General features: G+C 38.0%; 3 protein-coding genes across 7 annotated transcripts in view; 1 reads left to right on the top strand and 2 right to left on the bottom strand.

Annotated features, from left to right (window-relative positions):
- Positions 1 to 5,124: 5,124 nt before the first annotated feature.
- On the bottom strand, positions 5,125 to 16,034 carry LOC114289795 (AP-5 complex subunit mu). 4 transcript variants are annotated; one of them, XR_003638737.2, is made up of 9 exons: positions 15,880 to 16,034; positions 15,275 to 15,418; positions 9,672 to 9,983; positions 8,423 to 8,715; positions 7,412 to 8,307; positions 6,717 to 6,773; positions 6,214 to 6,261; positions 5,542 to 5,733; positions 5,125 to 5,462 (listed from the first exon to the last, which is right to left on the bottom strand). XR_003638737.2 is itself a non-coding variant. In XM_028233611.2 (8 exons), exons 1-8 carry the CDS (start codon positions 15,945 to 15,947, stop codon positions 5,662 to 5,664), a joined length of 1,890 nt encoding a protein of 629 aa, XP_028089412.2. In that variant the 5' UTR covers positions 15,948 to 16,034; the 3' UTR covers positions 5,125 to 5,661. The 4 variants fall into 4 exon arrangements, 2 of the variants coding, with proteins under 2 accessions (XP_028089412.2, XP_028089413.2); XR_014332658.1 differs by lacking the exon at positions 6,717 to 6,773; XM_028233611.2 differs by having other exon boundaries at positions 5,125 to 5,733.
- A 1,880-nt stretch (positions 16,035 to 17,914) lies between these two features.
- Positions 17,915 to 26,345, bottom strand: LOC114289796 (F-box/LRR-repeat protein 4-like). 2 transcript variants are annotated; one of them, XM_082874215.1, is made up of 8 exons: positions 25,754 to 26,339; positions 24,074 to 24,319; positions 21,489 to 21,895; positions 20,737 to 20,922; positions 20,004 to 20,235; positions 19,122 to 19,197; positions 18,718 to 18,869; positions 17,915 to 18,516 (listed from the first exon to the last, which is right to left on the bottom strand). In XM_082874215.1, the coding sequence occupies exons 1-8, from the start codon at positions 26,024 to 26,026 to the stop codon at positions 18,448 to 18,450; spliced, it is 1,641 nt and encodes a 546-aa protein (XP_082730341.1). In that variant the 5' UTR covers positions 26,027 to 26,339; the 3' UTR covers positions 17,915 to 18,447. The 2 variants fall into 2 exon arrangements, with proteins under 2 accessions (XP_082730341.1, XP_082730342.1); XM_082874216.1 differs by lacking the exon at positions 18,718 to 18,869 and having other exon boundaries at positions 19,121 to 19,197; positions 25,754 to 26,345.
- Positions 26,346 to 54,304: 27,959 nt separating this feature from the next.
- LOC114289190 (uncharacterized) overlaps positions 54,305 to 60,948 on the top strand; it is a 12,923-nt gene continuing 6,279 nt past the window's right edge. Inside the window, exons 1-4 of the mRNA XM_082874219.1 lie at positions 54,305 to 54,655; positions 55,866 to 56,030; positions 56,108 to 56,226; positions 57,069 to 57,143. Coding sequence (XP_082730345.1) covers positions 54,533 to 54,655; positions 55,866 to 56,030; positions 56,108 to 56,226; positions 57,069 to 57,143 — 482 coding nt within the window. The 5' untranslated portion in view covers positions 54,305 to 54,532. The remainder of the gene's footprint in view (positions 54,656 to 55,865; positions 56,031 to 56,107; positions 56,227 to 57,068; positions 57,144 to 60,948) is intronic.

Here is a 60,948-nt window from a genome sequence, read left to right as displayed (position 1 = left end):
CATGGGGTTCAGCCTATAGAAATGAAGAACTTCGCGAAACAAGGGATCAAGTGGAAGCCGAAGTCCACATTCAGTAAAGGCTACTATGGGAAAAGGCATCGTGTGGTCTGTGGGCATGATGGTATCATCATCCCCAGCTAGCTTGAGGTGAACATCGGCTGGGATAGAGAATTCCTGCCTAAAGTACTCGAGTTTTGTTGGGGTATTTACCCTATGTCTCCACATACCCATTACGTCGGCCTAAGGTTTAAGGTATGGAATACAGAAAGAAGGTACAATTAAAAGAGTTGTTGGAACCTTGGCTAAAACCCAAGAAAATGTTGTTTCGGTTTGTTTCAGTTTTCCCTAAAGATTAAAGGTTCTACAGACAAATCCCAAACCTATGAACTATGAAGATAAAGATCGAAGGCACAGATCTGGAGCAGATACGAAAAACAGAAAACAGAGACGAAGTTTCAGATTCCAGAGCAGAGGTATAGTTCTCAGAAACAAAAGAAATACAGAAATATAAAAGAATCAAGAACAGTGGCAAGAAAAGTGATGAAATAGTACAAGTGTTCAAGACGTAGCCACGATTCAAGATACAAACAAATCCAAGACTTTGGACACAAACGATAATAGCAACAGGCAAACGAAAGTACATAAAGAGAGTTAAGAGAAAATGGAGCAGAATCTTACCAGAACAGATGAAGCCGGGGCAATAGTCGCCGAGCTCAGAAATCGGTTATGACGGCAGAGAAAGCTTCGCAAGAATGGAAGATTGAAGACAGTTTCAGAGGACTAAAGCAATGGCAGATTCAAAGAAAAAAAGAGCTTTCGGAGAGAGAGAGAGCAAGAAATCAGAATAGAAAAAGTGAAGAAAGAAAGAGGCAAGAAAGAGTTTTGTCAAAAACGTGAAACGGCGGCAAAAAAAGGGGCATTTATTACGCCTAGAGCAACGCACGCGTCAGACGGCGCAGACGAATGACAGACAGCTTTCAGGCGCGTCACAGACACGCTCCAATAAAGACAAAACACGTGAAAGGAACGGTTAGATATGCATGACAGCTCATGCGCGTGGGAAAGTACGTTCTCCGAAGAGAACACGTCGGCTGGAAGTGGATTATCTCGGCTAAACAGTTTTTGAGCCATTACTCAGAAAAGAGACGACGAAATATCGATATAGGTTCCATCACCTCAGAATGCCGAGGTAATAGAACCTAGGGGGCAGTTGTGGGGATATATTTTCTGAGTACCAACACGTGGCAAGGTGACGCCGACGTGTCAGCCGAGGTGCCACGTGTTCTGGTCGTGACGCCGAGGTGATCTCGACAAGGCCGAGATTAACTCCGAAGATATTGGAATCCGAGATAAACGAATAATGGACAAGAGTCCTAAGACAAAGAGGGGACTTAACCAAGATAAGGATAAAGCTCTTAGGGAGTTTATCTTTATCTCTTAAAGAGTCCAAAGTAAGCACTAAATTGGAGCTCGTAGAAGTTATACTTCTAGTAGGACTTGGATTGAGTATATTATAAAAGAGAGGCACCCCCGTGGGTCTAAGGTATACAATTTATGTTTTGAGTATTGAGTTTTGCACTTGATTATCTTTGAGAGATATACTGACTTGATCGTCGGAGTGCCCCCGGGTGGAAGAACCACCGCCGGAGCCATTTTCTTTCTGTTTCAGGTTACTGAAGCCATCTATTCTGTCTGTGCTCTCCAACTGATTACTAAGCAGGCAGTGTGGTCGAAAAATCACCCACACACAAATATAAAATTCCTTACCAAGGGACGAAAGATGTAAGATTGCTTGAGGTAGGCCTGCCACTATTTCAAAGAGAAAAGATATTTTAAGTTTATTTATTTTATTTTATTTTACTTTTTGGACTTGGAGGAGTTTTAAGTAGAGAATGGATTCTCTCTGGTCAAAATCTGAACCAAAGTCTAAGCCCCATGAAGCCCACTATGAGCTCTACTCTCTCCCTTTTCTCCTCTCTCTCTCTTTCCCTCCGTTGCTCTAAGCAAGCATCATTCCTTGTTTTTTTGTGTGGTAGTAATTTCTTACTCTTTGACTTTTACACTGCTATACTCTCTTGTATGTTGTGTCTTATTCACTTCTTTTCCCCTTTGGATGGCCACACAGTCTTTCTCCAACTCATTTGCCTTTTGAATTCAGTCAGAGCATGACATATCTCAATCTAATTTTCTTTTTCTTTTTCATTTGCTTTTATAGGGGCTGAAAAAGAAAATTCCATGTCACTATACAGAGTTTTTTTTTTTTTTTTTTTTTTATCAGCAAAATAAAACTTCATTGATGAAAAAAATAATACATGTAAAAACTTACATCAACAAGGAAAAAGTGCAAAAAGTATCAACGCTTGTTATTACTATATACAATTGTTATACCATTATTATTTTATCATAAATAAGAACTCCAGCCCTCCCCCTCCAAAAAAAAAAAAAAAACTTATATGAAAATGTAATGTTTTCTAAAATTTTAAGTGATATAGGTTATTATTACTATTATTTTTTAACACATTTCAAAGTATGCAACTTCTTCCAAGAACACAGTAGAATGAATATTTTTTTTATTTTATGGTTTCTACTGTTGTATTGCTGACATAAACATGCTACCATTCCTTTCTGGTGTTTGGGTTCCAAACTCACCAGATTAGACCCAACTCAAAAATATGGTAAAAAGCCTCTAGTTGGTGTGCGCGCGCACAGAGAGAGAGAGAGAGAGAGAGATTTGATGCCATTGAGGGCATTGAAACTCATTTTGAAATCTTTATAATGTGACTACAGGTCTCAGGTCACGCAGGCATCGATTGTGGAGGATATGTAAACATGGAGGCCATCATGTTCCCTCTGCTCCAAACCCTCTGTCCTCTCTCCCCAAAAGTTGCACATTTGTGTTTAGTTGTAGATTCATGTATTCAGATTTTCATGTTTAGTATTGTTAAATGAATCATATTACATAAGTTTATTAAGAAGTTCTTAAATTTTTAAATAAATTTGAACAAGTTATTACTTGATTTATTAAACTTATATGAATTATAAAAATCAAATTATTCAAGCATGATTTATTGTTAGCTCAATTAAAACTCTTTTAAGAAAGTATAAGAATCTACAATGAGGAATTGTCAATTTATAACGTTTCAGGCTTTAATTATGAACACACACTACTAGAAATGTAATAAAAGCAATAACTTAAATTATCCCAAACATAGAAATGTCTAGTTGTCAAACCTAATCTTATCGAAGGATAACCAATGAAATACAATCGTGATAACAACTTGATTAAGGTTTGCGTGAACTATGAATGGGCTTAATCATAACAATTTTTACTCTAATAAAATAAACAATGGGAGAAATTACACCAACGGTCCTTATAGTTTTGAATTTGTGTTACTTTGATCTATGACTTTTCAATTGTGATACATTTTATCCTGAATTTTGAATTTCATTCTAAATAATGATAATTGAAAACATTGTTATTCTAGTTTAAGAATAAAATCATCCATTTGATAAAATATCAATTAGTTTGACAAAAATAAATATTAAAAAATTATTTCTATTTACCAAAGATAAAATTATATAAAATGATAAATCTTTTATATTTTTATTTATTTTTATTTTTTTACCAAATTTATTTTTAGCATGTGTTTGGATCATGATCATGTAATGAGTGATTGTTTTTATTAATATTTTTGGATGGTTATCATGTAATAGATGATTGTATTTATTTTTAACAGATATTTTTTTATGATTATCATGTAATATATGGTTATTAGGTTTTTAATATAAAATTGATGTGTTTAATATATGAAATGTTTTTAGCTTTAGATTTTTTAATTGAATGAATTGGCTTAATAATGACATTAAAATTATCGTCACATTTGACTTTTCAAAAAATAAAAACTAATTTAATGAAAATAAATATATATATATATATATTTAAAAAAAATTATTTCTACACTCCCAAAAGATAAAATTATATTAAAATGATGTGTTTTTAATTTTTTTCACCAATTTAATTTTTAGTTTCTTAGAAAAAAATTCTGAAAAAAGATTCTGAAACGAAATAAAATAGAACTTTATAACAAAAAAAGTTTCAACATTATTCATTAAAAAAAAAGTCATTCAATGTGTTTGATTTCAGTTTTCCGAAAATTGAGTTTTTTATTTTTCGTGTTTTTTGTTTTTAGTGAATATTTTTAAAATTTTAAGAAATTTTTTTTACTTTTTTCTATGTACCTTATTTAGATGTATCTAAATAATAAATTATTTGTAAAAAAATATTTTAAAAAATTAATAAACACACAAAAATACAAAAAATGTACTGAATTTCAATATATATATATATATATATATTTATATTTTTAGTATTTAATGAATAGTTTAAAGATTTTTTCACGAATATTATACCTTCTAAGTGTATTCATGTTAGGTGTGCTTAAAAATCTTACAAAAATTGCTTAAACTATTAAAAGAATTCGGTGAAAACCAAAATATACGAAAAATGAAAAATTAAAATTTTCTGAAAAGTGAATTCTTAAAATTGAAAACAAACAGAGTGATTATATTTCAAACAACATAAAAATTAACCAACACAAAATAAGTTATATAACGACTTTGCCTTTCAAATGGAATAACGTCTTCAATTGTCTTTATTTGAAACACAATTTAAAATTTAAGATTAAATGTATAACAATTAAAATGTTAAGATTAAGTAATACAAGCCCTAAATTATAAGAACTGTTAGTGTAATTCACCTCCAAACAATTCAATAATAAATTCGATGATGCACTTTTTCATGCAGTAAGTATGATTAGTGGAGTATAAACATGCCTTTTATTTTACTAATCCCTTTAATCTGTATAGTCACAGAGTGGTTACACAATGGTCAAATTTGTTGGTAGAGAATGAAAAAGGGGAAAAAGAAAAAGAAGTGTTTGGCAGACGTCATCGTAAGATCAGCAATGATAGTGAATTTGGTATAATGAAATTGAGATAGATAAATTTGAAATAATTTTGGTGAATATAATTATTCGAAATCCTTCATAATGATTTTTGTTTTTGAGTTCTCAATTCAATCATCTACTTAATTAATTATAAAACTACCTCCAATAAGTAACCTTCTATAAATAACATCAAATTGCTTCATTTCAAATATCCAAATAGAGCCTGAAGTCAAGCAACCGAAAAGGTCCAACTCATACAAAAGAAATTCTTGTGTTCTCTCTTTCTTCTTAAGTTCACACTATCCAAAATGAATCCAAACTTACTATATAAAAAAAATGAAACCTACCCACAGAAGCCTTGTTGTCTCGCACAAATGATAACTACATTAAATAACAACAAAAACATTAAACTAAAAGAGAGAGAGAATGGCTTGCCTGTGTGGCTCAACCTCATGCTGCTGTAATTGCTTTCTCACAATAACTCGATGGTAATCAACACCCATGCCTTGCAGCAATCTTGTTCAAAAAACACGAGACATCAGACTTCATCTGCAACACAAATAAATACTTGAGGCTAATCATGCATGGAGTGAACCTGAACTGATGGCCCGAGCACGGTTCTCTCTTGCCCTGCTAAGGAATATTTTAAGGACAAAACATCTTTGCCAAACAAATTACAACATTTCACATTAAGATTTCCCAATCCATCATCCCTTTATACTTTTGCTGTGGCAGTAGACAGGCATTGCCCCAATGTGTTCCACAATATATAATCCCCAGAAGTAACCTGTTGCAAGAAACAAAAGTAAAGATTGCATTCAAATATATATGCTTTTACACTGTACGCAACACTGCAATTTAATTTTCTACAACCAATAGGAGGCTCAGAAACATTAATATTACTTCATGGAAACCAGCTATTTTGTGCACGTGGCACATAATCGCTGAACTAAATTTATGACAGTATGCAAAATTACGCCAAGTTTCCTAATTTGTCCTACATTTATTTAACTTTTACATTCAATTTTCAGAAAGTCTGTTTCCATGTCAATTCATACATTCATTATGCATACCATTTTAAAGATCATTTTCAAGCTTATGCATACGTAACTATATATTAGAACCCAAGAACATTCACAACCCTCTATAAGCTGTCATGTCAAATCTTTTCAACATTCAAACAAACCGCTAAATCATTGTCTGAAAAAAACTACAGTTTTGTAGGTCATCTTCAAAAGTGAGTTTTTATACATCAATAAAAGGTTACCTGAGTTGAGGACTCCACAGGTGCTTTAACAGCTGGAAAAATGCTCACCTGCATACAGCACAAACTTAAAAAAGTTTGTAAGCGTAATATAAATTAAGCAGTTCCAATATGAAATGAAAACAAACAGCCAACTGAAGCTGCTGAGATTTGATACAGGGAACCAACCAACCCACAAATACGAGCAGATGTTGAGTCCTAACTTTTTTATAGGAAAAGTAAATGATTCTGTATTAGATGTGATCACAAAATTAAGATTAAGAGCTGTCCAGTTCAATTAGAGCTACGGAAATGTTAATGGGAATTCATCTCGAGAATGCAAAAGGCCACATTTGCAGCTTATGTTACGGAAAACTGTCTCTGCTAAAGAACCAACATGTGCCATCAAAGAGATTCATATAATAGCAGCAAAAGAGCTTGACAACAGAGACAGTAACTATTAGTTTGAAATCTAGAAAAAATATTTATTGCGCAGATAAATGACTGCCATACAAGTATGGACTTACAGATTTAGGATCGATGGACATTCCAGATAAGGATGCCCCCACAATCTTGAAAGATACCTGCATTAATGAATCAAAATATGAGCACTTTGTCAAAAAGCTAATTCTTCAATATAACAGGCTCAACTGCAGTACCATGACTAGTTTTAACAACCATGTACTTGTTCAATATCATCTACTCTCATTGGTTAGTAAAATCCAAATCAAGTCAGTTTAAATTTTAATCATTCGATGGCAATTAAAGCCAAATTCATTGGTTTCTATTTGTAAGTTAAATCTTCTCTGAAAAATCTTTTCTTCCTTTCTGTTCCTTTCTATAAAGTTGCTTTATTAAAAGTTGGGATTCGTGGTCATTAGAGGGGGAGAAAAGGTACCAACACATTATCTCTTCCATGGCAATAAAGTTATAGATGTCTGTTAGTATCTTGCTGACTAATGGAGGAGGAACGAAAAAGTGTCAACAAGATGGACCATATATTAGCCCTTCCCTTTTTGTTGCAGCCATCATGTGGAATCTAAAGCCTACTTCAAGCATCCATAGTTCACATTAACACTAAAGAAACAATAGCAAAGCACATCCAGTCCAGATAACAAATAACACCAGGATATAAGCAAGAAGCAAAATCAGTAAATGCCGAAGATTTCCAGAATTTATAGCAACTCTAACTAAAAGTTGAACTGATAGAGAGTAGACATACTTTAGCATAATTGTAAGCCTGCCAGCAAAATGGCTCCTCAAGGTCAACTGGTGGGAGGTCCTTGTTCATTTTTTCCATTAAAAAGTCCTCCACATTTACCACATTATTAGTGGCCTCTGTTTCTGTATCACTATCCTCATCAACTACGCTTCCCAAGACTGACCCAGAGGAAATCAATCTTTGAGTTTGCCATGGTGCAAACCTAACTGTTCCAGGAAAAGTTGCCTCAATGCTCTTCCCAGTAATACCTCTTCCACTTGTTAAAATCTTCCACTCAACTGAATGCTCAGTGGTTGAAACGGTTCCAATAGAAGGTGTCCCATCAAACGAAACCAACCTTCTCCTAGGAAATGGCATAGTCACAGTGCAGAACTCCATTGTAAGAGGAGATTTATAACGTTCCATCAGGTGCAACTTAAATAGAAATGCACCTTCATTTTCTGAGACCATTGACAGCTGGTAGAATCCTTTTATTGGAGGCCCAATGCCACAAAGTGCTTGATAACGCATTAAAACAAAATTACCCAATGGTGGTGAAAACATCAGGGCCTGCTTATCTACTCCATGTTCCGGTACTTGGGCACAAGGATGAAATGATAAAACCTCAATACGAGCATTGTCCAACCCAATCATGGGGAAAGAAACATCAGGCAATCCTTCTAATTCTGCTCGACAATTCACTTGCCCAGAAATAGATATAGTATCTGGGATCTCGTCCCGGTCATACATTGCAGCATGAACAGCCTCGTGAATTGTAAAAATAATCCTCTGCTTTCCCTTATAGAGATATGGTTTCCACGCAGGCTGTTTTCTGTCTGCTGGGGGCAAATCTGATGAAGCAAAGCCATAAAGCTTAATAGCAGAAATATTGGAATAGTTGAGATCCAAGGGTGTACCTATATGTAAAATAGACAAGAATAAGAGGTGGTTATTAGATAAATATAAGCTGATCAACATAAGAAAATATATAGGAAATTTGAGATGAGAAATACCATAATAAAAAGTACTGACCAAATGGCATTGAGCTACTAATAAAAGTTCGAAGTGCATCTTTGTCCAGGGGCCTTGAACCAATCTTTGGAGCATCTGATGCAATGGCTCCAGTCACAGCAGTGTTTGAGGTGGTAGAAGGTGCAACTGGTGCAGCTACAGGTTTTGCTCTTGCAGAAATACCTGAAATCCCAATACTGCCAGTTAGGGAATCCAACAACCCCCCTACGGATGGAGAAGCACTAACAACCACCTCAGGTTCTGGAACATCCCCTGTAACTACATCCCCTATGGCATGTGCCACCATTAAGGCCCTACACATGGGAAAAGATATATGTCAGGAAAGATCAAACAAGACATATTGATTGTGTAAGCAATATTAGAGCAACAGTGCCACAGACCATGCAAAAGAGAAATAGAAGAAAAACCAGAAAAAATAAATAAAAAGTAACAACAAAATAAAAAATGACCAGACTGTTCTTCAATCAATCAGAATGTATATCTGAAAACTAGAGAAAAATAAATAATGACATAAACCATAGACAATTAATCATAGTTAATGAAAGAAACAGTGAACCACCCATACAGAATGAAACAATTTTTTTTAACTGGAGTTTCAGAATTAGTTAAAGGAGGGCAACTCAAACAAGTGGCACCATACACTAACCAGTTCCATTTTGTCAGGTGTGCAAAACCAAAGTCATTGACAACCAATTTTTGACGACCAACAAACACAACGAAATAAGAGCCCTGGGATGCTATAGTTGTCACAGTTTCATTTGCAAAATTTTGAACCCAAGTGAAAACAACACTTTTAAACCAGCTAGGTTCAGTAGTAAATCAAGATAGACAGAATACTTCACATATCTTTATTCAAATATTTGTTGATCCAAATGAAGATTTGGAAGACTTAGGTGGCATAACTCAAGAAAAAAGTAGCCAACCAGAGAGAGAGAAAGAGAGTCTGAAGATGCCAGAGACTGATTGCCACATCTGACCAAATATAAGAAACAAAACCAGACAACCACTATGTCAGGTATGCAGAAACACGTGAAAAGATTCCATGGAAGAGGGTATGGGAGAAGATTTTATGTGCTTATGTTGCTTTAGTATTGTTTTGTTCAAAAGCAGTAGGAGCATCCTAGATCCCTATTCCATGGAATCTCAAATTCCAGTCAGAACCAAGTAGAGGACAGACAAAACCGTAGGAGCATTGTTTTGTTCTTGTTAGTTCTGCTTCATGAATAATATTGCATGTAACTTACCATACCCTGTGATGGATGGAAGATCAAGAAGAAGGGAAGACACACTTCCATCCACTCCAACAGCATTTCCACAATCAGATCTTTTACATATTCTCGCATATGCTTTTAGATGACAGGGTTCAACTAAAGGCAATACAAGGATGCAATACTGACTTTTTATGTGCAAAATTAATGGCCATAAGAGATGAATCTCTCCTTCTTCTTCTTTGTTAATATATAGGCTTATAATATGGCGTGTAATTGGATCATCAACCCACGAATCAGACCCTTCAGCTGACTGAGCTACACGTATGCCAAACCCACGAGCAGACCCTTCCCTACACAAACACTGCAAAATTAGTAAGTATAATCATCAGAAGAATTCTATCAAGATGAATTATCATGAACTAAGAAAATAAAGGACACCAAATGAAAATAATGAAAACATACAGTGACTTGTAACCAACCAATACAAAAGGCATTGACTATAACATCATGATTAGATCATATAGTCTTGTGAACAATAAGCAAACATAATACATGTTATCATCAATAGCAGTTATGTTAAATGTAATGCAGCTTTTGAAAGGATGAACCCAACTTAATCCTACGACACACACACACACACACAGAGATGTATCAGTTATTTGAATAGTCAAGTTTGAGCACAAAGAGGTTACAAATTGAATAGTAGGGACTCAACCTGTCATCTTATAGTAAAATAGGTTACAAATTGTGGCCTGGAGGTTAACAAAAAACAAGATTGTAATTACTAACAGAAGTATGTAATTGATTGCTAATTTGTGTCATGACTCATGCATAACGAACGACAAAAACAACTCTAGCATTATGGTACACAAAACAACTAACAAGAATAGGAACACGGTATACCACTTGCTCTAGTATAAGGTACACCTCCCTATTACACGACCTAAAAAAAAGGCTTTCAATTGAGGCAGGCTTATATAGATTATAACATTGGAATTCTTAAGTACTTCTAAATGTAAGAATTACATTTTATAGACAGTTAGACATTTAATAAAACAAAATTTATTAAAATCTACTTACTTTTAGGTTTTCTTATTCTTCAAATTAATCAACTAACATCACTATCCTAAAAGCATTATGGTCCCCATTTAGATCTTCTCTTGCCAACACTCCAATCTTTCTAGATTTTACATCATCATTTTTGAATTTTTTCCTCATAAAAAACAAGTAAGAAATTTTTGGATCACTTTGCTAAATAAATCATGTTTCTGAATGTGATCCAAAATGTATATTGGTAGAGAAAGCCTCGTTTGGGAACAAGTTTTTTTAGTAACTTTTTGGCTTTTTAGCTAAAATATAATGTAAAAAAAATTAGTATGTTTGGAATGACTTTTTGATTTTTTACGAAAAGATGTGCAAAAAATAGAGAGAAAATGGAATCTTTCACTTTTTGGTATAGGTTGTTGTGCCTATTTGGCACAGCTTATAAGCAGCTTATTTGAGCTTTTAACTTATATTAAGCTATTTTAGAGTGTTTGGCACAACTTATCAGTACAACTTATAACTTAAGTGAAGCTATTTTCAGCTTATTTTCCAAAGCAGCTCGGGGGGTGCTTAACCAAATTCGACTTATGCGGGCAGCTAGTAAGGGGAGCTGAAATGACTTAAATGCCCCTCCAAGATTGAGGAAATTACGAAACTGGCATGATATATACCCTCTTTCCCGTTGCCCTAATCTCCTCTCCTCTCACACTACTCTCCTCTCTGCTTCTCCTCTCCTCTGGCAACCGGCGACGAACTCCTCCACATCTCCAAGATCGAAGCCGATCGTGCAATTTGGCCCCTTGTTTTCCATTGATCTACACAAAAAAGGTAAGATTTCATGCCCTTTGTATGTTATATATAGATATATATATATACACATCGATTTAGGGTTTTTTTTTTTTTGTTACTCTGTGAAATGGTGTGCGAGTTGTTACCTCGCTCTCTCTCCCTCTCTCTCTCTCGCTCTCTCTCTCTTCTTTCCCTTCTCTCTCTCATTACTGTGAAATGGTTTGATACCCTCTTCTTAGTCATTTTTTTTTTCTTTTTTTTCTTTTCAATTTGGCCGCTTTTTTTTTTTTTTTTTTTTTTTGTTTTAGTTAAAGATTTCATTTAGCAAAAAAAAACATCAATTGAAATTGATTTCCTATTTTTCCCCATTTATGCGTATTGATCACAGACATGTCTGCTGGGAATAAATAGATGAAACTTGTGTTTGGTAAACAAAAACACTAGTTTAGTCGGTTTTATTTACTTTTCTCTGAGGTAGATTCGTCCTTTTCCCTTCTGCAGGTTGTATCCCTATTCCTTTTCCCTTTCCGGTTTGTCTTCTTGAAACCTGTCTTTGGAATGTGCTATGTTAATGAGAAAGAGTAAACCCATGCTATTAGTAGAGCTTTGCTAAAGATGTTTGCTTCATTAATATCTTTCATGAGCTGGTTGTCCAGGAAAGGAAAGCACTTGAATTGTTGTCATTGGCTATTCTTTCAGTTACTGCTATGCTTTCTTCTAGTTTTATGAACAACCTTAGGGGCTGTATTATTGTGTTCTCAAGTGATATGCTCAGAATCTTAAAAAAATGATTTATTTCTTCTAAATTGAGAAAGATATTTAATTTCTTCTTCAAATCTAAAAATTTAATTTTTTTGCTTATGTTAAATTGCATTACTGCTTATGATCCAAAGATACAAGTTTATTAGATGTGGTTGACAGAGAAAGTTATGAGCCATAATGGATTAAGTACCAAGACAACATGTGATAATTTGTAGCTTTATTTGTATTGACTTACAATTCTTTGTGTATATTGGCTGATAATCCAAATGAGGAAATTCTAAGTTTTTGTTATTTGAAGAATTGTAAGTTTTTGTTATTTGATGAGGAAATTCTAAGTCAGTAGATATCCCAAATGGTTAAGCAGGGTTGAATAACAATTTTATGTTACCACCAACACTGGCTAATGTCCTTTGTGTGATTACTCAATAATCATTCTATTATAATCATGTGCTTGTGCCTTGTCTTTTCTATACATTGTTGTCAAACAATGGTCTGAGTTTGAAGTCCATCTTGGATGTTCCATAGCCATACTAAAAGAGCTGTCTAATTAGTCTAATTAATCTAATTAATCTATTTTGTTTAATTTATGTTTGGTTGGCGAGAATTTGAAGGAAATCTTGACAATTTTGCACTGCAATTGTCTTAATTTTTTTAGTAACTAAATGGGTAGTTCAATGTTTTGTTGTTGATTGTTCTGATTCTAAGTTAATTACCAGAAATTTTGCTTCTTTAATTTTATTTCTCTGAGTGAAGTTGGGGTTCTTTGTTTTTGTTTGACTGTCTTTGCAATTAAACTGGTTGTTATCAGGCCAACATCACAATCATATACTACATGCCGCATTTACATCAATGTCCAAAATTTTGTTATCTGGTTTTGATTTTGACAATCATATGAGTTGAATGTTGCTTCAAACAACTTTGTAATTACCATCTTTTCTTCATATGCAGGAGGAAGATGTTGAAATTATCGTTCATCACATACTTGGTGTAATTGACTCATTCAAAACAAGAACATTTCAAGGCCTTGGTTTCTCAAGCTGCAACACCTTTCTTAATTGGAAGAACCAATCGGTTTGTAAATGAGGTTGAACTGTTCCTAGCTTCGGGTTTGAATATTGAAGCCTATGACAAAGTTTACATGCAGCATTTGGGTTGGAAAGTTTCTGGGATTATCACTGAGGAAGGAGAAGTTAGTGGAAATGCACCTTTATTTCCATACCTATTTTTATTTGACGAGGACTCTGATGGAATTGAATGATCATTTATGCAAATGTAGATTAATACTTGCTTTTGTTTCATTTGTTTTGTAATCTTCATTTGGTACTCTTTTGGGAAGATGACTCTGGCCCTATTTCGAGCAGATTATTGGACAGAATTAAGGATAAACTGTGTAATGTTTGTTGGGTTGTGTTTGTCTTTTGTTTTTTATTTTTATTTTTATTTTTTAGAGCACTACTTTGTTTGGCAAGTTGTTCTTCAAAATAGTTTTTACTTTTTTTGAAAAATAACTCAGTGCTTATGGAATACTTAAGAAGTTATCTTTTAAAAATTATTTTCTTCTTTTAGTATTTTTATTTAGAAAATATGAAAAATAAAGAAATAAAGAAAATAGAACCACAACAGATAAACGTTTCAAGCACATGTATTTAAGTTGTATTTTAATTACGAATTTGAATAAAAATTTAAAAAAGAGAAGAAAAAAAATGTGAACGAAATATATATATTTATTTATTATTTTTTAATTTTTTTATCCAATGTATGCAAACATGTTGGACTCTTCAACCCCAAAATGCTGGCTTAGTGGTGAAAACTCGAGGTGTGTTTCCTCTATTATTTTAGGTTTAAAATTTTATCAATATAAATAATTTTTTAAAATTGATCCATACACGGGCCCTATTAATAATAGGTGAGATTAACACATACTCATTCATCATATGATAGATTCACGGATTATGTGCCTAATGAAGAGGAAGGTTCTTCGTCTCAACAAGCACGCCATGAAAATTATGTTGTAGATGATGACAACGAGATAGAAGTGAGGAGACATAATATTTGTATGTCAATTTTCAAACGAAATTAGGAGTTCTTTAAATATCTAAGAAGTTTTATTTTTATTGCCTTAATAGTAATTTATTATATTTTTATTGCAATAACATTTTCTTGTTCCCTTGTAAACTTAATATTAAAAATGAAATTTTTTTTTTGAAGTAATAGAAAAATGTACCAAATTAGGTACTAATTATATTAACTTCCATTAATAAAATAATTTTTTCAAAATTTAAAGTGCAAAAAATGACAAAATTACAATTTTTATGTTCATAAGGACAAAAATGGCAATTACACAACAAAAAACTAATTTACAGCTTATTTACCAAACACTATTCTGTTGCTTAAATCCATAATCCCACAGTTACATCAAACAGATCACCAGCTTATGTTCACAGCTGTAAGCTATAATCTGTCATCAAACAGGTTACCAGCGTATGTTTACAACTGTAAGCTATAATCTGTTGAGCTATAATCTGTAATCACTTTCTCACTCTATTGTTGGCTTTTTGACTTTTTGGTTGACCTCTTGATTTTTAAACTAAAAAGTGAAGTTGCCAAACAAGCCTAAGAGTTTATTAACCATAAAAGGCTCTTGAGTTCTTCAGAACAAAAAAATTGAAGTTCCCACATTAACTCCCAAAGGAATAAATTATTTTTAAGAATACAAGATTCAATATTTTACACTCAGATGCAAGAACACTCATAGATGCAAGAACAATCAGCTCCAAAACTAATCAGAATAAAGAAATTACTTCGTAATAATCTGAGTAAACAACATATTTTTATTTATTTATTTATTTATTTTTCTTCTTTTTTTCCAGCTGAATTCCCAGCATCAGCACCTCATAATGCTCACAATTCCAGCACAATCAAGTGATAACGAGACAGATCCATATATATCCAAAATATCTAATTGTAGTACAAACATAATTCCGTACTAAAAAAAATCAAAATAAAAAAGGGGGCAAATCAGCATAATCTTATTCTCAGAAATGACCTCTTTTTGCGGTCCACGAAAGCAACAGCAAGCTCCGAATCAGTAGGAAGCAATGGCAGCACAGCGTACTTCAAACTATCAGCACTTTTCTCGTTCTCGGTCTTGCAAGCAGCGCGCCACCGCTTCTCCGCCACCGGAAACCTCCTGTTACAGAAACACATCAAAAATCAAATTCAATCTAAACAAAGATCCAGATTAATGAAAACCCTACGATTTCATCAGAATATATATATATATCTATCCTATTATAAAGTCAACACCTCTTATATGTCCTGTTATGTGTCCTGAAGCTTTACTCCTCATGTTATGTGATAGTGTTTTAAAATAAAATAAAAAAAGTTAAACAAAGAGATGGGTAAGGTTTGAATCCATGACTAGGGGTTTTAAGTATGAAACTCATACCACTTAAGCTAAGTATAAATTATTATATTAATTTCATTATTATTTTTTTTTATTCTTATTTATTTAAGTACACATTATAATATTAATTTTATTTCTATTTATTTAAATTACACACGCAACGCGTGTGCGCGGCCGCTAGTATATATATATGTATATATATATGTATACATGTGTGTGTGTGTGTGTGTGTGAAGGAGTGGAACCTGGAGAAGACAACAGAGTCGAGATTGTTCAGGACCCAGAGAGCTCTGATGCTACAACCACCCGCCATGTCCTTCCTGCAACTCTCTCTCTCTCTCTCTCTAATTAGTAATTAGGAGTTATTTTTGTGTGTTTTATATATGGAAACTAGGATTGCTTAGGTTTATCATGAAATATAAAGACCGCAACTGAAGGGGGGTCGAGATCTTTGGCCTTTGGTTCGTGCTTCTCAAAAATTTTTGAGAAAATTTTTTTATAAATAAGTTTTTAAAAGTAATTAAATTAAATAAATTTTTTTAAAAAAAATTTTTAAAACTTATTTGATTTACAAATTTTTCAAATAAATCTCTCTCTCATCCACATCAAATCAATCACTTTTTTCAAAATTCTCTCTCAAAATATTTTTTCAAAACATCTTTTGAAAAAAAATCAAACCAAACAAATTTTCGTATTTTTTATCTCAAAACATATTTCTCAAATACAAATCAAACAAGGCCTTTATTTTTCTAATCGTTAAATGATTTTGTCATTAACAAAAATAAATTTATAATTGGTTGAGTCTCATTATTTTTGTTAAAAAGTTTAAAGTATACAAAATATTATTAGCATATTTTACAGTTTTCTTGGATTATTCATCAAATACAAAATTTATAAACATAATTATTTATGTGAATTTGAAATTCATCCAATAATATGTAGTTATATATTGTTAAATTTTACCAATTTTAATCTCGTTAATTTACAATATCAATATTATATACAAGTAAAACACATTACATTCCAAAAATTATTTGGATATGAGTTTTTTTAAAATAGGAGAATTGGATATGATGAGTTACCATTTATCATAAATATATATATATATTTTTTTAACATATTTACATTTGGTGTATTTTATGAGATACTTATAATTTTATCAACCTCGTTAGGTAGCTTGAAAAATTAGAGGTTTGAGTGGTTCAAATTCCCAAAACAATGTGGTTTTGGCTTCTTTTTTTTTTTTTTGTCTTTCTTCTTTTTTTTTTTTTTCATAACTCGCAAAAAAAGAAGAAAGAATAAGAAAAAGGAAGAGAAGAGGAGAGGAGAGAAAAGATATGGAACAGAGAGAGCAACAACATCCGGTAAAGCAGAAAAACAATACAAATAAAAAATCTTTTATTTGAGCAACAACATTAGAGAGAGCAACATCTCATGTGTTTTCTAGAACAGAGATATTCAAATCCAAAAATCAAAAATCAAAACCAAAAATCAAACCAACAAATCAAAACCAATCAAAGAGTGAGATACACAGAAGAGAGAGAGAGATACACAGAGCTATGGACGATGGCGCCGCTAGGGATGGCAACTCCGGTGGATCTCTCTATTCCCCCTCCCTCTTCTCTTTTTCTTCTATCTTCTTATTCCCTCCCTCTATTTTATAGATAAAAGAGAAAAAAAAAAAAAATCCAAACGTCATCTTGAATTCAAACCACTCGAGCCTCAAAAATTTCAAACTTTGAAGCATTTTTCTAATTTTATTTTATAAAAAAATAAAACTAGTTATTGAGCAGTTGAAAAAAAAAAAGAAAAAAAAGAGAGAGTACCGCTTTTTCTTTTTTTAATGAAAAGAGTTTAGTTTGTGTATATTTTGACCCCATTTGATAGAACTGTAGAAAAGTGATTATAACTTATAGCCTAACATCTAATAACTTATAGCTGTGAACATAAGCTGATTTTTAAACTGTATTGTTAAGTTAAACCAAACACATCAAAATAGCTTAAATTAAGTTAAAAGTTAAAATAAGTTGAAAATAAATAATACCAAACAGGGCCATTATCTGCTTCTAACATACTACACCAAACGAGCAAACTTCAAGCACAGTAAATCCTGAATAAACTCAATCTGATGCAACATAAAGAGTCGGACCAAAAAAACCTCAAGTCATCAAAAACCCTCTTCTTTTCTTTTTTTTTTGTGGTAAACTCATCAAAACCCTTTACTAGTGCCAACTTCGAATCACGAAACAGCAAATTATTACAAGAACCAAACCACAGCACTTTCAAGAACAAAATGTGTATGGCATAACATATCATAAAATCATCCAAACAAAAAAAGCTGCAAGATTATTTATTGTTACCAGTAAAGCCTCGGCTTCATTCATGCAAACCGACAAAACTACTTCCTACATCAACACCCTTATTACAAAATTGTACACAAAGAGAGCTGATACACTCAGAGAATGGGATTCAACAAAAACCAACATGCTTGCTTATCCCCCACAAAAGTGCTAGATTGAGCTCCGAATTGGATCCCGCTAAGTCGAGGACTCGTGAGGGAAACCTTTTTTGAAGTGATGTGCGGTCTAAAGGTCAACACAAAGGTAGGAGATGACGGAGCCAGCTCTCCGTTTAGTCCTCTGGCTTACCTTCCACTTCTCAACAAGGACCTTCTTTATGCCCACGCAGCTAGAAATCACGGTGGCAACACCAGCAGCAGAAATACCAGGGCAATAAACCATGTGGCAGGTCTCTAGTAAGGTGCACTTCTTCACAAGATGGGATAGACCCACATCTGTTATCTGACGGCAGTGTTATAGGACTATGTCCTTGAGTAAGGGACAGCTTTCACCTAACTCAGCCATTGCCATATCCCCTAGATTCTGTAACAATAAAAATAAAAATAAAGAAAAAAATGGAAAATGAAGTTCTTTTAGTATAATCAAGGATTTAGAAATCATAAGAGCAATGGAAAAAACCAACCAATCATCTAGGACAAAGAGCAATTTTAAAAACCAATCATCTAGAACAAGTGAAACTATGGACATTGCTCCTCGTATGTGGAAGACGGATAGTAGACATACCTGAAGAACGCTTACATCCAGGTAAATGAGTTCAGGACAGCCTCTAGCAATTGCTATTATTCCCGCATCCCCTATTTGGTGGCAGCCACTAACATTTAAATGTTCTATGGGACAACCTTGACCAATAGCTATTAGTGCCTCATCCCCTACCCAGTGATTAAATAGCATGTGAAGTCACACGGGGAGTCCAATAATGCAACAACCAAGAAAGCACTATAGTGACAGCTTACAAGACAGCACCTTAAGATAACCTATTACATATCCTCAGTCTCAAACATTAACCCCCCAAAAATGAAATCACTGAACAAACAAGTGTATATTATTTCTAGGAACCCTGGACTCCACAAAAAGAACACAAATAAGAATTTTAAAATTCTCACCAACAAGGAAGATAAGTTCTTACCGATCACAAAACCGAAGGCTAAGATCTGTAAGGAATTTACAATTCTCACCAACAGCTATGATTCCCTTATTCCCAACCTATTAATGACACAACAAAGTAAACTCTTAGGCCTCGTTTGGGAACAGGCTAATTTAGTAACTTTTTGGCTATTTGGCTAAAAAGGTAGGTAAAAAAAACTTGTATATTTGGGATGACTTTTTGGCTAATTACGAAAAGATGTGCAAAAAGTAGAGAGAAAAGAGAATCTTTGACTTTTTGGTATGAGTTGTTGGCTTTTTGGCTAATTTAGTAACTTTTTGGCTAATTGGCTAAAATAGCCTCTTGCCAAACGAAGCCTAAATTAATAACTGAAGCATGATGTCTTTACAGGAAGAAGCGCAAGTCATTCAAATTGCAGATTTTAACTAACAGAAAAATTAAGTTCTAGGTCATGTAACAGCAGTTTCCAAAGATATGCTACTTCCCTCTAGAAAGCCAAAGACTTGCTAAAATATTCTTAGTTCACAAGTGAAACATGGTAGCTATTGTATCACAAAAAATAAACGACTGGCAGATGGGGAAGGAATAGTTCTGAACATCTAAGAACAATATTCGCAGGAGTTATATACAACCACAGATGTGCTGAATATGAACATGAGTACATAGTACAATGTTATTTCCACGATCATCCCAAAACACAACCATATTGTAACATTTTGTGTGCATATAAATTTTGGGTGCAGAACAACCAAAACATACATCAGGTATTCCCAGAAGAAGACAATTTGAAGCATGCAAACGAATGCCAAATATAACCCAAACAACTATGAGATCGTGTTCGTCACCAAAGATTTAATTTTAAAGCAAGTGATGCAAGCAGAAAACAATTAGGTGAAACAAATACCTCATAACATCGTCGAATGTGAAGTTTTTTCAAGTTCTTGCAGCCTGCAGCTATACTGCATATGGCATCATCCCCAATACTTGAGCAATCTACCAAGTGGAGAGCTTGATCCCCAATACTTGAGCAATCAACCAAGTGGAGAGCTTGCAAGTGTTTGCAGCCCCTGCCAACCTCAGAAAGGGCAAAATTACCTATCTTTTGGCAATACAGCAAAGCTAGCTCTGAAAGGCGTCTGCAGTATTTGATCAAGACCAATAATTAAATCAGGAGGGAAGTATTAACAGATGAACAGTGTCAGAAATTTTGAATAATATAAAAGTGGTGATAATTAGCCAAAGCCAAACAAAGCGTGACTTAACACTTGCAATATGGCAAGTCAAAAAATAGGGGGGAAAAATGCATTTTATATGAATATTTTTTCCTGTCAGTGGTAGAAGCCTGAGCTGTTATGCCATGAGTATGCAAATCGAGTCTAAGAGCAGCCATTATGCACAAATTTTAGGTAAGTACTCAAACTATCCCTCCCACACCCTCCATTTCTAGGGAGTAGCAGTAGGAATGGCATCTAAGGAAGGATATGTATGGTTCAGGATGCAAGATAATCCACGGCAGGATTCATACCCTCATTAGTTAACAAGGCTAATCTGAATGCAGATATCCATTCATCAATGAGGTGTCAGGTTGCAACACATTAATAATAATTTAGAAATAGATTAATGACATCAAACCGTACGTGCAAGATCTTCCCACGAACTCTAGTCCACTTGTGCCAATATTGTGGCACCCATTGACTTCAAGATGTGTTAATTCAGAGCAACCAGCTGCAACTGCTTCCAAACCGTTGTCACTTAAGAAATAGCAATCACTTAAAGTAAGATTTTTTAGCTTCTTACACCCTTTTCCAATAGCACTCAGACCCCTGGACACACAAACAGAAAACTTCCAAATGAGCATGCTGAAAAGAAATTCTTTTCCTTCTTTTAGAAAATTGTATAGAGGCCAAAATTTCATATTTTCTGCAATATAGCAGAAAGAAAATGATTTCAAGCGTGTCCTAGGTTATATGTTGCATCTCTTTGCAAAATCATACTGAAAACAACAGCCAGAAAAAAGATGTTGATGATGTCAATTTCTCAATATACAGAGACTTAAGAATGAGAGAAAAGAGTTAATGTTTCTCTCTTCCTTTTTCCTTTTTTAAATGCTCATAGCATACGCTTTTGAAGTAGGCAGATGCTTAAAGCAAGTGGTTAAACCGAGATTCTTCCTCAAAGCCTTTAATGTCTTCATAGAAGCCATAACATAAAAAGGGGAGGGGGGAGGGAACAGAAAGTGCAACTTGAGGAGGGGCTCCAGAGCTTATTTCAAGGCAAACAAATCTAAAGAGACAATCTGAGAGAGAGAGAGTAAATTGATTATTCCAAGATTACATCAAAACACTAATAAGGGCTTGCAAAAAAAAAAAATCGGGGAAGAATGACTAACTTGTCAGTAAACCTCTGGAAACTGTAAAGAGCCAACAACTCCAATGATGAACAGAAAATTCCAACAGCTTCCAGTGCCTCATCCGTGACATTGATGCATTGTAACTTCAGAACTTTCAAAAGACGACATCCTTTTGCCACAGCAAGGACCCCTTTGTTGTTGATGAACTCCGAGTCCAATGACAACGTCTCAAGAAATCTGCAATGAGATCCTACGGCTTCCAAGGAAACATCAGTTATTTTTGCACAAGCTGCAACTCCAAGAGATTTTAGAGTTTTCCCACAACCAATGGTTAACTCAATCAACCCTCTATCTGTCAGGCCTTCGCAAAAATGCAAATTCAGATCTTCAACTTGCTTACAACAATCCCCAACAGCAGCTAGACCATGGTCTCCAACATAGCAACCCTTGAAAAAAAAAACTTTGTGAACACTCTAGACTTTAGTTGGTGAATATATGATGCACAAAACCAGATAGAAAAAGGGATCTAAAGAGAAATTGGAAAACCAGACTGACAGGGAAAAAAATATAAGCATCATATATAAAATAGCTTTGTGAACTATAAAGTAACCCCTTGAAAGGCCTCCCAAGATGTATCTTAAATACTGGGAAAATACGCATCAAAACCTGACACATATAAAGAGCGGGAGCAGAATTATTGCAGACAGTTTATCGACAGCAACCAACCCAAACCCAATGTCTCGACCCAACCCCCGCCCCAAGAGATTAGAGAGGTGACCGGCCAGTAATCCGAGATTACCAAAGGCCTGCTTAACCGTAATACAGTAATAGGGGCTGGTGAAAGCCGATAAACAATAAAATACAACGTCCAATGAGCTGTGAAAACTTAAATGAAACAAAACAAACTTTGATGAACATATCTACATACACATTCATATTAGTCCACGATTATGAAGCACGAACACGGACACGGGACACGGCAATTTCCGAAAAATGAAGATATGGACACGGCAGGGGACACGGCGAATTTTTATTTATTTTTTATATATATTTTTATGTGTTATGTAGATTCATATTACATTCATCATAAATCAAAATTAACACTAATATAATAACATTAATTCAATAAATATAACCACTATATTTAAACAAATTAATAGATCATCCATTCACAAAAAAGTCATAATAAACGATAACAAGAACTAAGACGAGAAGGAGAAAACATTCAATCTCTAACAATATTCTTCACAAAATCACTAAATAAGAGAGGCAAAAGAAGAAGAAGAAAAAGAAGAAAAAAAGAAGAAGAAGTAAGCCCCGCCATGTCCCATGCCGTGTCCTGATATGGACACGTGTGCCCCCGCCGTGTCCCGATATGGAGCACGTGTCCCCTACAAAAAAAAGCATTAAATTAAAGAGACACACCATCTGGCGTGTCCCGTACTTGTCCCCGTGTCGGACACCGCTACGGCACCGATTTTGGAGTGTCCATGCTTCATTGGTCCACAACATAAACTTGGACATCAATACTGCATGAAATGATGGAACAGTAACATCTCAATCCATGCCTAGGCATGATATCAATCAATCTCCAGAGAGACACGGTTCATATGAAATTTCCACACAATCAAATTTGTAGTTCACTAAACAAGTCACAAAAGGTTACAGTCAGTTAAACCACAAGCCAAAAGATGTAAAATACAATTCCAAAATTTGAAATTGAAGTATATACATTAAAAAATGAAAAAGTAAGAAAAAAATGAGGTGGTATCTTCTAACGAAGTGATATAAACCTACAAAGTAAATAAACTAGCTCCATTATAATCAAAACAAACCCCCACACAGACTACACACAGTAGCATAAAAGAAGTTGCAGCCTTGTTGGGCCTCAAACGAAAAGGCGACTTCTATGCACTTTGTCCAGTCCACTTCTATTCATTTTCATAAATAATATATTTTGATTAAAAAATCGGCATCCAAGAAATCCCTGTATGAGCACTGGCAACCTTTCAGATAAGAAATCGGTATCAAGGCTGTAGTCAATCTAAGGGACCAACAAAGTGGAGCAATCTTGGTAGCATAAGTTTCAAAACAGTCTAATGACCTGGACAATTGTGCCCCAAAAAAAAAACATAAGTTTAGAAATCTTTAAGTCTCATAAATGACTAGCACTTAACCTATGAAGATTTCCCTCAACAAGCCAATCTAGAAAATGTAATCAAGATTCATGCAAAGTCCACACATACCCATAGACCTCTACAACCAACACATCATTCATTTATGATGGTCTAAGGCATCAAGGAGAAGCTAAGACCAAGCTAGTAAAGTTATTGTCCTTCCATTAAAATATATCATGGAGATAATAAAGCACTTCCTCCCTCTGGTAGAGGAGTCCCCCCCTACACAGAGTTGATCCTGTAACCTACTTAGGCAGAATAGCTTACATGTCTGTTGAGGATCCAATGGTATTACACAACCAGCTCTAAATGAGTTGAACTAATCATGCGCACACCATAATCTGGAGTAGTGCTCAATTATATTAACGATGGTTCAAGAAACAAGAAGTACAAATCAACAACTCAGACAACACCAAGAAAATTCACGTTTGATAACTAGATGTTCACCTGCAAATCCAAAGATCTCAATGAACTACACTTCTCAGCTATAGATTTTAACCCTGCACTTGTCACATTAGAGCACCAGATAAGGCTCAGCTTCTCAAGTTTTGTAAATCCTTCACCCACGGCAGTCAGACCAGCGTCTGATAAACAGTATGAGTCCATTTCAACATCTTCGGAACCACTTTTCTCAGTTGCATAGTTAAGATTTAGGGATGAAAGTGCAGATGGATCACCACCACGTCTTCTTCCCTGCATAAGAGGAAACATTTTACGCATCCAGTGAAATAGTTATCAAACAGAAACTGAATACACATTTCCCTGAGAAATAAGTTCATATAAACAATGGAACCAGTGCACTAGCACCATTGTTTTTTTTTTTAAGTTCTCCCAACAATAAGACATTATTGTTCATCATCCAGACTTAATTATTATAAAAAAAAAAGGGGGCTGGAGAGTTGCTGCCCATATAACTAAGCAAGAGTGGAGGGATTGGCAGGGTGAAATCACAGCATAACTTGGTGACAGTCATGCTTTCTAGATGAAAAATGTTTAGTATTTACAATTAAGAAACAATGTACTCATCAAATGAGCTGGTGGAGTTAATGTTATGGTGTAGCAACAAAAGCTAATGCTAGAGATAGATACAACATCAGTCAGCACAAGAAAAAAATAAATACTAGAGACATGCAACGAAGATGGAGCAATAACTGCACTTGGTGAAGAATGGCATGCCTATGTTAAAGATGTTTTAGTGATGACAGACACAGCAGCATGTAATTCAACAGACAGAAAGTCTTTTGGTAGAGCAGACCAGTGAAATAAGATTCAAGTGGACAGCCTCAAAGAGACGGAACACCTATCTTGTCTGGGTTTAGGCATCGTCTGAGATTATATTTTGAGATTATAAAACCATACAGGATGGTCTGAAATCCGAGTCATCTTGCTCAAGATGTGGTAGTACAACATAAGACGACACTATATCATCTGCCAAGATAAAAGGACTCTGTTCAACTAGGAAACTAATTTCCAACACGATTAGTTTCCACATTATCTTCCACCATCAGTGCTTGTAAGTAACTTTTTTTTTAAAAGAATGTTAGGTTGGGAGTGTAGTCAGACTTTGTTAGGAACAAATAGGCATTGTCTTTCAGCTTCTCAGTTCACATGGCCGCCCACACAGATGATACCTCCTTTGGGATCAAAGGTTATGGCATATTCAATATGCATCTGCCCCCTTCCCCTAAAGAAAAAAAAGAACACACAGACAGAGGAAAGGGGTCAAGAATGGATTTTTTGTCCCCCGCACCGCTTCAACTCCTTCCAAATTCCCAACTTTTGCTGAAATTGGGGAAACCTAAAGTTCAAGTCTTTTCGATTCCTCATCTGCATCCAACTACGAATTTTAAATTATTCAGCTGATTCCTGGACCATATCCAAATCTACAAAAATTTCTAAATGCAACCTTCCTAAACTGAATCACATAACCCTAATACCCCAATTTGACATAAATTGAAACCTAAAATTACTAACCATCTTCGCAAAAATTTCAATTTAAAGCTCGAAATCAAGCACCCCAATTCGCATAACATAATCTAACGACGAATTGAAACAATTCAAAACCAAAACAACTCCGAATTGAATCAAAACTTAAAAAAAAGAAAAAAGAAAAAGAGAGAGACTTACGAATTGAACGGGGAGAGAAATCGAGAGTCGTTCGTCGATGTAAACGTTCTTGGCACTGACGAAGCGGCGAGCCAGAAGCTTGACAAGAGCGTCAGGGTTGTTGGAGGCGCCGACTCGGATAGTGTCGCGGCTGAGCCTCTCGAGATCGAGCCACCGCTTGCAGACGACGGAACAGGCGTCGCGGCTGGGCTTCGAGCCGAGGTGACGGAAGATCTCGAGGATCAACTCGTCCGGCAAGATTGGATTTATCCGATCATGACCTCTCATTATCATATCATATCATATCATATATATATATATATATATATAATAATGTATATATTTATCTGTGTATGTATAACTATGTATCTCTGTGTATAGATATGTATATGAAGTATGAATTACACATATACACAGTGATGATCGACCGATTTGAGAAAGCTCTCAAGAGGACAAATGTGGAGGATGAAAGAGAGGGATGAGAGAGAGCGAGGAGTGACATTGAGTTAAATATGTAATCTCGGCCCGTCGGTGGACTCGGGCGGTTAAATCGCAGCCAATAGTATATAATTTTGCAACCATGGTACCAACCCCCGGTGGGTTGACCCCCACTGAGACCCAGTCTGGGGACTTACCTTTTTAGTTAAAAAGTTATTTTTTTAGTCAAAAAGTTAATAATTCATATCAAAAAGTTAAAGATTCTTTTTTCTCTCTATTTTTTGCACATCTTTTCGTAATTAGTTAAAAAGTCATCACAAACATATAAATTTTTTTTACCTACCTTTTTAGTCAAATAGCTAAAAAGTTACTAAATTAGTCTGTTCCCAAACGAGGCCTGAGAATCGCAGTGAGTGTCATTGCTGAAAATAAAAAAAGTAAATAAAAAAAAAAAAAAAAGTTTTTGAGCCAATGAAAAACGACTTCCAGTGACTCTCATTTGGGGGTGTTAGGCAGTTTTCATAATTTTGGGTTGGTTTGGGGGTTGACTTTTTGACTTTTTAGTTTTTTTTTGTTATTTTAATTTGGGTTAAAAAGTTTGGTTTGGGAAGGTTTTTTTTATTTTTTGATTTTTTTAACTTTTTTGTGAGAAAAGAATGTAATGATTATGCGTTAAATGTGATATTTTATTTGTTGTGGCTAAAATATCTTCTTCCCAAACGGACCCTTTAAGTTTCCAATTTTCTATTTAAAAATAGGGTAAATTATAAATACAAGATTTGTTTAAAATACATATTATTTCTTATAGTTTGGGAAATTATAAACACCCTTTTGCTAAAAAATATTTATTTAGTAGAATTAACAAAAAAAATAAAATTCATAATTAGGCTTAGTTTGGGAAGACTAAATAAGTGTACTTTTTGACTTTTTATGAAATATGGGTTGTGTTTGGGTTGGGTTTGAAGTGATGTATTAGAGAGGTGATGTGACTTAAATAAGATGATGTGACTTAAATAGGATAGTGACTTTTTGACTTTTTATCTTTTTTCAATCTTCCCAAACTAGGCCTTACTCTCCTATACAATAATAAAATTACTTAAATTGTTAATTGAAACATATTTCTAATATCATTAAAAATTGTTAATTGATTTGATGATTTATTAATCGGTAGTCCTACATGCACCAATTAGTATACTAATTAGTGTACTAATAATAATTATGACATTATTATTGACCTCACTCATTGATTACGTTACAAATATAAAAAACCTCTTAAATTATATCACATCATCAATTAATACACTAATTAGTGCACATAACATTATTCTTTATTAATAAAATAGATGATTTGTTATGAAATTAAAAACTTCACGGGATGAAATATAATTTTTAAAACTACAAAAAAACGATTTATATTTTAATCAAATCTCATAAAATACATTTGTAATTTATCCTTCAAAATAAGAACATCTCCGAGAGAATGCCCAGGAATACGTCTTACCTAGCAGTCCCCTATAAATTTGATAGAAGGATAAATATTTTTATTTATTTGATAAAAGAAGTATCACTTTTTTTAAAAAAAATTTAATATTAAACTAATAAAACGGTTGAAGTACCATTATTTGAGCAATAATTAGAGATGGTCTGAGAGTAAGAAGCAAAAAAAAAAAAAAAAATCTACTAAGAAAAATTTACTAAGCCTCCGTTTAGAAAGTGGGTTAACTTTTTGACTTTTTGATTTTTTTAACTATTTTAGTCTGGGCTAAAAAGCTTAGTTTGTGAAGAATTTTTTGACTTTTTAATTTTTTTGACTTTTTTTGTGAGAGAATAGTATAATGATTATGGGTTGGAAGTAATGTTTTGTTTGTTGTGACTAAGATAGCCTATTTTGTTTTTTGTGGCTAAAATAGCCCCAAACCTCCTTGCCAAACGGAGCCTAATTATGTTATTTTCCTTTTAAGTTATGATTTTTAATTATATCTTAATTTTCTTGTTTAGTTATTATAATATTTTAGTTATAGCTCATGACATAGTTATATTTTATGTGATATTTTGTTACGACTTTTTTTTATTTAAATTATGATTCAGAAAAATATAAAATTATATTATTTTTATTTTTTAGTTACAAGCTGTATATGGTACACATCCTCTATGGTCTTTTAAAAAATAAAACTTAAAATTTAATCCTTATAACAAAATAAATATTAATTTTAAAATTTTGTCAATTTAAAATTATATATTTTTTTATTTTTAATCTAAATTGTTTGCTTATTTTCGTTCATTAAAATTGAAATAAAATTATATAATAGGCACTAAACTTAATAAATTTATATTTTAGATATTTGATGTACATGTAGATTAACTTTAATGATTAAAATATTTTTTGTTATCCCAGGTAGACAAACCAAGAGGGGGTGAATTGGGTTATTTAAAAAAAATTACAATATTAAATTTTATAAACACAATATTCAGAATTTTAACAAATAAAAAACAGAATAGCAATTATTAATATAAAAAATAAAAGAGATATGGAGAAAAAAATCAAATACTGAGATTTATAATGGTTCGGCACTCTAGGCCTACGTCCACTCCCCAATGAACCTTCTTGAGAATTTATTTACTATCAAAATGAATTAATACACCACCAAGTCTTCACCAAGCTTGTGGATTTTGCACAAGACTTACTCTTATCTATTGAGCTTCACTCAACAATAAATGTCTCACCCTTACAAAATCTCTAACAAAAATAATTAATAAAAAACTTAAACCCTCTTTTACAATAATTCTCTCACAAAGAGTAGATATGAAATTGTAAGATCAAAGACTACACTTATGAAAGTGAAAGAGCAGAATACAATATACTCAAAATTTTGGAATACACAAAAATTTTTCTCTTAAAGTTCTTATTTTTTTCCACATACAACTAGGAATGGAAACGGGGCGAGGCCGGGGATCACACTCTCCGTCCTCGATCCTCGACGATGAACATTGCCTCGTCTCCACCCCCGATCGGGGATCGAGTTTTCCCAACCCCGAAAATTCTCCGGCCTAAATTTGTTTCAACATCATTAACAACAACATCACACATACATTTTCAACAACAACAACAACAACAACACAGATTTGAGACACACACACACAAAATCATCAACATCTTAAACAGATCAACAGCAACATAGAGACACACATACATTTTCAACATCAACAACAAATCATTAACAACAAATCAACTATCCAAAAAAAAGAAAAATTTGACAAAAAGAGACACACATGTATACATGAGATCTGACTCAGATTTGAGAGGACGGCGGAGGAGATCGGCAGCGATGGTAACTGCGGCGAACGACGGAGGAAATCGGTGGCCATGGACGATAGAGGAGGACGACGAAAATGAGAGGAGGGGACGAAGGAAGTGGCAGCGACTGGAAGAGAAAGAGGGTCGCGACAGAGGTGGAGCGGACAGTGGCAGTGTCGTCTCTGGAGAAGAGGTGCGAGAGTGAGAGAGAGAGAGAGAGCCAAAAATAAAGACAGAGATAAAGGGGTCTAACTGATTAAATGGGTATATATAGTTGGGGCGAAACGGGGACGGGGTCGGGGCTGGGGTTGGAAAATATATCACCGTCCCCGGCCCGAAAATCACCGGGGATTTATTTTTTAATACCATCCCCGGCCCATCGGGGGTATTTTTCGGGAAAAAACCACTTTAATCGGGGTCGGGGGAGTGAGTCCCCATCGGGCCGAGTTCAAATTGTCATCCCTATACACAACACTTCTATTTATACATAAAAATACACCCGTTGGAAGTAAGACGCTCCTTGCTGACGTCATGGATTACACGGGCACATGTCACGACCCAAACCCGCCCCTATAGGTTTAGCATCGTAACCGGTCAATAATCCTAAGATTACCGAAGGCCTCTGAAACAGATTAATAAAATAAAGGGCTAGCGGAAGCACATACATAAATATAATCGTCTAATGAGCTGTGCTGACTTATATGAAACAGAAATTTTAAAACTTTATATACATATTCAAAAGTCATTCTTACATTATACCTACACACATTAGAGCATCTTAAGTACAGCCAACAAAAACAAACAAGTCTCATATACAGAAACAACCAGATCTTATAACACGTGACACTTCCAGAACCTCCACGTGAGGCACAATGGTTGGCTGACAATAAGACACAGATCCAGACAAAAGTATTCAGGCCTAATCTCCAAAACGCTCACCTATACATGTATATACACACACACAGTGAGCTAAAACCCAGTGAATAACATCAATGTAAAGAGGTTAGTGAACGAATTCCGAACATTTCATAATCATAGAACAAACCATAACATAATCATCCTCATATCCGAACATAATAATGGTACATCCCATAAAACACATCACATATCATCTTCTGACTAGAGTAATTGGTTCCAGATACCAATTAAACACATATCACCACAATGAAGTGGCTAATGAGATCTCGTAATGACATATATGTCATGGACCCGCATTAACATGTCGTCCCCCATGACTTAAGACTATCTATGGATGCCATAATATATTTCAACATAGGACATTCGTTCATGTAAACAAATATCATTTCAGAAATCATAATTTATCAAATTACATTTGGAACATAATTCATATGAACATATCTTTACACTAACATTACTCACAGTGGGCTTCCAAAAACAGTTGGTCAGTCTTCGAGTCTTGACCTACAAACATAAATGTACATAGCACAAAACATGTCTCATTATTACTTATTCATGTGGACATACATGGCTTAGCTTTCTTGCTTTAACTTCCTATTCATTCCATGTCACATAGCTTGTTTATATAGAACCACATACTCGGATTCAACACATAATTTCTAATTCACTTACATATGTTGTTTCTTAGCTTATTAATCCTTAATGGCTCGTAAATCATTCCTAAGAATGCCCGAAAAGAGATAGGAGTGAAGATATGTACTCAAAACATCTTTTGAAAACATGCTGAATGTAACAACCCAGATTTTTAATTATTCCGTAGAATTTATACCAATATTATTTAATCACAGTTAGGAAAATATATAATTTATTATATATTATTATGTGTAATTTTGTAAAACAATGTAATTATTAAAAGTTAAGGGGTCAAAATATAAATAATAATAATAATAATATTGATAATGATAATAATAATTATGGTACAGTCTCGTACCTTTCTCTTGTATCTCAGGACGTGTGAAGCGCGGCCCAGGGCGGGTTGTATCTCGAATCGTGTGAAACACGAGCCCAAGCGGTTTTTCTTATATCTCAAGTCGCGTGAAGCGCGGCCCAGGACACGTTGTATCTCGGGACGTGTGAAACACGAGCCCGAGCGATTTTTCTTGTATATCAGGACGTGTAAAGCGCGGCCCTGGGCGAGTTGTATCTGAGAACGTGTGAAACACGAGACCGAGCAATTTTTCTTGTATCTCAGGACGCGTGAAGCATGGCCCTGGGCAGGTTGTATCTCAAGACGTGTGAAACACGAGCCCGAGCGGTTTTTATTGTATCTCAGGACGCGTGAAGCGCGGCCCTGGGCAGGTTGTATCTCAAGACGTGTGAAACACGAGACCGAGCGATTTTTCTTGTATCACAGGACACGTGAAGCGCGACCCTGGGCGGGTTGTATCTCGGGACGTGTGAAACATGAGCCCGAGCGATTTTTCTTGTCTCTCAGGACGTGTGAATAGCGAGCCTGGGCGTATTTCATCTCGGGACGCGTGAAGCGTGAGCCCGAGCAGTTTTTCTTCTCTTCTCATGATTTTAGAGTGATTAGAGTATCTCAAGACGTGTGAACCATGAGCCTACGCGTATTTCATCTCGGGACGCATGAAGTGCGAGCCCGAGCAGTTTTTCTCCTCTTCTTACGATTTCAGTGTGATTAGAATATCTTAGGACGTGTGAACCGCGAGCCTGGGCATGTTTTGCCTCTAGCTCGGTATACGTGAGTGCAACCTCGAGTGGTTTTCATTTCTTGATTTCTATGGATGCGTGAAACGCAATCCTAAGCGGTGTTTTCTTTCCCCGTCTCGCGTTTTAGGGTGGTTAGAATATGTTCTAGATGTATTGATTTTAAGCTTGAAGCTGCTCATTCATATGTTGCATCTGTTTATTACTTTGCATCTTCATTACAGGATCATAAGTTTTCAAATAGCCAGCTTTACGAAGCGTGTATGTCTAACTTTCAAGTGCATATCACTTGCATTCTGCCCCTGAACTACGCAAGTTTGATTCCTTGTAAAAGGATACGTAGGCAACCCTCGGGTTCAACCAATTGTTTGCACATTTGTTTGTTTGTCCAAGTCTTACGACCTCGTCAAATGGGTCATCTTCGGGCTTTGACATTCACTTACGTCATTTTATGACTCCGAGTTCTGTCAAAGAGGAGCAACTGTAGACACCCCATTTTGACCGGTCCTAAGACTTGGGCGTTTTTTTTTTATTACCCAATGATGACAATTAGAATGTATTTCTCACAGAATCCTCAGTAAGAGAGATAAAATTTGAATTTGAATCCCAACCTTTACCATTATGGCCAAATTGTTTTAAACTACTAAATATTTCTTTGGTTTAGTATTTTGAAATTTTGCATAATTTTATGTGTTTGTTCATATATTTTTTTGATATTTTTATATAAATTGGTATAAATTTTATATTATATATATATATATATATTATGTTATATATATTATAAAATAAAATAATAGAAAAATTGTTTGATGTCGGTCAGCCTCGGCTGCCGATATCAAACCTCAGGATTATATATGTTATTATATATATATATATTATATAAGATATATTATTATATATTATAATAGTATTATATATTGAGCATATATTATTATATTCTATTATATATTACTATATTCTATATTTTTGGCTATATGAAGAGGGGAAGGTGGTAATCACCAGGGAGGGGTTTTGTTTTTTGATTATAAGAGGGGTTTTGTTTTTTTGATTATAAGAGAGTTTTTTTTTTTTTTTTTTTTTTTTTGTTGATGATAAGAGAGGATTCAAGTGAGTTAGAGAGAAACGAGATTAATTTTGTTTACATTTCAATTTTGAGCCAAAATACTTCTAAACTTCCATAGCTACTGAGGATTTGAGAACACACTTCCTACACTTGAGGGTGATCACGAGGGAGTTTGTAAACTAAGGAGTTCATCATTTCCTTCGAAGAAGCTTGAGGGTGTTGGAATCAAGTTTGTTAATTAAGAGCTTACCTCTCTTTCAAAGGTACAATTTTCTCTTACTCTTGTCCTCTCTTTTTCTTGTTTTATACACTGTTTTGGGGCTGTTTTTGGACTATTTTCATAGGCTAAAATATGGTTTAGAAGTCCCAAAAGTGGACGGGTTAGCCACCATTCCTTAAACTTGTTCATTAGCTTTAATCTAAGTTGTCCACTTTTGTTAACTTAATTTCAGCACTATTTTATGCTATTTAGGGGAGGGGGGTTGTTTAATTTATTTCAATAATTTTGTTTTAAATATTATGTTGTGTTATATTAACCAATTAATCAATTCTGCATAATTATCTCTGCAACCTCCCTCTATTCTTTGATTATTTTGACTAAAGAGTTGTGAAAAATTAAGATTGTGGTTCAAGTACAAAAAAGAAATTTTTCTCATGCTTAATGATTTAATCTCTTCGGAGGTTCACTATCAAAGGCATAAAAACTTTATTATACTAAAGCACAATCATTTATTTTTTAGTTCTCTTTATCATCAGTGTGTTTACTTTTAAGGGATTAATTGACCATTGAAAATCACTAAGGAAAGTGTCATTATCATTTATTATCAAGTTTGGATTTCAAGTCATTATCACTCACTGTGGGTTTTTTTAAGTCATTATTATTCTTTTGAGTTTGACTAGTCCTTGTTGCGCATCGTGAGTTTGACTTGAAACCCCTTATCGATTGTAAATGAGTTTGACACTTCTTTTGTAATTTCCCCCGAAGAATTTATCATCAGTGTGTTCACTTTTAAGGGATTAATTGACCCTTGGAAATCACCAAGGAAAGTGTCATTATCACTTATTATCAAGTTTGGATTTCAAGTCATTATCACTCACGGTGGGTTTTTCTAAGTCATTATCACTCTTTTGAGTTTGGCTAGTCCTTGTTGCGCATCTTGAGTTTGACTTGAAATCTCTTATCGCTTATAAATGAGTTTGACTATTCCTTTGTAATTTTTCCGAATAAAATAAGGTTTATTTCCTTGGGTTAAGTCGACATTTATTTTCCATTATTGCATTTCGGACTTAGTGGATGTAAATATCACCGTGGACTTAATGGATTAAAGAAAATGAAAGGTAATATAAAAGAGGCTAATAAAATTGAGCTTAAAATGAATCAACCAACATAAAGAACCAATATGATTGATTGAATTTGGTCGGACGTTATACCGAGTTTATTGTATCAAGGCTTGTCTTACATTAGTCCATAATGTTTTGATGAATCTTGAAGTGTCTCTACTTCCCTTCTTGAATTTGCTTCATGATAGGAGGGAGGGGTGATCATTATGCATTACATTTATTGATCTTTGTCCTATCGTGTCCAAAATCATCTTGCAAACTAACTTGCAACCATAGATGGTTTGGGTACCAAGTTCGCTCCTCTCTTGAGTATTTTCCATGATAGAGAAGAGTAGAAGAGACAAATATGGCCAGGAATACCCTGTCTGCATGTTTGTACTGTTTCACCTCGGGCACAAAAAAAAAAAAAAAAAAAAAAAAAAACAGATATCTGGAAAGAAAACAAGGTATGCTTGGATTTATTTGGGGCTCGACTAAGTCTTGTTTTGAGTCGGCAAGGCTCCAATAAATATACACTTTTGGTCGAAAGCAATGATAAGGTGAAACAGAACAAATCTCAACAAGGCAGACAGAGTAATTCCTGAGGAGCATTGCGCGATCATTACATATTATTTGTTGTAATAAATTAGACAGCCCCTTTTCATTATTATTCATTCGGATTTGTAATATTTATTTATTCGGACACTTGGACATTCGGACGCTCCTTCACGAGGACAAATATGTAATAATGCGTATGTCTTCCAACCTCACATCTTTCTCCCTTTTATTTACCAGCTTATGATGATTAGTTTAAGGACATCATGTTTAATTTAGCATACTCATGTTTGCATCCATTTGTATTGCATGCATAAAAGTTCGGCTTATCATATTATTCAAATGTCAAATTCAAACTATTTACTTGAATACGCGTGCTATCACATGCCTTGAATTGACTCGCATGCCATTCTAGTAGCCGAGCTTATTAATTGCATATTGTATGTGTTGCATTAGCCATATTACATAGTTGCATCATGCATTTTTCTAACTAGTTCCTTTTTTGACTTGGAGTACGAGGTAAGTTTTTATGCTTTAGCATATTGCATAAGTGTGATTGCTGTCGTATCAAACATACTACCATAAGGCAAAATGCTTAATTGTTAAACTACTTGAACGCCTGTAGATAAAGGCTATTCACTGAAATTGGTATACTTTGATTAAATGTATATATATAAGATCACTTTTTCAAGTAGTACATATTCAAAACACTTTTTCAAAACAAACATGAAATCAAACGTTCCAACTTCTAGTGAAATTAGTCTATACTTGTATGTTAAAAATAAAATAAGAACATATGCTGTATATAAGAATCACATCATAATTAGTAGAGGCCGATTTTTGATCGGGTGAGTGGGGTGCTCATTATTGACCTTCCCCTCTCATACCTAAGTTCCCGAACCAAGTCACTTTGGTGATGAAGGACTAATGGCCTTTGGCACGAGTCATGAGTTTCCTAAATTTTCCAAAATAAATATTTAGGTGGCGACTCTGATATCTGGCAAAGCAGCCAATTTTTGGCATTTGATTCAAAACATCGATTTTTCAAAAGCAATTGTCGGATTTGGACTCTTTTCGTGTTTCCACTTTTTCACATTGCACTTGTGACATCAGATTCAGAACCAACACAAGTGGAGTCCGAACTGTAGGGGCTATTTCATTCTTCCGAAAAGGAGCGCGGAAAGCCGAGCTACAGTTTCTGGCGACTCTGCTGGGGATTTAGAGACCTTGACTTGAAATTTATGATGTGAATTTTTATCTACATTTATATGTTCTATGCATTGCATTTGCATTGGTACACCTAAGTCCCTGTGTTTGCCATCTGATATTCCTGGACAGTTTGCCGAAGGCTTGCCTACAAAGCTTGCCAAAAGGTTGACCGGTCATGGGCTCTGTTAGGTTGGGAACACAACCCTTGGATCTGAATTACCGCTGTACCGCTTGATCCTCCTTTCACTTCTCGGTGTTAGGTGTGAGAGGCATATTAGGTAGTCTTGTTGAGGTACCCTTTTTGACCATTCGACCTAGTTGCATATAGTGAAGCTATAGTGACTTTTCCAAACTAGGACAGGATGCTCACCCGAAATTTAGGATTGTATGAAACCACTTTGTTTGAAATAGTGAAACCTAGTTCCTGACGAAATTAGGACAGGGTAACCCTATCCCCGCATAGGGGTGTTTTGGCTCTCACTTAACTAGTATGTGCTTTATAGTGAAACTGTGCAGGAATGTGCGTATCAGTTGCAAGTTTGGTCTCTGTTTTGGGTGGCAGAATTCAGTGTTGAGTACAGTCCTACAGCTTTGATTACTTATGTGTTAATAACATCTGAGCTGAGATGCTGTGCGGTTTCTGATTACTGCTTTCTTTCTTTCTTTTTTTTTTTCTTTTTTTTTTTTGGCTTTATTCCTTTTGCTAGGTAGTTTAACACCATAGCTTCAGAAAGTTCGGATATCCCTCAAGTATTCTGGACCCGTGTCAGAAGGCTTTACAGAGCCAGAGATCTTATTAGGGGATAACCAGTGTTTGTTTCACTCCCACCGGTTACAAGACAAAGAAGAGTTAAGTAGAGTTCACCAGTTCAGTTTGTTCAGCAGTCACCCCTTATGTCACCTGTATCCAGTCAGGGACAGTCTTCTACATCTAGGCCAGCAAGAAATCACCCGCCTATTCAGATGACTCAGTACTCTGCAGTCAGTATGGAGGACATGATCCGTCATCTCCAACAAACAATTGAAACCATGTAGTAAGATGTTGCCCACCAAGTTGAAGTTGCAACCCACCAAGCTGAAGTGATAAACCAGTTGCAACAACAACAAACACAGCCGGCAGCGGCTTCTGCATCTCATGCATCTCCTGCGGGCATCCCAATACCTGCAGCCCCAGTCCATACTGCTAATGTCCAGGCTGAGAATCAGGGCATTCCAGTAGACCCAATCCCACAACAAGCCTCCAAGGCACCTATGTACCAAACTGAGGTTGCGTTTGAATTTGAAGTTGACTTGACTATGCTTAAAATCAACAAGCTAGAGAAGCTTTTCAAGAAAGCGCAGGGTGTTACCTCAATCCCTGACATCAAAGGTGGGTATACCGCCTCAGCAGTAACCTTGCCAGATCGGTTCAATATGCCACATATTGATCGATTCAATGGCTTTGGAGATCTCGTGGTTCATTTGTGTCTATTCTCAGACATCTTGAGGCCAATGGGCCTGACCAGGCTTCAAAAGTTATCTCTCTTCGGCCGAACCTTGTCGGGAATAGCAGCCATCTGGTATGCAAAGTTGGAGGATTCTGTTAAACAGAATTGAGAGGAAATGGCCGAAGCCTTCATCGTACAATACTCATACAACACACAAATCGAGATCACAACTCGTGACCTTGAGGCAACGCGCCAGGAGCCAAAAGAAAGCTTCTCAGACTTTGTAATGAGGTAGAGGGCTAAGGCTTCAATGATAACCACAAGGCCTTCAGAGAAAGACTAGATAAGGATGGTAGTCCGTAATCTCCAAGGCAAACTGTTACAAAAGATGATTGTCATCCCGATATCGACATTTTCAGAACTCCATGAAATAGGGGTTCAAATTGAAGATGCTATGAAACAGGGGTTGCTTACAGATGAGAGAGAGCAGGTCAAGAGGCCTTTTGTTCGCAGTTCCAATGCTGCCAGTGGTAGCACAGCTGCAAGACCAGATGTAAGTGTTGTCACCACAACTAATACCGACGATCCCTTTGCTAATACAATTCCACAACCGTCAGCCAACCCTGTCCGATCCTACAGGACATTCACTCAACTCTACATGACCCTTTCTCAAGCTATGAAGGTGCTAATCAAAAAGGGGCACCTCAAACCATTAGAGTCTCTCCCACTGCTTGATCCTCTTCCACCTAAACACAACCCAGCCAAATATTGTGCATTTCACCAACAACATGGTCATGATACTGACCAATGTTTTCGACTGCGTCATGAGATTCAAGACCTCATTGACAACAAGGTGATCGCACCACCCGAGAAACCAAATACAATTACCAACCTACTGCCAACTCATAATCAAGTCCCTCCACCTCGAAGCCTAAATCTGATCCATACACTGGCCGTCTCATATGACCCCAGCGTATATATTACCCCCTCCTATCTACCAAAACCAACGTTGTTCATTCCAGAAAGCAAAGATCTATGCATGATGGACACGTTCAACCATCCATCCAACCACCAACCTAAACCTGTGGTGACACTTACAGTAGACAGGAAGTCAACCTTGGAAGAAGGTACGAGTTTGCTACCGGAGAGTTCCGAGGACTTGTCCGGGGGAATGTATGATCCAAGCTGCTATATCGTGCCGATTGTTCAAATCAAACCAGAATTAGTATTGCCAATAGCAGTGGCGGTAAATGTGGTTAGAGCGGATGGCCTAAACCAAGATTTGGATGATTTGGCAGAGTTAGAGGAAGATTTAGACAACCTGCAATTCTTTGATGAACAAGATCAAAAAGATGTGCGGATTGCCTGGTTTGATTTGCATGGATTAATGGACAATTCTGGATGGCTTAGTGAGCCAGACAAGGAAGAGGAAACCAAAACAAAACCAAAGGAAAAGGAAGCAAGAACTACTGTAGTGGCCGGAATAGTCAATGAAAATGGGAAATTACCGGCAAACACCAGTGTGGAAACTTCAGAACTGGGCATTGTAAGTATTATGGACATAGAACAGGAAGCTACATTGAAGCAGTTTGCACAAGAAGGAAATGAAGACAACCTAAAAACCGTAATGACTCAAAACCCCACGGGGGATGTTAGTGATGTAAGGGTAATCCGAATGGAGCCGGACAACTGTTTGTCGATTGTTGAAGGAGTTTGGTGGGATGACGACGACTTACATTTGGCTCACACCGATGAAGATTGGGGTAAGGACCTTCCCGACAATACCTGGTACGTGGAAGAGATCGACCACATGACAAGGAGCGGGCAATATTCAAGCCGCCACACTTAAATCAGGCTGAGGCATTTGGGAAGGATAAAGAGGTTGAGAAGTAAAAAGAGAAGCAATCGGAAGAAGAGTCTGTGTTGAAGTTGTTGAAGAAGATGTAAGCCGATATTTCGATTTGGGGTCTGCTTATGGCCTCCCGGGTGCATCGACAGGCAGTAATATTAGCAATGGACAAAGCCAAGTTGTCCATTGACACTGCCCCTGAACAGCTTGTGGGATTGGTTTTCCCAGGTGGTGCTAGCCCAACCTTAACCTTCTCTAACAAGGAACTACCACTAGAAGGCTCAGCACACAACAAACCCTTGTACATATCTGTTGAGTGCAGAGGGAAATGGGTGCCAGTGGTGTTGATAGACACCAGTTCAGCGATCAATGTATGTCCTTCCCGTACAGCTTATGCCATTGGTCTTAAACTGACCAACTTTACGCCTACTGCCCAGGTAATTCGGGCATACGACAATACAAGTAGGGAAGTTATGGGCACGGCACAGATCAGAGTTCAAGTGGGCCCAGCTCAACAGGATATCGAGTTCCATGTTCTGGGTTCTGGACGTCCCGGCCACTTTCAATTTACTGCTAGGAAGACCCTGGTTGCACCTGGTAAAAACAGTCTCTTCTACCCTCCATCAAATGCTAAAATACCCTTAGGGGAAAGGGGTGGCGATTGTCTTTGGGAATTCGTCTATCCATCTCCCGCCAGAAATAACTACACCAGTGCTGGAGATTGTTTATGGCGAGGAGGATCTATTCCTCTCGGGGTTCACTTTGGCTGAGGCTCGGGTAGTGCAGAATATCTTGGCCACTGACGAGGGCATGTATGTCAGTGCCCAATCAATCTATGTCATGAACAAACTCCAGTATGTGCCAGGAATGGGACTTGGAAGAAGTGGCCGGAAGGGCGTTGCAACATTGGCCGATGCGCCGCATAATCCACCTGCCTTTGGTTTGGGCTATGTGCCTACCAAAGAGGACTGGATTAGGAAAAGAGAAGAAGTCAGAGGTAGAGCCAGGGCCAAACAGGCTGGGAAACACTATGAGCTTGTCCATAGGCCGATTCAGGGGACACTGAATGGCCGTTTTGTTTGGGAGGGAGAAGATTTCCCTTTTTACGGCTTTCCCGAACCCTAGGTGAATTCCACTAATCAGGGTGTTCCCGGTTTCGAAATCTTCTTTGACCTGCAATTGCAAGACAGTGGTGCAGAGGAAAAGACTGAACCAAGTACTGAAGCTAAACAAAAGCATGGAAAGTGACTTGAACAACAGAGAGCATGGAATAGGGGTAGCACTGGCATGTCTCCTGACAGATCCTACGATCGACCTAGAAAACTTGAGGGTGACCTTACTGTCTCCGTGATCGGGGAAAAGCCAGGCGTAAACCCAACCAGTGGTATATTGGATGCATCAAGGGCACCGACTCTTACCTGGCAACTGGAGAAAGGCTACTTTTCCATTTCTGAATCGGATAATAGGCTAGAATCTAATTCCACAGAGTCTGTGGGGTCGGAATCAGATTCCAGTCAGTTTGAGAAGACTGAGTCTGGCATTCCCGGGGGTGGTAACCCGGATGCCAAAGTCCTGTCTAGGTCTTCCTTTTCTTTTGCTTTTGAGTCTGTTGTAACTGAAGAGCTGGACCTTATGAACAAGAACTCTGTCGTTTCTGCGTATTTCTTCGTGCCACTTGTTTATTGCATTGACCAAGACTTTCAAACTTTTAATGAAAACGATGAGGAAAAAATTCCTCTGGCTTTGAAAAACTTGATTAATCAAGAGGAGTAAAGGTATATTAAACCCTGTATTGATGAAATCATTGCCATTAATGTAGGTACTGAGAAGGATCCAAGCATGGTCCAGATCGGGTCCACATTGTCTTCAGAGGAACGCGAGCGCTTAGTCGCTTTATTAAAAGATTTCAAAGATGTTTTCACATGGTCCTATAAAGACATGCCTGGAATCGATCCTGAGATTGTACAGTATCGGATCCCTCTTGACCCCGAGGCCCGACCCGTCAAGCAGAAGCTGCGTAGAATTCGTCCGGATTGGGCTTTGAAGATTAAGGAAGAGGTCACCAAGCAGATTGATGCAGGGTTCTTGCTAGTATCTGAGTATCCGACTTAGTTGGCCAATATCGTCCCAGTGCTGAAAAAGGATAGTAAAATCCGAGTGTGTGTAGACTTCTAGGACTTAAACAAAGCCAGTCCGAATGATGACTTTCTTTTACCGCATATTGATGAGTTGGTAGACTTCACCGCGGGCCATGCATTGTTTTTCTTCATGGATGGATTTTTCGGGTATAATCAGATTTTGATGGCTCCCGAGGATAGAGAGAAAACTGTATTTACTACACTGTGGGGAACCTACTGCTACAAGGTGATGCCGTTTGGATTGAAAAATGCTGGGGCTACCTATCAGAGGGCTGCAATCACCATTTTGCATGATATGATCCACAAAGAGGTCGAAGTGTATGTGGACGACATGATAGTCAAGTCCAAAGACCGAAAGGGCCACTACACCGCTCTGGAAAAATTCTATCACCGAATCAGGGAATACAGATTGAGGTTAAAGCCGTAGAAATGCACCTTCGGCGTAACGACAGGAAAAATGCTGGGCTTTCTGATCACACAGAGGGGAATCGAAGTTGATCCATCTAAGATCAAGGCCATCTTGGAAATGCCACCACCGAGGACTGAAAAGGAGGTGCGAGGTTTTCTAGGTAAAGTGCAATTCATGAGACGGTTTATCTCTAAATTAACTTTGACTTGTGAACCACTATTTGGCTTCCTAAAGAAAGGAAAAAATTTTCGATGGGACGATAGATGTCAATTTGCCTTTGAGCAGGTCAAACAATACCTCCAGAATCCGTCTGTGCTATCGCCGCCAAAGCCAGGAAAGCCTTTGATTCTGTATCTGTCAGTAACAGACACAACTATGGGATGCATGCTTGCTCAGGAATCTGAAGATAGGGTGGAGAAGGCCATCTACTACTTGAGCAAGAAGATGCTGGAGTATGAGACCCGCTATACTCCGTTGGAGAAAGCTTGTCTAGCCTTGGTATGGGCTACCCACAAGTTGAGACACTACTTGTTAGCTCACTCTGTAATCCTGGTTTCGAGATTAGATCCCATCAAATATCTCTTTGAGAAACCGGTGCTTATGGGTAAGCTAGCCCGTTGGTTGCTTCTTCTCTCAGAATTTGATCTCAAACATGCCACCCGCAAGTCGGTCAAGGGAAGAGCTGTAGCGGAATTCCTAGCTGACCACCCAGTAGAAGAAGATGATGCAATAGAATACTTGTTCCCGGATGAGGCCATTCTGTATGTTGAAGAGAAGACTTGGACGATGTACTTTGACGGAGCGTCCAATCAATATGGTTATGGGATAGGTGTGTTGCTGATAGCACCTGACAACGCCCATATACCTTTAGCCTTCAAACTCCGATTCAAGGTGTCTAATAATGAAGCAGAATATGAAGCATGTATCGCTGGTTTAGAATCTACCCTAGAACTAGGGCCAAAAAGGTTGGATGTTATCGGGGACTCGAACCTAGTTTTGTTTAAAGCAAATGGAGACTGAAAAGTCAAAGAAGAAAAGATGAAGGTTTATCATCAGACCCTGGACGTTCTAATTCCTAGGTTTGAAAAACTAACTTTCACGTATCTTCTAAGAGAGAACAATAGGTTCGCTGATGCTTTAGCAACTTTATCTTCTATGGTAGATATTCCACTTGGAGTCCGGATGCGTCCGATTATCATTGAGCAGAAGTATACGCCGACCTATGAAACTATCGCCACAATAGATGAAATACAAGACAAGAACCCTTGTGTAGACGTCCCCGAATGCCCCGGGAGGGAACCCTGACTTGTTCGATTGGGCTTACTACAGTTTGGACTCAAGAATGTCACAGTTTTGAATCTAGTCTCGCAAAGTGCAAATCACCAAAGAGTCCAAATCCGGCAAATCGTTTTGGAAAATAGATTTTTAAGAAAGAAGTGCCAAACATGGACTGCTTTGCCAGATATAGAGCCGCCACCTAAATATTTTATTTTGGGAAAATTTAAGAAACCCTAACTCGTTGCCTAAGGCCACGTGTCCGTCATCATCAAAGTTGTCTCGGCTCGGGAACTTGGGTACGATTGGGGAAGGTCATTTCATGAGCATCCCCGCTCGCCCGATCAAAGATCGGCCACTACTAAACATGATATCTTATTTTTGAAAACACATGTGCTCTTATTCCGGTTTATTAGCCTACAATTACTATGTGATGCGCATAGCATACAAGTATAGACTAGATCGCCTAAATTGGAACAAAACATCTCATGTTTGTTTTTGAAAGCGGTTTGCTACTCGTAAGTAGGCTAAGATGGATTTTGCCACCCTCAGGTGGGCTTTAAGAAAACATGATGATTTTGCCACTCTCAAGTGGGCTTAAAACTCGCATTTAATGAATTGTTTCAATTCAAGTAATCCAACCTTCACCCACAGACATTCAGGCAGGTATATCACAAAAACAGTTAGCTTCATGGTAAGCATGCTATCATGGCAGTTACTCACACACATGCAAGGATGCTAAAGCATAAACACTTACCAAGTACTCCGAGCCAAAGAAAGAAGCTAGTTAGTAATCAATGCATGATCCTAGCTATGTTAAGAATGCCTAATGCGACACATGCAAGAATGCAACTACAATAGGCTCGGCTATTCTAAGATGACATGTGAAATGCAGCAATTGATACAAGTATTCAACTTGGAATTGAAACACAATGCAGTTAACATGATGCGCCGAACCCGGTGCAAGTAAGACAGATGAATGGATGCAAACATGCGAGCGTAAGTATGCTAATTGAAACGTACCCTAATCTAACCATCATAAGCTGGTAAATAAAAGGGAGAAAGACGTGGGGTTGGAAGACATGCATCACACACACGCACACTTATTACAATATTGCCCTCCTCGGAGGGTCCGAATAAATAATACACAACCAACTAGCTAATCTGAGCTAATTAACCTAGTTATTACACAACACTAATTAATTAAAAAATTAACTAAGAAAGCGAATAAACTAGCATGCACTGCTACATGAAATGGACTGCCTCAGCTCTGCCTTGAATGATAAGGAATGCATGCATGCTCGAGTTGCCTTGTCGAGAAATCCGTCGCTATGTCTCAACTCGCCTTTGTTTGCAATCAATTTCAGAAACTTGCGCGAAGCTCCAAAGAGATAAAACTCCACAGTAGAAGGTTGTGGGAGGACTGCCGACCAGCAATAGGCATTTGGAAACCACCTACTGACCACCCTTGGTGGTAAAGACCAGAAAAGGCGGTCGGCCTGCCGAAAAACCTGGTCGGCCAACCAGTTCATCATCCTGGTTTCTGCATTTTCTGCAACAAAGGCAAGAAAGAGAGAAGGCAAAGTATTTTCAACAATATGTGTGCACGACCACTCTCCCTATCATTGCATAAGCTCTAGGAAGTGTAGTCCTCGATCCTCATGCCACCAATCACGCATCTCGATGCATGATAGCCGAGGAGTCGAATTGTACGACTCGATGTGAAATAAATGCACATGTAAACATAACAAGGCCTAAACTCCATCATGGATGGTTAAGAGCGTCGGCGACCGAGAATCGAGGTACGATTCGTCACTTGGAGTACGAAACATTCCTCGTTTCCCGTGTTTGGACTACACCCTACTCCAAACACAATGCAACACATATGGCATGTATAATGCGATCTAGTATGCAATCCTAATGCAATGCGACCTAATCATGCAAACATGCAAAGATGAGATGCAAGCATGCAAACTAGCATACACAATGCTATGAACTAATCAAAGGCATACTCAATGCACATGGATTATATGGCATGCACAATGCGAATATATGAAGATAGACATACACAAAGAAATGAACAAGGCATGCACAATGCGACAATCAATCAACGTGACAACATGGATATGGCATACACAATGCAGGATGGACTTAAACTAAAATGAATGGGCCTCAGCCATACTCAAATCAGTGGCCAATATGATGCAAACAAAGCTCTGAAACTCATGCAAACATGCACAATGCAATAGCCTTAAGCCTAAGGCACAAAATGTAGCTCTCCAAGAGCATGGCAAGGATGAAATATGGAACACAATGGCATATATTCCAGGTCTGAAATGGCATACGAAATGGTCCCGAATCACGCAAACAACTCATGCTATGCATGTTGGAAAGCTCAAGTACCGAAACTAGTGAAGTGCATTACACTAGAGGTATGCAAAATGATGCTTAAATGGCCTAACCAACTCCAAACAGACCTCATACTGGCCAAATCAGTAGCATATATGAACTAAAATGATGGCTTGAAATGCATAAAAATGAAGCTCATGCAATGGTCCATAAATGAGGCATACAATCACAACTCTCAAATGCGCTTAAAGAGTGATAAACATGGGAATATGGTGAATGAATAAGCTCTGAAATATCATACACAATGATACTAAATCATGCAAACACCTCAATATAAGCATGCAATAGGCTTCAAAACTCAAAGCTAGGCATGGCTATTACACTACAAGCATACATGGCAAGCATCATTCGACCATGGGACCTCAAAACAGAACTAAGGTAGCCCAAAATATGTATAATATCAGTTTAGATGATGGCCAAAATATACTAGCATCAAGGGCCAAAACAACATGCAATATAAGCTAGTGAAGAGGATTTACACTACAAGCATGTGAGGCATTCAAGGGGCCACTAAACCAGCAAAGGTCAGAGGTATGACATGCCAAATAAAGTCCAAAAACCCACTGAAACATGATCAATGCATGCAAGAATGACATGCTCCTTTGATAAGCTGTGAAGAGCAATGTTCTACACATGAAAGATGGACACCCAAGATGACAAAATCAGCTCTGGAAAGAGCTTATGAAGGTCCTAAAACTCACCAAAAAGGGCATAAAACAAGGCTTGGAAGCATGCAAGTATAGGCTCCTTTGTAAGGCCAAGAAAGCTAGTATACAAGACAAGGGTAGAGAGGGTCACCCCTCTCTGATTTGGGCCCTCAAAATAGCATGCTAGCCATTGAAAATCCACTGGATTTCAATGGCTAAAAGGCCAAACAAAGATCAATACAAAGGCCTTAATACATGCTCAAAATAAGGCAAAATAAAACATGCAAGGGGGTAGATGACCCCCAACAACAAAATGATCTTAAACAAACATCAAAAGGACCTCAAAAAAAGACTTTTTTCAGTTGACAACAAAGCCTAAATATTCTTTCAAATAAGGCTAAGAGATGGATCAAAATAAAGCTTAAAAAGGGAGAAAGTGTGTTACCCTTGTAGCTCAGCAAAACTAGCCACTTCTCTAGCCCAAAACCAACTCTTTAAGACCTCTCAAGACCCTCCAAGACCTCAGTAACAATGGTGGAGGTGTTAGGCTATGAGGTTGTGTGCAATAGGTCAAGAATCACTCACTCTTTAGGCCAAAATAGAGAGATATAGAGAGATATATATGTTTTGCCCTTAAACAAAATTTGAACCATGGAAAAGGAGGGGAAGGCTCTCATTCATAGACAAACCAAAGGGTTCAAGCTTCTTGGAGAAGCTAAACAAGGCTCAAGATCCTCCATACACGTGTATGGAGGATGCAGTCTGTGCCTTTTAGCTGGCATAGCTGGCAACAACTCAGGAAGACAAAACAGGAGGAAGCAGGCTGACCAGTTAAGGTGGTCGGCCTGCTACTTTTAGTGGTCGGCCAACCAGGTCAAAAGGGTCAACACAAAGAAAGGTGGTCAGCCAGCCCATTTGGTGGTCTCCCAACTGAATGCAAGCTAGTGGTATGGTGGGAGACTAGTAAATGTGGCTTAAAGACCAGGGAGACCAGCTTCCTGACAAGAAAATCGGCTGGCGGGGAGAAAAGTGGTCTCCAAGGAGAAAAGGTGGTCTCCCACCCTTGTACCACCTCCCAAACAATGAAAACAAGGTTCATGCCAAAAATGAACCAACACCGATGCAAAACGAGAGCTCGGAGGGGGGAAAACGCGCGGCCAGGTGTCCCGAAAATTGGCTGTTAAGCACCGAAAGTGGCGTGCGACCACAAAAGTGGTCTCCCGAGACACAGTGTCCCTCTAGATAGAGGAAATGAGGTGTGTTCCAAAAACCGTGCCAAACAGAGAATGTTAAGCGGTCCCGAACCGAGGCGCACGGCCGACGGCTCTGAAAACTAGAAATTGGTCTCCAAACGGGAACATTGGTCTACGACCACGAAAAGTAGCCTACAGCCACTGAGAGATGGTCTACAAGACCTCTCCCTCTCTTTGGGAAGAGAAAACAGGGTTCGGTCCGCAAACCGAGGCAAAACACAAAAGAGTCCCAAGGTCCGGAGGCAAGGCTCTCAATCGAGACTCCGAAACTCGAAACGAGCACGACATGCACCATCATCGAGCGCTCAATCGATGACATCTGAGTCTTAAGGTCAGTCAAAAATGGGGTGTCTACACCTTGGTACTACGATATCTGGAACTTCTTGGAAAATGAGATTTATCCACCAGAGGCAAATGCCAAGGATAAAAGAGGAATACGGCGAATAGCCGTCCAATTTATCATCTGCGGAGGTAAACTGTATAAAAGAGGTCATCCGAGAATGCACAAGTTGTGTGTCGCAGAAGAAGAATCAAAGCGCCTGATGGTGGCCATCCATGGAGGAGAGTGTGGAACGCACATGAACGGGGTGATGTTAGCCCGAAAGATTCTCAAGCAAGGTTACCATTGGTCCACTATGGAGGAGGATTGTATTGGTTTTGTTCGGCGATGCCACAAATGCCAAATTCACGCTAATCGCTTGAATATCCCGCCGTCAAAACTGTACAACATGACTTCGCCATGGCCTTTCTCAGTTTGGGAAATTGATGTTATCGGCGCAGTCACAACAAAAGGGTCGAATGGGCATGAATACATTTTGGTAGCGATCGACTACTTTACAAAGTGGATGGAAGCCCAGTCCTATGCAGTATTGAAAGCATCACGTGTGGCTAAGTTCATCAGAAACAGTATCATTTGCCGGTACGGGGTTCCGAATGAGATCATATCGGATAACGACTCATATTTCAAGAAAGAGGTGATAGATCTGCTCGAAAAGTATAACGTAGCTTTGCACAAGTCATCAACTTACAGGCCGTAGACTAATGGAGCTGTTGAGGCTGCGAACAATAACATCGAGAAAATTTTGCAGAAGATGGTAGAAACCTATAGGGACTGGCCAGATAAATTGTCATTCGCACTCTGAGGCTATAGAACTTCAATCCGGACATCTACAGGGGCAACTCCTTATTCTCTTGTTTATGGCATGGAAGCTGTTCTGCAATTAAAATTGAAGTACCATCACTGCGGGTTATGGCTGAGTGTCAGATAGCAAAGGCCGACTGGCAACAGAGTAGATTTGAGGAGTTAATGTTGTTTGATGAGAAAAGGCTGAAGGCATTGTATCATGTCCAGGGCTACCAACGCAAAGTTGCTAAGGCTTTTAACAAGAAGGTTAAGTCTAGGAATCTCAAGGAAGGAGATCTGGTGCTCAAAGACAACCGAGCTCCCATCTAGGACCCTAGGGGCATGTTCAGACCCAATTGGACTGGTCCCTACATCATCAAGTCTATCTGATCAGGAGGAGCAGTCATTCTCATGGATCAAGACGGCCTAGAATTTTTACAACCAATCAACATGGACAAGTTGAAGAAATATTACCCTTGAGAGGCTCGCTAGGCCGAAAACTCGAAAAGGCGACCTAGGCAAAAGTTAGAGCATGAAAAAAATTAGATATTACGAAAAATTGAGCTCGCAAGGTTAGAAACCCTAAAAGGCAACTTTGGCAAAAGTTAGAGCGTAAAAGGAGAGAGTCAATACTCGAGTGAACCCGAACCGAACCACGTAAGGTCTGATTTCCATTTTTGGGATACGTAGGCAACTTCATCCTGAAGTCCGGCCGTAAACATCTCTAACTCAACTGTCCTGTCCATATGTTGATCAGGTCATCTTCGTCTATTCTTTATCTGAAAGTTCGGTTGTGATCCTTACTCTGAGAGAAGAACTGGTTATAGTGCTTAGCAGAGTTATTCAATCAAGGGGCAATTTTCCATCTTTGGATTCGGGGTTGTACATCTCGAAGATAGATTCCATATGTTTCAAGTTTTGATCCTTATCGAAAATGGTTTTGAAAAGTTTTGATAAAAGTTGATTACATTCAAATTAATCTTTTTACAACTTAGACAATTTTTGGACCAAAAGGAAAATTTCCAGTGTTCACAACTCTAATTTCAGTGATTTCAATACAAAGTTCTCAAACTCTCGATACAAATCAAAGTTGCTTTTATTACATGCAAAAGAAAACTTGAACAGTAAAGATCAAAGCAAATAAACTAGGGGCATAGATGAGTTAGGTGTTCATGCGTCCCTGCTTGTGTTTGTGGAAGCCTCTAATGCTAAAATGGGCCCTGTTTGTGCCTTATCTTCGAGCCAAGTTAGGCACTCGCCAAAAAAGGGCACAGATGAAACTAGGGGCAGCAGCCAGAAGTTCTCTCGTCCTCCACGCAGTGGGATATCTAGCCAATTGTGAACCTCGGATTGTGAATGAAACTAGGTACTCCACTCCCTTTTTTGGGCAAGTCTGGTCATGTCTAAACTGACGGCTGAATTGGAATGGAAAATAGAACACATAGTGTGTCAATCCAATTAGCCGAATGCCAAGTTGCCGAGTCATGCTGTAGCTCACCTCGGGCATATCAAACCAGGGACAACGCCAAGCAATGTCAACAGCAGACCTGTGGCATATCCAATGGTACCACCATCCCTCATTCGGGAAATCCACTAGCTATTGGCGAAAGAAGTAAGCTCGAGCCGAGTACTCAGGGCAAGGGTCTACTACTTTCAGTTTGTCCATTAACCATACGTGGGATAGGATAAAAATTAAGAGAGATTAAAGAATAGAGAGATGCATGTTGAGAGAAAAGAGAGGGGGTTTTGAGAGAAAAACAGAGTTTAAGTGTTGAGTGATTTTAGAATCATAAATCAGAAGGGTGGGAAATCATACATGGAGAAGTAGCGGACTCCCTGCAAACCTGGTGGTTTCCCGCTGATGAATAGCATCCAGGCCCATCAAGGCTTTGGCCAATGCCAAACCAATACAACTCTTACCTTCTTTCAGGCATTGGGCCACTTCGATCAACCGGATACTGGCTCCACCATAACTAGGGGCAATTGGGAATTGTGCAAGTAGGCATAAACAGAGAGCATGTTGTCAATAGCTGCGCCAAAGAAGGTCACTCCTATCTCCAATAGCGAAAAACGATGAACTAAACCTGGGATGTCTAGCTCCCCATCATATGCCAAACACTGAGCCTCCTGCACTGATAATCTGCACTTTTGTCCCAAATCTTGGGCATTGCCAAAACGGGGTTGAGGCATGATTGCTTTGCCACACCGGGATTCCATCAGTGCTTGAACTTCTTTGAGTGTTGGACACATCTCTTGTGATTCAAAGTGAAATACATGTGTGACCGAGTTCCAATATCGAATTGTGGCATAGAGGAATGGAAAGAAAAAAAAAGTACGGCTCAAAGGAAAAAGGGCGTTAAGGCTGAAACTGCGAAAATTCATCTTTTTCGAGCCATCCAAAGTAGCTATCCAGTCTCGGAGCCTATGGATGAGCGACATCTCCATCTTGAGAGCAAAATATAAGCAGTATGGGAATACCATTTATTGAGTTTTAGAAGGAGCAGTGCATGACAGCTAGATAACACTGACCGACCTTTTTTTGAGGCCCGTCCGGGTCTAGGTGGTGGCCCAGACCAGTGCAGATGCAGCAAAGGCTGGCCCTTTGTTCTAGCATATCGTGGTTATGTTTTAAGTACTGTTTCGTTTGTACCAAGTGTCGTTCAGTATTTTCGAGTTGTTTTCATTTCGTTTTCCTGTTATCGAGTTATAATTTACATATTTGTTCGGTTGTGGGTCGTTATTCGATTCAAGAACGAATGCAAGAGTAGGTATTCACAGTTTGAAGTCATGTACGATGCTATTATTCATCACATGCTATTCATCACACATTATGCGAGGACATCATCCAAAAAAAAAAAAAAAACTTTCATAAACTGATGGGTCCAACCCCGATCATGAGTCTATCTGAAGCTAGTGTTTAAACTACAAAAAAAAAGAAAAAAAAAGAGGGAGAGACGCAGGAATGTATGTGTACGCATATATGTACATATATTGTATAGCTATGTAATATATATATTTGTTTGAACATTTGGGTCACAAGAGTGGCTTGGGTTCCGTGGTTTGGCTCAATGGTTAAGGATTGAAAGGCTGAGCCCGAGGTCAGGGGTTCGAACCCCACATCGAGTGTTTCTTTGTTTTGTTTTTGTTTTGGTTTTATGTATATATGTGTTGTATACCTATATATATATATATATGTGTGTTTTTCCTTGCATTTTGTGTTTTTCCTTTCTTTTTTTTGCGTGTTTTGCATACGTGTGCTAACGTCCGCAAACATAATATGCCTTCTCTGTAACGGCATCTTCCTGCTGACGGCCGCAAGCGGAATATTCTCTATCTGTTCGTATATGTTTTTGTATAGGTCCATATATGTCTGTGTCGTATATACCTCTATATATACTGTATATGTCTGTGTATATATCTATATATATCTGTCTGTATTTTGTTTGTATATGCATATGTGTATACTATATGTACATATCTGTACGTATTTATATGTAAATATTTGTGTATATTACCCTGGCTGTGTTCGTAATGAGTACCTAGGAGACCAACTGTGACGATGGAAACTAGAGTTCGAATGGCGATGCCTAGAACACAAAGGTTTGGAATTTCCAAGATTAAAGTTTGGTTTAATTACCCAAAGGTGTATCCTCAGTTTGAAATCTGTATGGCAGCCCCATAGGTTGAGGTAGCTTGTATGCGCCTCAATTCTGGATACTGAACCAACCTAGTCTGTCACCCCATTGGAAAATAGGGAAAGTTGTGAATATGATCAGGAAGAAAAGCAGCATCAGTGGCTTCTATATATAGAGATTACCCGTTGTCAGCAAAAAAATCATTCTATCATACCTTCTTCCACTCGCGTGAGATGCATTTGGACTTCGAATCCACCTTTGCTCCTTTCACGTGAAACGTGTTAGGCTGTAACATTTACCCCGGTTACAACCCTCCTTTCCGCATGAGATGCGGTTGGGCACGTTTGTTGGTTATACTACTATTTCTCCTCTTGCGTGAGACGCGTTTGGATTTATTCACTATTCCTCCTCTCACGTGAGACGCGTTTGGATTCGTTCACTATTTTTCCTCTCGCGTGAGACGCGTTTGGACCTCCAGTTTACTATTTTCTTCTCTCGTGTGAGATGTGTTAGGATCTCAAGTCCACATTTTCTCCTAGTTGAATTTGCATTGCCCAAAGAGAATCGGCTTGCTTCAGCTGGACCTCATTGGTAATGAACCTTGCCTTGAAGGACTTTTGGAGTTGGTGGAAGCTCTTAATCGATGTCGGTTCTAATTTATAATACCATCTGACGGCCAGTGGTCCCAAACTGCTCGGAAATATTCGTCACATGAGACCTCATCGTCTGCATGAAGCGTCATGGCTTGTTTATAATGACGAATGTGATCGGTGGGGTCTGATTTTCCATCATACAGGGTGAATGATGGCGCTTTGAACTTTTTGGATAGCACTGCCCTTGTGGTCTGTCGCACAAAGGGGTCATGTTGATCCTCTTCGTTTGAATCATTTCTTCGCTTATTCCGCGCACGCGAACTTCCTCCGGAAGAACTGGATACTTCGACTCGTCCCTTCTTTTTAGATTCTGAGGATGATGAGTCAGAATCACTGTCACTATTATGTCTCCGAATTCGAGGTCGTCGACCATACTTTCCCTAAGATCGTCCCTGATCTTGGCACGCGGCTTGTTAGGATTTTGCCACCTCCAGGTCTAAATCTTGTCAAAGGCGCTCGTTCTCAGCCATTATGTTTTCCAACCTCTGTTCATTTTGCTTCGCCTGATCTATAATCGCTTGCATCGTCTCATGTACTGATGTCGAGGGTGAGGTCTGGGCAACTGAGTCAAAGTTCAAGGCCCTTCGTGCGGCAATGTTCTCTGGCCCAAGCATGTTTCTTGGAGTGGTATCGTCTCGTGGCGTAAGGTCGTCAGCGACTACCGGAGGATCTTCTGTCACGCCCGCCATGGATGTGCTTGAGTATTCCCATAGACGGTGCCAATTGTGGAGATGTGGTTTGGAAATACTCTATGGATCCTGTAGAATGCTCTTGATCCTCAGCTAGTCACCTGGTTTGGAAATACTCTTATTTTTTGCTCTTATTCTCTATCTTTGTTTTTTCTTCTTTTCAATTTGATCCATTTTTTACACATTATTAACAACAAATAAATATTAGTTGTAATGTGCTCTTATCGTGGTTGATCATCACTACCCCTTATCTTTCTTATTTTAGTGTTGTCTATTTATCTATTTTTTCATTCACCGTTATTCATTTTCTTTCTTAACTCACCGTTACCTATATCTTTCATTGTACAATTCATAACCACTGTCGCTGTTGTTCAGTAATATTGAGAAAAAAATAGTAATTAAATTACATAAATTGCCCCTATTAACTAATAAATGATTAGAATTGAAATGATTTTAAAAATTAAGAATTTAAATTGAAATAATAAAAAAATTATAATTTTGATTTGTTAATATTTTTTTGCTAGTTTCATTTTTTGTTGTAAAAAAAAAAAAATTTTTTTTTGCCCAAACAGAGAATAGGCGGAATCAATATTGAGGTGGTGGTTGGGATCACAGAAAAAAGAAGAAGAGGGACTCCAAAATCAAGCCCCTTGTCGGGCCTTCTCTTTTCTGAGAGAGTATTTTCCTGGCAGTGCAAGCCCTGAGCAAGCCCTGATCCCCCACACTTCATCATCCACTACGGAGACACAGAGATTGAACAATCAATCATGTCATTCTCGTTCTTCAAGCCTTCGAGGCCTAAAACCCCTCAAGAGCTCGTCAAAGCTATCAAGGACTGCCTCACTGCTCTCGACGCCAAAACCGTCGCCGAGGTTCAAGCCCTCAAGAAGGTTCTCTCTCTCTCTCTCTCTCTCTCTCTCTCTCTCTCTCTCTATGTATGTATATCCATTGGTGATAAAAATGATTTCTTTATGTGAATTTTGAATTTTAAATCGTAATTTACATTTTCAGCTGCGCTTATTATAATTTGTGTCATTAATTCAAAATGTTAATTGGGTTCGGTTAACATAATAGCTAACCATGAATGCTTGGGAAATATCATATGAGTGAGAAATTCGGAAACTAATTGCAAATCAACGGAGTGTAATTGAGAATTGTGCAGCCGTGGCACAGATCTCTCACTTGTACTGGGAACATGTCTTATTTGCACTCGCGTATGTGCAATTGGCATCTATCATATCAATCCTGTTTCAGTTTTGACGGTTTCATTATTTCAGGACACATTTGTTAGTTTAGTTTGTATTGTATTTTCTTTTGCGATATGCAAACTAGATACTTCCTATTTTATTTCATAACATAATAAAAACCTTTAAAAAAAAAAGACTTGATCAAATTTGAATAAAGTCCTAATAAGACGAAAATATACTGACTTCTCTCAGGTTAAAATAGCCTCAACCAAACGAGGCACTAGTCTATCCCTCCCGCCAGTCTCAATCTATAAAAGCTAATGTCGGGTACTGATCTTAGTAGCCCATTTTACCTAACAAGGGTGGCGAACCGTATCAGATTGCGAATTTGCAATCTTGGTGAAGTTTTGCTGCCATGTGAACCGATATTTGGCATAGTGTGAATCTGCTGTGACGTTTTATTTATTTTTTGGCGTTACCCTGCATGCCAGCATGAAAGGGTTTATGATAGAATGCATTGGACTTGATAATAAATACAAAAGGTGCTATGATAAATTAGTTCTAGTTTGCATAGCTCTATAAAGTATCCAAACAAATTGTTAAAATGCCTATTGATCCAAATTAAAGTATCAACACAAATTGTTAAAATTTTAGGCCACCAATTTCCCACAAAAAAGTACAACCACTTTAGCCCCCCCCCCCCCCCCCAAAATTAGATGGGGTCTGGAAGGATAGATTTGATATAGACCTCACTTTTAACATAATTTATACCAAGTGACTACTCTCAGATTCGAACCCACAACCTCAAGGTTAGTAGGCTGGGTTATATTAAGATTTTGGAACGTATGAGTGTTATACTAACTATAATCGTTGTGCATCTATGTTAAACTATTTTCTCACGATATGTTTGCAGGCTTTGGAAGAAGTTGAGAAGAACTTTGCAACAATGAGAGTTATGCTTTGTGGAGATGGGGAGGTTGAACCCAACATGGATCAGGTTTCGCAGTTGACGCTTGAAATCTGTAAAGAAGATGTTCTTGCTCTTTTTATTCACAAGTTACCTATATTGGGATGGGAAGTAAGTTATTATGATCCATAGCACTGTTTCATGTGTTTGGCCTCTACTTGAACAATGATAATGTAATTTTGATACAGGCAAGAAAAGATCTGGTTCACTGTTGGTCCATATTGTTGAAACAAAAGGGTGACTCCACTTATTGCTGTGTGCAATATCTAGAGAACCATTTAGAGTTACTAGACTTTCTTGTTGTGAGGTAAGTTTCTCTAATGGTTTTCCTTCAATTGTTGCATGTTCATTTTTCTTCTTCTTTTTGGCTCTCATGCATGGTTGAGGTTTGTGTAATGGTATTGGAATAACTCTTTATGAGTGAATGGGTCCCTTTCCGCTTTCTTCAGCATCTATGTGGTCCTAAAGTGGGGACAGTCTAAGTGCTTCCACGAGGGAAGGCAAAAAATTGTTTCTCAACCTTGGACATCAAGTTGCTTTATAATACAAGATATGAAAAGTTAAAATTTGAAGTAGTCTCTCAGACAACCAAAACTGATAAGATGCCCTCTTATTAAAAAAACTAATTGTAGGCTTATAGCCATTAGTCATGTTATACCCATCAAATTTCAATCAAATATTAAGAAGGAAAATTTGTAATGTTTTGAAAGCAGTGTTTTCTTGTTACTTGTTACTTGTTACTTCTTAGTTAATACTTGTATGATCTTTATTGCTATCATTTGGCAATTGAATGAACATTTTAGCATACCTTTTCCGTAACCCATAAAACATGAACTACATTGGATGGCAGTGTAGTTCTTGCCATTTAATATTATTAACCATCATATCTGGGCATATATCCTGTTAATAATATCGAATCCCTATCTTTAAGTTTCATTATTGTTCGGTTTACTATCAGCAATAAACCAAGTACCCAAGTATCTTTTGGCCTACACGAGCAATTTTTAGTAGGGATTTTTGCATGATTTATTAATTGCCTAGTTACCTTTTCTTTTTGGGATCAGCAACGAACATAGATTTTGTTGTTAATGGTGTTGTTATGATAAAGTGGTATGATCTGCCTGCAACGTTTTTGTGTTTTTCATGCAGCTATGATAACAAGGAAATTGCCTTGAATTGTGGAAATATATTGAGGGAATGCATCAAATTACCTACTCTTGCAAAGTAAGACACTCATGCTTTTATTTATTCCTTTAGTTATTTTTTGAAGGTCCTTATTTCTGACTAAAATTGATGCTAACATCATGAATCATTTTGGTATTTCCAGTAGATGAATTTAAATAGTTGGCCATTCTTTATGTATGAAACAAATAGTAAATAAATAAGACAAAGGTTGATGTTCTTGGGGGTATGATTGCTTTAAAATGTTGCCGAGGCTTACTCGTGAGGATTGTCCAAAGATGACACATTAGAAAGACTGCCTCAAATTAGTGGCATTAGAGAAAATAAAACCTTGCTTACTTGCATAGATAAAAGAAAGCCACAACCTGTACTGTGAATGGTTGCACATCTTTCCCTTTACCTGATGTGGGAAGGCACAATCTTATTGCATAGTATAATGAAATAAATACACGTTCTTTATTTTTAGTGCACCAAACCCCACAAGGAGTTGCGCTGGTGAAGGAGTCGTCATCTTTGATTCTACTTTACATTAGTTCCCTCTCTCCCGATGAGGCTATTTTTCTGGAAGAATGAAACCAATGATCCAAAAATTGGTTGGAAGGAAGAGGGATCACCTTTTCAAAATATTAAACTATGAATCTAAATTGACAAGGATTTAAGAGAGTTTTAATCTCTATTTTGAAATGCTTGACATTTGTGTCATGATTCTGATTTTCAATTAGTTTGTAAGAGAAGCATTAAAGCAAACATTTTCTAAATGGAAGAACTTTCCCTTTTAATGTTGTTTGTTGTCATAGAGCTGAAGTGTTCTATTAAAATTCCTAATGCTTTTAAAGTTTCTGTATACTATGTTGAGTAGGGCTTCTAAGCATTAGGAATTTAACAGTTGTTTACCTGGTGTGTGAATCATATGCAGCCTAAGCAAATTCCTAGTTGAGAAAAGAACTCAGTATGGGTTGGTCATGTTAAGTAATTCTTCCACAAAAAAAAATTCTCTCTAGAAATGTCCTCCGCAGTTCTCGGAGGGTAATGTTCCCAGTAAGGAAAGAAGTTGGGCCACGCCGGCGAATTTTGTTTCTTGGTGGCCGGTCGTTTGAATTTGAGGAGTCCGATGGAGTGGATGGGAAGTGTGGGTTATCGATTGTTGAGAGGGGGGAGGGGTTACGACGGGCGGTGGTGCTGAATGTTTCGGAAGTTCGTTGGTTGGTGGTCAGGATGAGGTTGGCATCTAAGAAATCCAACAGCCTCAAGTTTTGGGGCCGTCTCAGTGGGGTTAGTCGGACTACGGCGGTCTGGGTACGAGGTGAGGAAGGTAGGGGGATTTCTTTTCAAATTGTGGTTACCACAGGACAGAGACGTGAACAAGTTTACATACCTGTGTCTGCGTTCGATGATGGCTGGGAAGGGGTGGCGTTGGCTATCAATGGCTTTGGGTTGTGCGTTGCAAAGGCCTCCCAACCCGTTGGCTTCAGGAAGGTTTCTTCAACTTCTGCTGCCGAATGTGAGTTTGTAGGGGTTGTACGCTCTGAGGTGGAGGTGGATTGGTTTCGCATCTTGGATAGATCGCTAGTGGGTAAACTGGGGGGTTTGGGGGGGAAAGGCTTGAGTTTCGTGACCATCTCTGATTGGGTTGCCCGATGGTGGAAGCATTCGGGGAAGGTGGACGTAAGACCTTTGGGGGATAAAGCATTTTTGTTTGTTTTGTCAAGTAGAGGTAAGGTGGAAGCGCTGTTAAGACGGCAGTGGACAATGGAAGGATGTGATTTATTACTGGAGTGGTGGTCACCACTAGCTCTTTGTACTCCGGCAAAGACTTTGCGGCTTGAGAAGAGTGTGTGGATTCGGTTGATGGGTCTGCCTATTCATCTCCGAGGGGAGGCGGTGTTTCATTTCATCGGCGATCGTTGTGGTGGCTTCATCGAGGCAGATGAGTCGTCGGTGGATCTAGGTTCCATTCGGCTTCGTGTGCGATGCTCAGAGTTCACGCCTTCGCGAGTGTCCTTCCGCTGGGGGATGTGGCAGTTTTCATTGCCAGTTTGGTAGAAGACGATCCGGTGGTGGAACGGTGGACGCCGGTGACCGTGAAAGATGGGGATTTTGTGACGAATATGGTAACGACAGATTTTGGGCAACTAGGGCAGGATTTTCAGCTGAGAATGAGGGTGAATGACTATCTGCAAAGATTTAGGAGAGAGGAACGACCCATGGGTTTTCAGGGTAATTTTACCCAGCGGGTGGGGGCAGCGGTGGGTCATCCAAGACAGGCCCAGGCCCAACGTAGGTGGGCTGTGGTTAAAAATAAGGGGACTCATTTGGGGGCCTAGGTGGTTAAGGGGGTGAGGCCGGTGGCTTATCAGTCCAACCCACAGGGGGGTGGCTTCTCAAGCCTCAAAGGGGTTGGTGATTTGGGCCTTTCTGAGCAGCCCAATAGTCTTGTTAATACGGATGTGGGTCAGACTGAGGGTGGGTTGGGTTGTAGGGCTTCCTGCGATCTACATTTGAGTGAGTCGGGTCGGGTGGCTCCGTTTAGGCTAGGGGGTCATCGGCGAGGATCTGTGTCGCCGTCCGGACTGGAGTTGGTGGTCCACCGTACTATATCTGCTGAGGCACAAGGATCGCGACTGGTAGAGGCGTCGGAGAGTGGCACTTCACAGTTGGCGGCTTCGAAGTTGGGTGCGCGACAGTCCCAGTGGGAACTAGATATGCCTCGTGATGCGTCATCTGCGGAGGAACATGGGCCGCGTCTACTAGTGGCATCGGAAAGAGATACTTCTCAATCGGCGGCCTCAGAGTCGGTTGAGCGACAGTCCTAGCTGGAGCTAGAGATACCACGTGGTGCGCCATCGGTGGGGGAACAAGGGTCGCGATTGCTGGTGGCGTCGGACTCAGAGTCGGTTGAGCGACAGTCCCAGTTGGTGTTGGAGACGTCTCGCAATGCATCTTGGGCTGACCAAGGAGGGAAGGGGCATGAGTGTGTGGGATAGTCACAGGTCTTGGAGTTGCAGCCCTTAGCAGTGCAAGATAGTGAATTGGTCACTTGTTTCAAACAAAAACAGAGATTTGAGGATATTGGGGGATTATCGGGGAAGGAAATTCCTTCGGCAGAAGCTGTGTCCCAGTGGATGTTGGATCGAATTAGTGAAGTTAGTCATTGTTTGGGCTTGTCCTTCGAAGGCCACGAAGATGAGGCTATGCGAGTTTTTGCGGCGGTGGAGGCTTCATGGAGGCAAGGTACTCCCAGTCCAAGAGTGTCTCGCTCATTGGTGACCCCTTCTAAACGAAATCGGAAGCTTAAGAATTTGGAATGTTCTGTGAATTATGATCATGGTGTGAGGAATGTAGGACGGAGTGAAAGGAGAGATCGGAGGGGCCCATTGTTGTTGAAATGAATTTAAAAATTGTATCGTGGAATGTGCGGGGGTTGAATGATAGGGATAAAATGGTGGCGGTGAAGGCAGTTTTGCGGAGTGCCAACCCAGATATTGTATGCTTACAAGAGACGAAGATGGAAGAGGTGGGAGTGGAGCTGATTCGCGAGGTGTGGGGGGGGGGGAGGTTTGTGGAGTGGACCTTTTTGCCCTTTTTAGGCACGGCAGGTGGGGTTCTTCTCTGTTGGGATAAGAGGGTAGTGGTGAGGGAGGAGGAGGAGATAGGAGGTTTTTCTATCTCTTGTTTGTTCTGTTGTGTGGATGATAATTTCCGATGGGATTTTACTGGGGTATATGGGCCTGTGCAGGATTCCGAGCGGGGTTTGTTTTTGGAGGAGATAGAGAACATAGCTTTTCGCTGGGATGTCCCTTGGTGTGTAGGGGGTGATTTTAATGTTGTCTGTTGGCCTTCGGAGAAG

This window comes from Camellia sinensis, chromosome 6, assembly GCF_055761805.1.
Source record: "Camellia sinensis isolate YWXY chromosome 6, ASM5576180v1, whole genome shotgun sequence".
NCBI lineage: Eukaryota > Viridiplantae > Streptophyta > Magnoliopsida > Ericales > Theaceae > Camellia > Camellia sinensis.
Note: the sequence above shows the minus strand (reverse complement) of the source record. Positions and strands in the feature narration are given on the sequence as shown.

Bases quoted from the DNA above. Each gene is read 5' to 3' on its own strand.
- LOC114289795 (XM_028233611.2), bottom strand. From the start codon at position 15,947: ATGGCGGGTGGTTGTAGCATCAGAGCTCTCTGGGTCCTGAACAATCTC. The intron at 15,419-15,879 runs GTTCCACTCCTT...TTTCTGTAACAG, and splicing joins GACTCTGTTGTCTTCTCCAG to GAGGTTTCCGGTGGCGGAGA. The intron at 9,984-15,274 runs GTCATTTCTGAG...GTGTTTGTGTAG, and splicing joins TTCGTGGACCGCAAAAAGAG to GGAAGGGTCTGCTCGTGGGT.
- LOC114289796 (XM_082874215.1), bottom strand. From the start codon at position 26,026: ATGATAATGAGAGGTCATGATCGGATAAATCCAATCTTGCCGGACGAG. The intron at 20,923-21,488 runs GTTAGTCATTCT...TTGTGTGTCCAG, and splicing joins TTCCAGAGGTTTACTGACAA to GGGTCTGAGTGCTATTGGAA. The intron at 20,236-20,736 runs GTACGGTTTGAT...CAAATACTGCAG, and splicing joins TTCGTGGGAAGATCTTGCAC to ACGCCTTTCAGAGCTAGCTT.